Here is a 70,270-nt window from a genome sequence, read left to right as displayed (position 1 = left end):
TATGGGGGGACAGTGCAGTAGGTATGGGGGGGACAGTGCAGTAGGTATGGGGGGGACAGTGCAGTAGGTATGGGGGGGACAGTGCAGTAGGTATGGGGGGGGACAGTGCAGTAGATATGGGGGGGGACAGTGCAGTAGGTGTGGGGGGGACAGTGCAGTAGGTGTGGGGGGGACAGTGCAGTAGGTGTGGGGGGGCCAGTGCAGTAGGTGTGGGGGGGACAGTGCAGTAGGTGTGGGGGGACAGTGCAGTAGGTGTGGGGGGACTCACCCAGAAGTGTGCGTGGCAGTTAACCAGCATGGTGCGTTCGATCAGCTCGTCAGGACACTCCAGGAGATGGTGACCAGAGACCACACCAGCGTTGTTTATCAACATGTCCACGTTACCCACGTCCCGACGCACCTTCTCCGCCGTGGAGTACACGCTCTCCCGCTTGCCCACGTCACACACGTACGTGTACACCTGAGGCTTGAACGGAAGCACCTCCTCTAGCTCTCCTATTGCTCCTGGATAGACGGAGTGAGGAAGAGAGAGAGATGGGAGTGAGAATAGACCACAGTACATCGCTGGAAGGCAAGACAGTCCAATCATAAGTAGACAGTCCAAATCAGAATAAAGGTAATAACACATTTAAAAATCAAGCCATGGAAAAATAACTTTTCTTTTCAAGTTTATGGACAAGTCAGACCCTTTAACTGCCATGCAACAGTTCTGAAACGTATTATGTTCAGCCCTCTATACTCTGTGTGTGGCGGTAGGTAAACCATGAACCTATAGACAATGACTGGGTAGACTACTAGCACAGACCCACGGTGAAGGGACCGACAGAGAGGACTTTAACAGAGCTGTCCTGTGGCGAGCGCACCGTACCACCGCCTAGTTTACCGACTGAACTTCTCCTCTGAATGATGTAGCCCAGCTGTACGTCGAGGCTGCAGCGATGTGCTCTTAAACGTTAATAAACGGAGTCGACAGTAAATAGACTAGTTGGCTCATGTTTAAACTCAATTGTTATTAGGATTTAACGCCTAGGGTGACCCGCCTGACCAGACAATATTTCATCAAGCATAATGAACAACAACAACAAAAAAATCGCGTTGCAAAAAAAGAATCGGATGACAGTTTTTTTTTTTCTTCAGGCAACTCACCTTCTTTGGACATCGGGGATTCACTGTCCAGCTCCCGGTAAATTTCCCTCACCAACTCCGCCGTCTCCTCGTTGCTTTGGCTGTTGATGTCCCACAGCACCAGTACAGCCCGTCTCCGGGCGAACTCCTTGGCGAACAGCCGGCCCAGACCGCTCCCTGCCCCGGTGATAACACATACCTGTCCCGCTACACTCTTCTCCTTCGGTCGCACCACCCATTTCGCCCCGGCGGTAACAAAAGCCCACAGCACTTTCAAGATGACCACGAAAAATTCCGCAAAAATGACCATAGCATTCATCATGTTGACCGCGATGACAATGAGCAAGATAATGAGAGAACGGAGATAATATTGTATAGAAAGCACACACCGTTTTTTTTTGCTTTACTGTGGTTTAAATGAGTTATTACAGCCAAAGTTGTGATAAATAGACTATCTACCGAAATGACTTGTAAACTAATATTGTCCGTGTTGTTTATGAAAGAAACGGTCTGAATAGAATAAAGGTCTACTGGACTGATTCCTTTCCTTAAAGAATAAATTACTCTACTCCAAGACAGCAAAATAATGCAGAAATTGACTGAATCAATGAATGCTAGACTCAACAAATGTTTAAAAAAACAACAACTTGTTGCTGATTTTGTCAAGTTGCTTCCCGATCTCACAAACAGTCCCAGTTGTCAGAAGAGCGCATAGAAGTAAGGACGGAGTTGCGTGTAGACAGTGGCGCTGTGTCGCGTCCTTCCATCCGTAGCAGCGACAGTCCTGCAACCCTCTCACAACATAACAGCGACTCATGCGCTTTTTAACCACTGCCTGTCAATGGACCCCAACAGGACGAGGGCGGTTGCGCCTGACAGAAATACACCGTCTAATCTTTAGTAAAATGAAAGGCGCGGAGTGGAAACTGGAGGCTGAATTGAGGAGCTCTCTTGTGCCACCTGTAGGACTGTTGAAGTGTTGTCAGATGAATGGAAATACAGGGAAAATCTATTTTAAACAATTGTCTTCTTTTTCTTTAGTAATTAAATGAAAAACAACATTCCGACTTTTGGAAAGATAACCTAACTGTAAATGTGGCACCTTTACAAAAGCGTTTATCACTGATGACGATTTTACGTTTTTTGTTTATTACATGAGTAGATTTAAAGTTATGAAAATGTATAAGTTAAATTAAAATGTCATCCAATGTCTTGTAAAACCAGTCAACATGTATACATCAATTGTAATTCTATTCAATAAGTATAGACTTATATATTTAAAAATTATTGTTTTTATTGATCACGAGAAGGGTCAGTTACAGGGTCAGTTCCAGGGTCAGTAGCTATATACAGGGTCAGTAGCTATATACAGGGTCAGTAGCTATATACAGGGTCAGTAGCTATGTACAGGGACAGTAGCTATATACAGGGTCAGTAGCTATATACAGGGACAGTAGCTATATACAGGGTCAGTAGCTATATATAGGGTCAGTAGCTATGTACAAGGGACAGTAGCTATATACAGGGTCAGTAGCTATATACAGGGTCAGTAGCTATATACAGGGTCAGTAGCTATATACAGGGTCAGTAGCTATATACAGGGACAGTAGCTATATACAGGGTCAGTAGCTATATACAGGGTCAGTAGCTATATACAGGGTCAGTAGCTATATACAGGGTCAGTAGCTATATACAGGGTCGGTAGCTATATACAGGGTCGGTAGCTATATACAGGGTCAGTAGCTATATACAGGGTCAGTTCCAGGGTCAGTAGCTATATACAGGGTCAGTAGCTATATACAGGGTCAGTAGTTATATACAGGGTCTGTTCCAGGGTCAGTAGCTATATACAGGGTCAGTTCCAGGGTCAGTAGCTATATACAGGGTCAGTAGCTATATACAGGGTCAGTAGTTATATACAGGGTCTGTTCCAGGGTCAGTAGTTATATACAGGGTCAGTTCCAGGGTCAGTAGCTATATACAGGGTCAGTAGCTATATACAGGGTCAGTAGCTATATACAGGGTCCGTAGCTATATACAGGGTCAGTAGCTATATTCAGGGTCAGTATCTATATACAGGGTCAGTAGCTATATACAGGGTCAGTAGCTATATACAGGGTCAGTTCCAGGGCCAGTAGCTATATACAGGGTCAGTTCCAGGGTCAGTAGCTATATACAGGGTCAGTAGCTATATACAGGGTCAGTAGCTATATACAGGGTCAGTAGCTATATACAGGGTCAGTTCCAGGGTCAGTAGTTATATACAGGGTCAGTAGCTATATACAGGGTCAGTAGTTATATACAGGGTCCGTTCCAGGGTCAGTAGTTATATACAGGGTCAGTAGTTATATACAGGGTCCGTTCCAGGGTCAGTAGCTATATACAGGGTCAGTAGCTATATACAGGGACAGTAGCCATATACAGGGTCAGTAGCTATATACAGGGACAGTAGCCATATACAGGGTCAGTAGCTATATACAGGGTCAGTAGCTATATACAGGGTCGGTAGCTATATACAGGGTCAGTAGCTATATACAGGGTCAGTTCCAGGGTCAGTAGCTATATACAGGGTCAGTAGCTATATACAGGGTCAGAAGTTATATACAGGGTCAGTTCCAGGGTCAGTAGTTATATACAGGGTCAGTAGCTATGTACAGGGTCAGTAGTTATATACAGGGTCCGTTCCAGGGTCAGTAGCTATATACAGGGTCAGTAGCTATATACAGGGTCAGTAGCTATATACAGGGTCAGTATCTATATACAGGATCAGTTCCAGGGTCAGTAGTTATATACAGGGTCAGTAGCTATATACAGGGTCAGTAGTTATATACAGGGTCCGTTCCGGGGTCAGTAGCTATATACAGGGTCAGTAGCTATATACAGGGTCAGTAGCTATATACAGGGTCAGTATCTATATACAGGATCAGTTCCAGGGTCAGTAGTTATATACAGGGTCAGTAGCTATATACAGGGTCAGTATCTATATACAGGGTCAGTAGTTATATACAGGGTCAGTCGCTATATACAGGGTCAGTTCCAGGGTCAGTAGCTATATACAGGGTCAGTAGCTATATACAGGCTCTGTAGCTATATACAGGGTCAGTAGCTATATACAGGGTCAGTAGCTATATACAGGGTCAGTTCCAGGGTCAGTAGTTATATACAGGGTCAGTTCCAGGGTCAGTAGCTATATACAGGGTCAGTTCCAGGGTCAGTAGTTATATACAGGGTCAGTTCCAGGGTCAGTAGCTATATACAGGGTCAGTTTCAGGGTCAGTAGCTATATTCAGGGTCAGTAGCTATATACAGGGTCAGTTCCAGGGTCAGTAGCTATATACAGGGTCAGTTCCAGGGTCAGTAGTTATATACAGGGTCAGTTCCAGGGTCAGTAGCTATATACAGGGTCAGTTCCAGGGTCAGTAGCTATATACAGGGTCAGTAGCTATATACAGGGTCAGTAGCTATATACAGGGTCAGTAGCTATATACAGGGTCAGTTCCAGGGTCAGTAGTTATATACAGGGTCAGTTCCAGGGTCAGTAGCTATATACAGGGTCAGTTCCAGGGTCAGTAGTTATATACAGGGTCAGTTCCAGGGTCAGTAGCTATATACAGGGTCAGTTCCAGGGTCAGTAGCTATATTCAGGGTCAGTAGCTATATACAGGGTCAGTTCCAGGGTCAGTAGCTATATACAGGGTCAGTAGCTATATACAGGGTCAGTAGCTATATACAGGGTCAGTAGCTATATACAGGGTCAGTTCCAGGGTCAGTAGCTATATACAGGGTCAGTAGCTATATATAGGGTCAGTAGCTATATACAGGGTCATTTCCAGGGTCAGTAGTTATATACAGGGTCAGTAGCTATATACAGGGACAGTAGCTATATACAGGGTCAGTAGCTATATACAGGGTCAGTTCCAGGGTCAGTAGCTATATACAGGGTCAGTTCCAGGGTCAGTAGCTATATACAGGGTCAGTAGCTATATACAGGGTCAGTAGCTATATACAGGGTCAGTAGCTATATACAGGGTCAGTAGTTATATACAGGGTCAGTAGTTATATACAGGGTCAGCAGCTATATACAGGGACAGTAGTTATATACAGGGTCAGTAGCTATATAAAGGCTCAGTTCCAGGGTCAGTAGTTATATACAGGGTCAGTAGCTATATACAGGGTCAGTAGTTATATACAGGGTCAGTAGCTATATACAGGGTCAGTAGCTATATACAGGGTCAGTAGTTATATACAGGGTCAGTGGCTATATACAGGGTCAGTAGCTATATAAAGGGTCAGTTCCAGGGTCAGTATCTATATACAGGGTCAGTAGCTATATACAGGGTCAGTAGCTATATACAGGGTCAGTACCTATATACAGGGTCAGTTCCAGGGTCAGTAGCTATATACAGGGTCAGTAGCTATATACAGGGACAGTAGCCATATACAGGGTCAGTAGCTATATACAGGGTCAGTAGCTATATACAGGGTCAGTAGCTATATACAGGGACAGTAGCTATATACAGGGTCAGTAGCTATATACAGGGTCAGTTCCAGGGTCAGTAGCTATATACAGGATCAGTAGCTATATACAGGGTCCGTTCCAGGGTCAGTAGCTATATACAGGGTCAGTAGCTATATACAGGGACAGTAGCTATATACAGGGTCAGTAGCTATATACAGGGACAGTAGCTATATACAGGGTCAGTAGCTATATACAGGGTCAATAGCTATATACAGGGTCAGTAGTTATATACAGGGTCAGTCGCTATATACAGGGTCAGTTCCAGGGTCAGTAGCTATATACAGGGTCAGTAGTTATATACAGGGACAGTAGCTATATACAGGGTCAGTAGCTATATACAGGGTCAGTAGCTATATACAGGGTCAGTAGCTATATACAGGGTCAGTTCCAGTGTCAGTAGCTATATACAGGGTCAGTAGCTATATACAGGGTCAGTAGCTATATACAGGGACAGTAGCTATATACAGGGTCAGTAGTTATATACAGCGTCAGTAGTTATATACAGGGTCAGTAGCTATATACAGGGTCAGTAGCTATATACAGGGTCAGTAGCTATATACAGGGTCATTTCCAGGGTCAGTAGCTATATACAGGGTCAGTAGTTATATACAGGGTCAGTATCTATATACAGGGTCAGTTCCAGGGTCAGTAGCTATATACAGGGTCAGTAGCTATATACATGGTCAGTAGCTATATACAGGGACAGTAGCTATATACAGGGTCAGTAGCTATATAAAGGGTCAGTTCCAGGGTCAGTAGTTATATACAGGGTCAGTAGCTATATACAGGGTCAGTAGCTATATACAGGGTCAGTAGCTATATACAGGGTCAGTAGTTATATACAGGGTCAGTAGCTATATACAGGGACAGTAGTTATATACAGGGTCAGTAGCTATATAAAGGGTCAGTTCCAGGGTCAGTAGTTATATACAGGGTCAGTAGCTATATACAGGGTCAGTAGTTATATACAGGGTCAGTAGTTATATACAGGGTCAGTAGCTATATACAGGGTCAGTAGCAATATACAGGGTCAGTAGCTATATACAGGGTCAGTTCCAGGGTCAGTATCTATATACAGGGTCAGTAGTTCAATACAGGGTCAAGAGCTATATACAGGGTCGGTAGCTATATACAGGGTCAGTAGCTATATACAGGGTCAGTAGCTATATACAGGGTCAGTAGCTATATACAGGGTCAGTTCCAGGGTCAGTAGCTATATACAGGGTCAGTAGTTCAATACAGGGTCAGTAGCTATATACAGGGTCAGTAGCTATATACAGGGTCAGTAGCTATATACAGGGTCAGTCCCAGTGTCAGTAGCTATATACAGGGTCAGTAGCTATATACAGGGTCAGTAGCTATATACAGGGTCAGTAGCTATGTACAGGGACAGTAGCTATATACAGGGTCAGTAGCTATATACAGGGACAGTAGCTATATACAGGGTCAGTAGCTATATACAGGGTCAGTAGCTATGTACAGGGACAGTAGCTATATACAGGGTCAGTAGCTATATACAGGGTCAGTAGCTATATACAGGGTCAGTAGCTATATACAGGGTCAGTAGCTATATACAGGGACAGTAGCTATATACAGGGTCAGAAGCTATATACAGGGTCAGTAGCTATATACATTGTCAGTAGCTATATACAGGGTCGGTAGCAATATACAGGGTCGGTAGCTATATACAGGGTCAGTAGCTATATACAGGGTCAGTAGCTATATACAGGCTCAGTAGCTATATACAGGCTCAGTTCCAGGGTCAGTAGCTATATACAGGGTCAGTAGTTATATACAGGCTCTGTTCCAGGGTCAGTAGCTATATACAGGGTCACTTCCAGGGTCAGTAGCTATATACAGGGTCAGTAGCTATATACAGGGTCAGTAGCTATATACAGGGTCAGTAGTTATATACAGGGTCTGTTCCAGGGTCAGTAGCTATATACAGGGTCAGTAGCTATATACAGGGTCAGTAGCTATATACTGGGTCAGTAGCTATATTCAGGGTCAGTATCTATATACAGGGTCAGTAGCTATATACAGGGTCAGTAGCTAAATACAGGGTCAGTTCCAGGGTCAGTAGTTATATACAGGGTCAGTAGCTATATACAGGGTCAGTAGTTATATACAGGGTCAGTTCCAGGGTCAGTAGTTATGTACAGGGTCAGTAGCTATGTACAGGGTCAGTAGCTATATACAGGGTCAGTTCCAGGGTCAGTAGTTATATACATGTTCAGTAGCTATATACAGGGTCAGTATCTATATACAGGATCAGTTCCAGGGTCAGTAGTTATATACAGGGTCAGTAGCTATATACAGGGTCAGTATCTATATACAGGGTCAGTAGTTATATACAGGGTCAGTAGCCATATACAGGGTCAGTAGCTATATACAGGGACAGTAGCTATATACAGGGTCAGTAGCTATATACAGGGTTAGTAGCTATATAAAGGGTCAGTTCCAGGGTCAGTATCTATTTACAGGGTCAGTAGCTATATACAGGGTCAGTAGCTATATACAGGGTCAGTACCTATATACAGGGTCAGTTCCAGGGTCAGTAGCTATATACAGGGTCAGTAGCTATATACTGGGACAGTAGCCATATACAGGGTCAGTAGCTATATACAGGGTCAGTAGCTATATACAGGGTCAGTAGCTATATACAGGGTCAGTTCCAGGGTCAGTAGCTATATACAGGGTCAGTTCCAGTGTCAGTAGCTATATACAGGGTCAGTAGCTATATACAGGGTCCGTTCCAGGGTCAGTAGCTATATACAGGGACAGTAGCTATATACAGGGTCAGTAGCTATATACAGGGTCAGTAGCTATATACAGGGTCAGTAGCTATATACAGGGTCAGTAGCTATATACAGGGTCAATAGCTATATACAGGGTCAGTAGTTATATACAGGGTCAGTCGCTATATACAGGGTCAGTTCCAGGGTCAGTAGCTATATACAGGGTCAGTAGCTATATACAGGGACAGTAGCTATATACAGGGTCAGTAGCTATATACAGGGTCAGTTCCAGTGTCAGTAGCCATATACAGGGTCAGTAGCTATATACAGGGTCAGTAGCTATATACAGGGTCAGTAGCTATATACAGGGTCAGTTCCAGGGGTCAGTAGCTATATACAGGGTCAGTAGTTATATACAGGGTCAGTATCTATATACAGGGTCAGTTCCAGGGTCAGTAGCTATATACAGGGTCAGTAATTATATACAGGGTCAGTATCTATATACAGGGTCAGTTCCAGGGTCAGTAGCTATGTACATGGTCAGTAGCTATATACAGGGTCAGTAGCTATATACAGGGTCAGTAGCTATATACAGGGTCGGTAGCTATATACAGGGTCAGTTCCAGGGTCAGTAGCTATATACAGGGTCAGTAGTTATATACAGGGTCTGTTCCAGGGTCAGTAGCTATGTACAGGGACAGTAGCGATATACAGGGTCAGTAGCTATATACAGGGTCAGTAGCTATATACAGGGTCAGTAGCTATATACAGGGTCAGTTCCAGTGTCAGTAGCTATATACAGGGTCAGTAGCTATATACAGGGTCAGGAGCTATATACAGGGTCAGTAGCTATATACAGGGTCAGTAGCTATATACAGGGTCAGTAGCTATATACAGGGTCAGTAGCTATATACAGGGTCAGTAGCTATATACAGGGACAGTAGCTATATACAGTGTCAGTAGCTATATACAGGGTCAGTAGCTATATACAGGGTCAGTTCCAGGGTCACTAGCTATATACAGGGTCAGTAGTTATATACAGGGTCAGTATCTATATACAGGGTCAGTTCCAGGGTCAGTAGCTATATACAGTGTCAGTAGTTATATACAGGGTCAGTATCTATATACAGGGTCAGTTCCAGGGTCAGTAGCTATATACATGGTCAGTAGCAATATACAGGGTCAGTAGCTATATACAGGGTCAGTAGTTATATACAGGGTCAGTAGCTATTTACAGGGTCGGGAGCTATATACAGGGTCGGTAGCTATATACAGGGTCAGTAGCTATATACAGGGTCGGTAGCTATATACAGGGTCAGTTCCAGGGTCAGTAGCTATATACAGGGTCAGTAGTTATATACAGGGTCTGTTCCAGGGTCAGTAGCTATGTACAGGGACAGTAGCTATATACAGGGTCAGTAGCTATATACAGGGTCAGTAGCTATATACAGGGTCAGTTCCAGGGACAGTAGCTATATACAGGGTCAGTAGCTATATACAGGGACAGTAGCTATATACAGGGTCAGTAGCTATATACAGGGTCAGTAGCTATATACAGGGTCAGTAGCTATATACAGGGTCAGTAGCTATATACAGGGTCAGTAGCTATATACAGGGACAGTAGCTATATACAGGGTCAGTAGCTATATACAGGGTCAGTAGCTATATACAGGGTCAGTTCCAGGGTCAGTAGCTATATACAGGGTCAGTAGTTATATACAGGGTCAGTATCTATATACAGGGTCAGTTCCAGGGTCAGTAGCTATATACATGGTCAGTAGCTATATACAGGGTCAGTAGCTATATACAGGGTCAGTAGCTATATACAGGGTCAGTAGTTATATACAGGGTCAATATCTATATACAGGGTCAGTTCCAGGGTCAGTAGCTATATACATGGTCAGTAGCTATATACAGGGTCAGTAGCTATATACAGGGTCAGTAGCTATATACAGGGTCGGTAGCTATATACAGGGTCGGTAGCTATATACAGGGTCAGTAGCTATATACAGGGTCGGTAGCTATATACAGGGTCAGTTCCAGGGTCAGTAGCTATATACAGGGTCAGTAGCTATATACATGGTCAGTAGCTATATACAGGGACAGTAGCTATATACAGGGTCAGTAGCTATATACAGGGTCAGTTCCAGGGTCAGTAGTTATATACAGGGTCAGTAGCTATATACAGGGTCAGTAGTTATATACAGGGTCAGTAGTTATATACAGGGTCAGTAGCTATATACAGGGTCAGTAGCAATATGCAGGGTCAGTAGCTATATACAGGGTCAGTTCCAGGGTCAGTATCTATATAAAGGGTCAGTAGTTCAATACAGGGTCAAGAGCTATATACAGGGTCAGTAGCTATATACAGGGTCAGTAGCTATATACAGGGTCGGTAGCTATATACAGGGTCAGTTCCAGGGTCAGTAGCTATATACAGGGTCAGTAGCTATATACATGGTCAGTAGCTATATACAGGGACAGTAGCTATATACAGGGTCAGTAGCTATATACAGGGTCAGTTCCAGGGTCAGTAGTTATATACAGGGTCAGTAGCTATATACAGGGTCAGTAGTTATATACAGGGTCAGTAGTTATATACAGGGTCAGTAGCTATATACAGGGTCAGTAGCAATATACAGGGTCAGTAGCTATATACAGGGTCAGTTCCAGGGTCAGTATCTATATACAGGGTCAGTAGTTCAATACAGGGTCAAGAGCTATATACAGGGTCAGTAGCTATATACAGGGTCAGTAGCTATATACAGGGTCAGTAGATATATACAGGGTCAGTAGCTATATACAGGGTCAGTAGCTATATACAGGGTCAGTTCCAGGGTCAGTAGCTATATACAGGGTCAGTAGTTCAATACAGGGTCAGTAGCTATATACAGGGTCAGTAGCTATATACAGGGTCAGTAGCTATATACAGGGTCAGTCCCAGGGTAAGTAGCTATATACAGGGTCAGTAGCTATGTACAGGGTCAGTAGCTATATACAGGGTCAGTAGCTATGTACAGGGACAGTAGCTATATACAGGGACAGTAGCTATATACAGGGTCAGTAGCTATTTACAGGGTCAGTAGCTATATACAGGGTCAGTAGCTATATACAGGGTCGGTAGCTATATACAGGGTCGGTAGCTATATACAGGGTCAGTAGCTATATACAGGGTCAGTAGCTATATACAGGCTCAGTAGCTATATACAGGCTCAGTTCCAGGGTCAGTAGCTATATACAGGGTCAGTAGCTATATACAGGGTCAGTAGTTATATACAGGCTCTGTTCCAGGGTCAGTAGCTATATACAGGGTCAGTTCCAGGGTCAGTAGCTATATACAGGGTCAGTAGCTATATACAGGGTCAGTAGTTATATACAGGGTCTGTTCCAGGGTCAGTAGCTATATACAGGGTCAGTAGCTATATACAGGGTCAGTAGCTATATACTGGGTCAGTAGCTATATTCAGGGTCAGTATCTATATACAGGGTCAGTAGCTATATACAGGGTCAGTTCCAGGGTCAGTAGTTATATACAGGGTCAGTAGCTATATACAGGGTCAGTAGTTATATACAGGGTCAGTTCCAGGGTCAGTAGGTATATACAGGGTCAGTAGCTATATACAGGGTCAGTATATATATACAGGGTCAGTAGTTATATACAGGGTCAGTCGCTATATACAGGGTCAGTTCCAGGGTCAGTTCCAGGGTCAGTAGCTATATACAGGGTCAGTAGCTATATACAGGGTCAGTTCCAGGGTCAGTAGTTATATACAGGGTCAGTTCCAGGGTCAGTAGCTATATACAGGGTCAGTAGCTATATACAGGGTCAGTAGCTATATACAGGGTCAGTAGCTATATACAGGGTTAGTTCCAGGGTCAGTAGTTATATACAGGGTCAGTTCCAGGGTCAGTAGCTATATACAGGGTCAGTTCCAGGGTCAGTAGCTATATTCAGGGTCAGTAGCTATACACAGGGTCAGTTCCAGGGTCAGTAGCTATATACAGGGTCAGTAGCTATATACAGGGTCAGTTCCAGGGTCAGTATCTATATACAGGGTCAGTAGTTATATACAGGGACAGTAGCTATATACAGGGTCAGTAGCTATATACAGGGTCAGTAGCTATATACAGGGTCAATAGCTATATACAGGGTCAGTTCCAGTGTCAGTAGCTATATACAGGGACAGTTCCAGGGTCAGTAGTTATATACAGGGTCAGTAGTTATATACAGGGTCAGTAGCTATATACAGGGCCAGTAGCTATATACAGGGTCAGTAGCTATATACAGGGTCAGTTCCAGGGTCAGTAGCTATATACAGGGTCAGTAGTTATATACAGGGTCAGTAGCTATATACAGGGCCAGTAGCTATATACAGGGTCAGTAGCTATATACAGGGTCAGTTCCAGGGTCAGTAGCTATATACAGGGTCAGTAGCTATATACAGGGTCAGTAGCTATATACAGGGTCAATTCCAGGGTCAGTAGCTATATACAGGGACAGTAGCTATATACAGGGTCAGTAGCTATATACAGGGTCAGTAGCTATATACAGGATCAGTTCCAGGGTCAGTAGCTATATACAGGGTCAGTTCCAGGGTCAGTAGCTATATACAGGGTCAGTAGCTATATACAGGGTCAGTAGCTATATACAGGGTCAGTAGCTATATACAGGGTCAGTAGCTATATACAGGGTCAGTAGTTATATACAGGGTCAGTAGTTATATACAGGGACAGTAGTTATATACAGGGTCAGTAGCTATATAAAGGGTCAGTTCCAGGGTCAGTAGTTATATACAGGGTCAGTAGCTATATAAAGGGTCAGTTCCAGGGTCAGTAGTTATATACAGGGTCAGTAGTTATATACAGGGACAGTAGCTATATACAGGGTCAGTAGTTATATACAGGGTCAGTAGCTATATACAGGGTCAGTAGCCATATACAGGGTCAGTAGCTATATACAGGGTCAGTAGCTATATACAGGGTCAGTAGCTATATACAGGGTCAGTTCCAGGGTCAGTATCTATTTACAGGGTCAGTAGCTATATACAGGGTCAGTAGCTATATACAGGGTCAGTACCTATATACAGGGTCAGTTCCAGGGTCAGTAGCTATATACAGGGTCAGTAGCTATATACAGGGACAGTAGCCATATACAGGGTCAGTAGCTATATACAGGGTCAGTAGCTATATACAGGGTCAGTAGCTATATACAGGGACAGTAGCCATATACAGGGTCAATAGCTATATACAGGGTCAGTAGTTATATACAGGGTCAGTCGCTATATACAGGGTCAGTTCCAGGGTCAGTAGCTATATACAGGGTCAGTAGTTATATACAGGGACAGTAGCTATATACAGGGTCAGTAGCTATATACAGGGTCAGTTCCAGAGTCAGTAGCCATATACAGGGTCAGTAGCTATATACAGGGTCAGTAGCTATATACAGGGTCAGTAGCTATATACAGGGTCAGTTCCAGGGTCAGTAGCTATATACAGGGTCAGTAGTTATATACAGGGTCTGTTCCAGGGTCAGTAGCTATGTACAGGGACAGTAGCTATATACAGGGTCAGTAGCTATATACAGGGTCAGTAGCTATATACAGGGTCAGTTCCAGGGTCAGTAGCTATATACAGGCTCAGTTCCAGGGTCAGTAGCTATATACAGGGTCAGTAGCTATATACATGGTCAGTAGCTATATACAGGGTCAGTAGTTATATACAGGGTCAGTAGCTATATACACGGTCAGTTCCAGGGTCAGTAGTTATATACAGGGTCAGTAGCTATATACAGGGTCAGTAGTTATATACAGGGTCAGTAGTTATATACAGGGTCAGTAGCTATATACAGGGTCAGTAGCTATATACAGGGTCAGTAGCTATATACAGGGTCAGTTCCAGGGTCAGTATCTATATACAGGGTCAGTAGTTCAATACAGGGTCAGTAGCTATATACAGGGTCAGTAGCTATATACAGGGTCAGTTCCAGGGTCAGTAGGTATATACAGGGCCAGTAGTTCAATACAGGGTCAGTAGCTATATACAGGGTCAGTAGCTATATACAGGGTCAGTAGCTATATACAGGGTCAGTCCCAGGGTCAGTAGCTATATACAGGGTCAGTAGTTATATACAGGGTCAGTAGCTATATACAGGGTCAGTAGCTATATACAGGGTCAGTAGCTATATACAGGGTCTGTATCTATATACAGGGTCAGTATCTATAAACAGGGTCAGTAGTTATATACAGGGTCAGTAGCTATATACAGGGTCAGTAGCTATATACAGGGTCAGTAGCTATATACAGGGTCAGTATCTATATACAGGGTCAGTATCTATAAACAGGGTCAGTAGCTATATACAGGGTCAGTAGTTATATACAGGGTCAGTTCCAGGGTCAGTAGTTATATACAGGGTCAGTTCCAGGGTCAGTAGCTATATACAGGGTCAGTAGCTATATACAGGGTCAGTAGCTATATACAGGGTCAGTTCCAGGGTCAGTAGTTATATACAGGGTCAGTTCCAGGGTCAGTAGCTATATACAGGGTCAGTAGCTATATACAGGGTCAGTAGCTATATACAGGGTTAGTTCCAGGGTCAGTAGTTATATACAGGGTCAGTTCCAGGGTCAGTAGCTATATACAGGGTCAGTTCCAGGGTCAGTAGCTATATTCAGGGTCAGTAGCTATACACAGGGTCAGTTCCAGGGTCAGTAGCTATATACAGGGTCAGTAGCTATATACAGGGTCAGTTCCAGGGTCAGTATCTATATACAGGGTCAGTAGTTATATACAGGGACAGTAGCTATATACAGGGTCAGTAGCTATATACAGGGTCAGTAGCTATATACAGGGTCAATAGCTATATACAGGGTCAGTTCCAGTGTCAGTAGCTATATACAGGGACAGTTCCAGGGTCAGTAGTTATATACAGGGTCAGTAGTTATATACAGGGTCAGTAGCTATATACAGGGCCAGTAGCTATATACAGGGTCAGTAGCTATATACAGGGTCAGTTCCAGGGTCAGTAGCTATATACAGGGTCAGTAGTTATATACAGGGTCAGTAGCTATATACAGGGCCAGTAGCTATATACAGGGTCAGTAGCTATATACAGGGTCAGTTCCAGGGTCAGTAGCTATATACAGGGTCAGTAGCTATATACAGGGTCAGTAGCTATATACAGGGTCAATTCCAGGGTCAGTAGCTATATACAGGGACAGTAGCTATATACAGGGTCAGTAGCTATATACAGGGTCAGTAGCTATATACAGGATCAGTTCCAGGGTCAGTAGCTATATACAGGGTCAGTTCCAGGGTCAGTAGCTATATACAGGGTCAGTAGCTATATACAGGGTCAGTAGCTATATACAGGGTCAGTAGCTATATACAGGGTCAGTAGCTATATACAGGGTCAGTAGTTATATACAGGGTCAGTAGTTATATACAGGGACAGTAGTTATATACAGGGTCAGTAGCTATATAAAGGGTCAGTTCCAGGGTCAGTAGTTATATACAGGGTCAGTAGCTATATAAAGGGTCAGTTCCAGGGTCAGTAGTTATATACAGGGTCAGTAGTTATATACAGGGACAGTAGCTATATACAGGGTCAGTAGTTATATACAGGGTCAGTAGCTATATACAGGGTCAGTAGCCATATACAGGGTCAGTAGCTATATACAGGGTCAGTAGCTATATACAGGGTCAGTAGCTATATACAGGGTCAGTTCCAGGGTCAGTATCTATTTACAGGGTCAGTAGCTATATACAGGGTCAGTAGCTATATACAGGGTCAGTACCTATATACAGGGTCAGTTCCAGGGTCAGTAGCTATATACAGGGTCAGTAGCTATATACAGGGACAGTAGCCATATACAGGGTCAGTAGCTATATACAGGGTCAGTAGCTATATACAGGGTCAGTAGCTATATACAGGGACAGTAGCCATATACAGGGTCAATAGCTATATACAGGGTCAGTAGTTATATACAGGGTCAGTCGCTATATACAGGGTCAGTTCCAGGGTCAGTAGCTATATACAGGGTCAGTAGTTATATACAGGGACAGTAGCTATATACAGGGTCAGTAGCTATATACAGGGTCAGTTCCAGAGTCAGTAGCCATATACAGGGTCAGTAGCTATATACAGGGTCAGTAGCTATATACAGGGTCAGTAGCTATATACAGGGTCAGTTCCAGGGTCAGTAGCTATATACAGGGTCAGTAGTTATATACAGGGTCTGTTCCAGGGTCAGTAGCTATGTACAGGGACAGTAGCTATATACAGGGTCAGTAGCTATATACAGGGTCAGTAGCTATATACAGGGTCAGTTCCAGGGTCAGTAGCTATATACAGGCTCAGTTCCAGGGTCAGTAGCTATATACAGGGTCAGTAGCTATATACATGGTCAGTAGCTATATACAGGGTCAGTAGTTATATACAGGGTCAGTAGCTATATACACGGTCAGTTCCAGGGTCAGTAGTTATATACAGGGTCAGTAGCTATATACAGGGTCAGTAGTTATATACAGGGTCAGTAGTTATATACAGGGTCAGTAGCTATATACAGGGTCAGTAGCTATATACAGGGTCAGTAGCTATATACAGGGTCAGTTCCAGGGTCAGTATCTATATACAGGGTCAGTAGTTCAATACAGGGTCAGTAGCTATATACAGGGTCAGTAGCTATATACAGGGTCAGTTCCAGGGTCAGTAGGTATATACAGGGCCAGTAGTTCAATACAGGGTCAGTAGCTATATACAGGGTCAGTAGCTATATACAGGGTCAGTAGCTATATACAGGGTCAGTCCCAGGGTCAGTAGCTATATACAGGGTCAGTAGTTATATACAGGGTCAGTAGCTATATACAGGGTCAGTAGCTATATACAGGGTCAGTAGCTATATACAGGGTCTGTATCTATATACAGGGTCAGTATCTATAAACAGGGTCAGTAGTTATATACAGGGTCAGTAGCTATATACAGGGTCAGTAGCTATATACAGGGTCAGTAGCTATATACAGGGTCAGTATCTATATACAGGGTCAGTATCTATAAACAGGGTCAGTAGCTATATACAGGGTCAGTAGTTATATACAGGGTCAGTTCCAGGGTCAGTAGTTATATACAGGGTCAGTTCCAGGGTCAGTAGCTATATACAGGGTCAGTAGCTATATACAGGGTCAGTAGCTATATACAGGGTCAGTTCCAGGGTCAGTAGTTATATACAGGGTCAGTTCCAGGGTCAGTAGCTATATACAGGGTCAGTAGCTATATACAGGGTCAGTATCTATAAACAGGGTCAGTAGCTATATACAGGGTCAGTAGTTATATACAGGGTCAGTTCCAGGGTCAGTAGTTATATACAGGGTCAGTTCCAGGGTCAGTAGCTATATACAGGGTCAGTAGCTATATACAGGGTCAGTAGCTATATACAGGGTCAGTTCCAGGGTCAGTAGTTATATACAGGGTCAGTTCCAGGGTCAGTAGCTATATACAGGGTCAGTAGCTATATACAGGGTCAGTAGCTATATACAGGGTCAGTTCCAGGGTCAGTAGTTATATACAGGGTCAGTTCCAGGGTCAGTAGCTATATACTGGGTCAGTTCCAGGGTCAGTAGCTATATTCAGGGTCAGTAGCTATATACAGGGTCAGTTCCAGGGTCAGTACCTATATACAGGGTCAGTAGCTATATACAGGGTCAGTTCCAGGGTCAGTATCTATATACAGGGTCAGTAGTTATATACAGGGACAGTAGCTATATACAGGGTCAGTAGCTATATACAGGGTCAGTAGCTATATACAGGGTCAGTAGCTATATACAATGTCAGTAGCTATATACAGGGTCAGTTCCAGTGTCAGTAGCTATATACAGGGACAGTTCCAGGGTCAGTAGTTATATACAGGGTCAGTAGTTATATACAGGGTCAGTAGCTATATACAGGGCCAGTAGCTATATGCAGGGTCAGTAGCTATATACAGGGTCAGTTCCAGGGTCAGTAGCTATATACAGGGTCAGTAGCTATATACAGGGTCAGTAGCTATATACAGGGTCAGTTCCAGGGTCAGTAGTTATATACAGGGTCAGTAGCTATATACAGGGACAGTAGCTATATACAGGGTCAGTAGCTATATACAGGGTCAGTAGCTATATACAGGGTCAGTTCCAGGGTCAGTAGCTATATACAGGGTCAGTTCCAGGGTCAGTAGCTATATACAGGGTCAGTAGCTATATACAGGGTCAGTAGCTATATACAGGGTCAGTAGTTATATACAGGGTCAGTAGTTATATACAGGGACAGTAGTTATATACAGGGTCAGTAGCTATATAAAGGGTCAGTTCCAGGGTCAGTAGTTATATACAGGGTCAGTAGCTATATACAGGGTCAGTACCTATATACAGGGTCAGTTCCAGGGTCAGTAGCTATATACAGGGTCAGTAGCTATATACAGGGACAGTAGCCATATACAGGGTCAGTAGCTATATACAGGGTCAATAGCTATATACAGGGTCAGTAGCTATATACAGGGACAATAGCCATATGCAGGGTCAGTAGCTATATACAGGGTCAGTAGCTATATACAGGGTCAGTTCCAGGGTCAGTAGCTATATACAGGGTCAGTTCCAGGGACATTGCACTGATAGAGAAATCGTTCGAAACAGCACACTAATTCAATATTCCGTCATCAAAATGATACCAAATCGTCTATTATTTTCACGACTTATAATTTTTTTTAAACTTTGATATCACTTTGACAACTAACGGCGTTGCTGTTGAGCAAATGTTAAATTGTCAAAGCAGGATGTGTTTACAGTCATAACATACAAAAACAGTACATACACACGCACACACCCACACACACACATACGCACACACACACACACAGACGCACACTTGTTATTTTTTCACTGTCTCTATGCACACTCACAGGACTCTACACACTCACATACAATCATAATTTACGCTGCTGCTACTCTGTTTATCATATATATACTGATGCCTAGTCCCCTTACCCCTATACATATCTACCTCTATCACTCCAGTATCCCTGTACATTGTTAATATGGTACTGACCCTGTATATAGTCACCTTACCCCTATACATATCTACCTCCATCACTCCAGTATCCCTGTCTCCTTCCCCCTATACATATCTACCTCCATCACTCCAGTATCCCTGTCCCCTTCCCCCTATACATATCTACCTCCTTCACTCCAGTATCCCTGTCTCCTTCCCCCTATACATATCTACCTCCATCACTCCAGTATCCCTGTCTCCTTCCCCCTATACATATCTACCTCCATCACTCCAGTATCCCTGTCTCCTTCCCCTTATACATATCTGCCTCCATCACTCCAGTATCTCTTTACATTGTTAATATGGGCTGTATCAGTGGTCTAAGGCACTGTATCTCAGTGCTAGAGGTGTCACTGCAGACTCTGGTAAGATTCCAGGCTGTATCACATCAGGCTGTGAAAGGGAATCCCATAGGGCAGCGCACAATTGACTAGCATCCTCCGGGTTAGTGTTTGGCCAGGGTAGGCACAGGGTGTTGTGTTGTCCTATATTTTTATTTAATTTATTTGTATTTTTAATCCTAGCCCCCACAGGAGGCCTTTTGCATTTTGGTAGGCTGTCATTGTAAATAAGAAATTGTTCTTAACTAACTTGACTAGTTAAAAAAATGTTAAATATTTTTTTTTTTTTAAATGTAGGTCATAAGAGTTCGTGTTCACCGTTTCTCATGTTGAGTTTGCCCCCACCAAGATTTCCATGCTAAAATCGCCAGTGGAGGGCAGACACTGCAAGATTAGCGGCAAGAGGGAATTCTTCTCAGGCAGTTTAATAGACAGCGACTGGGGTCCTACAAGCTTTCAACTCACGCATGCGCATGAGAGAATGTCTCTTTCTCGGTGGACACAATGGCGGACGCAGAGTAAGTGATTTCTTCTCTGCCACAATCTATGTCCATCTACTAATTTAACAAATATCCAACGTTATTTCACATTAAATTAGTTACTGCCAGCTAAAGAACATGTTTGTCGTGTCGGCAGTGTAGAGTGGCGTTTTTTACTCTACAATATTTATGTTGATTTGGTTGACTCGGGACTGGATATGGTTAGAAACATGCCCGGCTTGCGAATCCATTTGCACATGTTTTAACCTGTATGCGTGGCTCGTAGTATTACTTGCATATTGTCAATGAGTTGCAAAGTATTTTCTGAGTATTTCGCTGTTTGATCCCTACAATATCACAATGTAGACGTTTTGCTTCTGTCTTCGCCCGGCAAAACTAACAAGCCAGGTTAGCTCACGTTTTGGAAATGGCTAGTTAGCGGTGATGTTGCTAAGAGCTAGGTGAAACTAACAGCTTTCGCAACACGTTTTGTCCGTTAAGATACGATTTCTCAGTCAGTCACGTCCATGTTAAACTATTTCCCCCCTTTACTCTAAACAAAGTGTTGCATCTGTTGCAGAAAGAAGGTTCCGGCGGTCCCTGAGAGCCTTTTGAAAAGGCGGAAGGCCTTCGCCACCATGAAGGCTGTGCGCATCAAGAAGATGCTTGCCGAAAAAAAAGTGAGTTTGAACTAACCCAAGTATTAACCTAACTACCAGGCTTCCATATTTAAGTTTACAATACATATAATCTCCCCTTTAAATGCAGTTGATGTACTGCTTGAGCTGTCTGGGTGTGTAGGGGGGTAATAGTAACTAACCCCGTCATTCAAAATGTATAACTACAATGTGGTTAATGATGCTCAACTTTTTTCCCCATCTTATCGACTCTGATGAAACCAGTCTGAAATAAGCCAATTTGTCTGAAACCACATAGAAATGTACTAAATAATCATTGTTAGTTGTAACATTGAGACTGCATTGTTGGTCTACTGTAAAGTCGACTACACCTGTTGTATTTGACAAATACAATTTTGATATGATCTGTTTTAAAACATTGCATCCTTATGGCTGTTCACCCATAAAAGGATGAATTCATTCCAGGTTTATACAAACATGTATAAATTGATTGGTCCAACACCAAATATGGAAGATATACAACCAAGAGTGGCACAGTCTAAACTAGCAAAAGTCAAAGCAAATGAAAGTTCATATTTTATCAACACTGTCAAGTATTACAGAGAATAGTCTATCCTTTATAATGACACTACTAAAGAGCTACGGTTTGACATTTCGTAACACCCTCTTGGTTTGGCTATTTCTACATTGTACAGCGGTGGGTGAATTCCCTACATCCTGCTAAAAAAAGCAACTTTGGTCATACTGTGAAGTTAACCAGCTGTAATGTTCTGCTCCGACTCAGTTTATGCCTTATATCCCCAGACTCGTAAGGTGACCAGGAAACTGATCTACAAGAGGGAAGAGAAGTACCACAAGGAGTACAGGGAGACGTACCGGCGTGAGATCCGCATGGGGCGGACAGCCCGCAATGTTGGGAACTTCTACGTCCCAGCTGAGCCCAAGCTGGCCTTCGTCATCAGGATCAGGGGGTATGTTTCTGTGGATTAGACTGCTAAATGCATATTTTATCACTGTTTTTTGTCAGATTTCCATGTCTGTCTCGTGCACCATTACTCAGGTGCTGGGTAAAACATGGATGTATTTAAGTCGTTACCTGGACATTGATTTTATTTGTTACTTGGTATAGCTGGCGACCATGTCTTCTTCCTGTCTTTCAAACGTCTACACAATGTGGTTAATGATGCTCAACTTTTTTCCCCATCTTATCGACTCTGGTGAAACCAGTCTGAAAAATAAGCCAATTTGTCTGAAACCACATAGAAATGTCCTAAATAATCATTGTTAGCTTTAACATTGACACTGCATTGTTGGTTAAGGGCTTGTAAGTAAGCATTCCATTATAAGGTCGACTACACCTGTTGTATTTAGTGCATGTGACAATTTTTTGGGATTAGTTTAAACATTGCACCCTTATGGCTGTTCACCCATAAAAGGATGAATTCATTCCAGGTTTATACAAACATTTATAAATTGATTGGTCCAACACCAAATATGGAAGATATACAACCAAGAGTGGCACAGTCTAAACTAGCAAAAGTCAAAGCAAATGAATGTTCATATTTTATCAACACTGTCAAGTATTACAGAGAATAGTCTATCCTTTATAATGACACTACTAAAGAGCTACGGTTTGACATTTCGTAACACCCTCTTGGTTTGGCTATTTCTACATTGTACAGCGGTGGGTGAATTCCCTACATCCTGCTAAAAAAAGCAACTTTGGTCATACTGTGAAGTTAACCAGCTGTAATGTTCTGCTCCGACTCAGTTTATGCCTTAAATCCCCAGACTCGTAAGGTGACCAGGAAACTGATCTACAAGAGGGCTGAGAAGTACCACAAGGAGTACAGGGAGACGTACCGGCGTGAGATCCGCATGGGGCGGACAGCCCGCAAGGTTGGAAACTTCTACGTCCCAGCTGAGCCCAAGCTGGCCTTCGTCATTAGAATCGGGGGGTATGTTTCTGTGGATTAGACTGCTAAATGCATTTTTTTATCACTGTTTTTTGTCAGATTTCCATGTCTGTCTTGTGCACCATTACTCAGGTGCTGGGTAAAACATGGATGTATCTAACTTCTCTTGGGTATGTGGGACGCTACCGTCCCACCTGCGGGACACAGCCAGTGAAATAGCAGGGCGGCAAATTCATAAAGACAAATCTCATGTCTTCTTCCTGTCTTTCAAACGTCTACACAATGTGGTTAATGATGCTCAACTTTTTTCCCCATCTTATCGACTCTGGTGAAACCAGTCTGAAAAATAAGCCAATTTGTCTGAAACCACATTGAATGTAAACTAAACGCTGACTTGAAAATTAACAGGTGATGCTGTGCTGAACATATTTCTAACACTGTACCTCTCGCCCCCCTCTCAGTATCAACGATGTCAGTCCCAAGGTGCGCAAGGTCCTCCAGCTTCTGCGTCAGATCTTCAACGGAGTGTTTGTCAAACTGAACAAGGCTTCCATCAACATGCTGAGGATCGCCGAGCCCTGCATCGCTTGGGGGTAAGCCGACATTACTACCACGGTGTATTCACTAGGAAGCCAAGGGTCCGATGTAGGGAGGGACTAACCAGAATTGGCCAACAAGAAATGCTCGTTTTCATAGCAGAACTTTTCATGTTACGAACAGGTTTGTACTAATGAATACACCCCTGCTTTGATCTGTTGAATTTAACAGTTATGGTTTTGTGTTGCTTTACTTGGCAGTGATTAAGCAGTGGTACAACATAACTTCTGATGCAGTGTTTGTCTGGAATTTTTTTCACAATCTGGTTAATGATGCTCAACTTTTTTCCCCATCTTATCGACTCTGGTGAAACCAGTCTGAAAAATAAGCCAATTTGTCTGAAACCACATTGAGAAAAACACCTGCAATCTGAAATGGCAGAATATGCAACTGCATTTAGTGATTTGGGACATGGATATCCCATTACTGTACACAAACCTCTAGCCGGAAGCTTTTCTTTACACCAGCAATAACATCTGCTATATACAGTGCATTTGGAAAGTATTCAGACCCCTTGGCATTTCCACATTTTGTTACTTTACAGCCTTATTCTAAAATAGATTAACATCTCTGGGCTAGGTTGGATGTGACCGTCCCACACTATTCCACAGCCACATAGCATGGCGCGAAATACAAAAAGGCAAAAAATATCATAATTTCAATTTCTCAAACACACGACTATTTTACACCATTTTAAAGATACATTTCTCGTTAATCCAACCACATTGTCCGATTTCAAAAAGGCTTTACAGCGAAAGCAAAACATTAGATTATGTTAGGAGATTACATAGACAAAAATAACCACACAGCACTAACCTTTGACGATCTTCATCAGATGACACTCCTAGGACATCATGTTATACAATACATGCATGTTTTGTTCAATCAAGTTCATATTTATATCAAAAACCAGCTGTTTACATTGGCATGTGACGTTCAGAACTAGCATACCCACCGCAAACTTCCGGTGAATTTACTAAATTACTCACGATAAACGTTCACAAAAACATAACAATTATTTTAAGAATTATAGATACAGAACTCCTCTATGCAATCGCTATGTCCGATTTTAAAATAGCTTTTCGGCAAAAGCACATTTTGCAATATTCTGAGTAGATAGCTCGCCATCACGGGCTAGCTATTTTGACACCCACCAAGTTTGGCACTCACCAAACTCAGATTTACTATAAGAAAAATTGGATTACCTTTGCTGTTCTTCGTCAGAATGCACTCCCAGGACTTCTACTTCAACAACAAATGTTGGTCTGGTTCAAAATAATCCATAGTTATGTTCAAATATCCTCTGTTTTGTTTGTGCGTTCAAGACACTATCCGAAGGGTGACGCGCCGGCGCGTATCGTGACAAAAAAAATCTAAATATTCCATTACCGTACTTCGAAGCATGTCAAACGCTGTTTAAAATCAATTTTTATGCGATTTTTCTCATAAAAAAGCGATAGTATTCCGACCGGGAAACCCTGTTTTCGTTCAGACTAAAAATCTAAAATGGACTCTTCACGTGCACACGCGCACCAGTCTCATTGTTCTCAGATCGACCACTTACCAAATGCGCTACTGTTTTTCAGCCATGGGCTGCAAAGTCATCATTCAACGTTCTGGTGCCTTCTGGGAGCCTATGGGAGCCGTAGGAAGTGTCACGTTACAGCAGAGATCCTCTGTTTTCAATAAAGAGAGTGTAGAAGGCCAAGAAATGGTCAGAGAGGGCACTTCCTGTACAGAATCTTCTCAGGTTTTTGCCTGTCATATGAGTTCTGTTATACTCACAGACACCATTCAAACAGTTTTAGAAACTTTAGGGTGTTTTCTATCCAAATCAAACAATTATATGCATATTCTAGTTTCTGGGCAGTAGTAATAACCAGATTAAATCGGGTACGTTTTTTTATCCGGCCGTGCAAATACTGCCCCCTACCCTAGAGGTTAAATTGCCGAAAATGCTTAACCTGTTTTCGCTTTGTCATTATGGGGTGTTGTGTGTAGATTGCTGAGGATTTAAAAAAAAATGTTTTAATATATTTTAGAATAAGGCTGTAAAGTAACAAATGTGGAATAAGTCAAGGCGTCTGAATACTTTCCAGAGGCATTGAATGTGGTCATTAAAATTAGATTAAATGGATAATCTCCTGGATGGTCAGTCCTTCCATATGTCTTATCAATTTGAGTTTTCTTTTTTTTTAATCCCTCAGCTCTTTGAATTAAACTGCAGATTACCCTTTTAAACGCCCATGTACGCTCAGTCATCACTCTGTCCTTGTCCCTCCAGGTAAATACAGTATCATCTGTGTGGAGGACCTGATCCATGAGATCTACACAGTCGGGAAGAACTTCAAGCCTGCCAACAACTTCCTGTAAAGTCACCTTACCCCTCTACATATCTACCTCCATCACTCCAGTATCTCTGCATGTTGTTAATATGGTACTGACCCTGTATATAGTATGCTTACTTTCTCATTTTCTTATATTTATTCTGTGTTATTGTTCTACCTTGTGTTGTTAGTACTATATTGATTACTGCATTAAAAAACAGTTAAATAACTACCTTTTTTTTTTTGTCTATCGCCAACTTCTTTCTTTCTTTTTATTTTTTTTAAAGTTAAGATGTAGTACTTTGAGGACCACTATGTAAAAAAGCAATAAACATTTAAAAATGGACACGTGTCAGATTATTATTATTATTAATTTTTTAAGATGTGCCACTAGTGGATAATGAATCCAGTGTGATGGTCATTGTTTGATGTCCATATTATGCCAGCTCCATGATGGGGGATATAATTATTCTGTTCTATTATAGCTAACTTAGAATCAATCACTCAATATTAATAACACAGTAAAAATGGATGGTAAACATTTTGTCACGTGTCTGCATGAATGAACGCATTACTTAAAATCCCTCAAAGTTCACTAATATAAATGTGCTCCTGAGTGGCGCAGCGGTCTAAGGCACTGCATCTCAGTGCTAGAGGCGTCACTACAGACCCTGGTTAGATTCCGGGCTGTATCACAGCGGTCTAAGGCACTGCATCTCAGTGCTAGAGGCGTCACTACAGACCCTGGTTAGATTCCAGGCTGTATCACAGCGGTCTAAGGCACTGCATCTCAGTGCTAGAGGCATCACTACAGACCCTGGTTAGATTCCAGGCTGTATCACAGCGGTCTAAGGCACTGCATCTCAGTGCTAGAGGCGTCACTACAGACCCTGGTTAGATTCCAGGCTGTATCACAGCGGTCTAAGGCACTGCATCTCAGTGCTAGAGGCGTCACTACAGACCCTGGTTAGATTCCAGGCTGTATCACAGCGGTCTAAGGCACTGCATCTCAGTGCTAGAGGCGTCACTACAGTCCCTGGTTAGATTCCAGGCTGTATCACAGTGGTCTAAGGCACTGTATCTCAGTGCTAGATGTGTCACTACAAACCCTGCTTTGATTCCAGGCTGTATCACATCCAGCCGTGATTGGGAGTCCCATAGGGCGGCGCACAATTGACCAGCATCGTTCGGGTTAGTGTTTGGCCAGGGTAGGCCGTCATTGTAATTAAGAATTTCTTATCCGTCTTGCCCAGTTAAATAAAGTTTAAAAAAAAAGTAAAACAAGTTTACCAGCAGTTTTTACAGCCATTTTCCACATATGGAACTAAAAAAGTGTTAAACGAATCAAAATATATTTTATATTTGAAATTCTTCAAAATAGCAACCCTTTGCTTTGATGACAGCTTTGCACACTCTTGGCATTTTCTCAACCATATCCATGAGGTTGTCACCTGGAATGCATTTCAATTAACAGGTGTGCCTTTGTTAAAAGTTATTTTGTGGAATTTCTTTCCTTGCGTTTGAGCTAATCAGTTGTGTTGTGACAAGGTAGGGGTGGTATACAGAAGATAGCCCTATTTGGTAAAAGACCAAGTCCATATTATGGCGAGAACAGCTCAAATAAGCAAAGAGAAATTACAGTCCATCATTACTTTAAGCATGAAGGTCAGTCAATACGGAACATTTCAAGAACTTTGAAAGTTTCTTCAAGTGCAGTAGCAAAAATACATCAAGTGCTATGATGAAACTGGCTGAGGACAGCCACAGGAAAGGAAGACCCAGAGTTATCTCTGCTGCGGAGGATAAGTTCATTAGAGTTACCAGCCTCAGATTGCAGCCCAAATAAATGCTTCACAGAGTTCAAGTAACAGACACATCTCAACATCAACTGTTCAGAGGAGACTGAATCAGGCCTTCATGGTAGAAATTCCTGCAAAGAAAACACTACTAAAGGACACCAATAATAAAATAATTGCTTGGGCCATGAAACACGAGCAATGGACATTAGACTGGTGGAAATGTGTCCTTTGGTCTGATGAGTCCAAATTTGAAATGTTTGGTTCCAACCGCTGTGTCTTTGTGAGACGCATAGTAGGTGAATGGATGATCTCTGCATGTGTGGTTCCCACTGTGAAGCATGGAGGAGGTGTGATGGTGTGGGGGTGCTTTGCTGTTGACACTGTGATATATTTAGAATTCAAGGCACACTTAACTACCACAGCCTTCTGCATCGACACGCCATCCCATCTGGTTTGCGCTTAGTTGGACTATCATTTGTTTTTCAACAGGACAATGACCCAACACACCTCCAGGCTGTGTAAGGGCTATTTGTCCAAGGAGAGTGGTGGAGTGCTGCATCAGGTGACCTTGCCTCCACAATCACCCAACTTAAACCCAGTTGAGATGGTTTGGGATGAGTTGGACCACGGAGTGAAGGAAATGTAGACAACAAGTGCTCAGCATATGTGGGAACTCCTTCAAGACTTTTGGAAAAGCATTCCTCATGAAGCTGGTTGAGAGAATGCCAAGAGTGTGCAAAGCTGTCATCAAGGCAAAGTGTGGCTACTTTGAAGAATCTCAAATATAAAATATATTTTGATTTGTTTAACACTTTTTTGGTTACTACATGATTCCATATGTGTTATTTCATAGTTTTGATGTCTTCACTATTATTCTACAATGTAGAAAATAGTAAAAAATAAAGAAAAACCCTTGAATGAGTTCATTTACATTTACGTCATTTAGCAGACGCTCTTATCCAGAGCGACTTACAAATTGGTGCATTCACCTTATGATATCCAGTAGGTGTGTCCAAACTTCTGACTGGTACTGTATATCTGTAGCTTTTATATTGTTTTTGTAAACAGTTTAGTTTTTGATGTTTTTATGTGGGATCAAGACATTGGATATGTCTTGGCTAAACGTTCCGGCACTTTGGAGAGGTTGAAAAAACACCTGGATATCCCCTGTATGTCCCCTGACACCACCACAATGTTTGAGAGAGGTTGGTGTTGTAGAAATGTGGTTTTTATAGTGAACAATAACTTTTAGGCACATCCAGCATGCAAAAACAGTGAAATGAACACATTCGGACACTTTGGAGAGGTTGAAAGGACATCTTGAATGTACCCTGGAGACCCCATAACACCACCACAATGTTTGAATGAGGATGATATGGTAGAAAGTGTGTTTTTATACTGAACAAATAGCATTTATGGATTGCAAATATGTAATAGCACTGGAATTATCTAATTTACAGATATATTCCACTTTGGAGAGGTTTAGGGACACTTGGAAACGTCCCATGACCACACCTGACACCACTTACTAAAATATCTGCCCATTTCTAGTTGTTAGGTCTATCAATCCCTTTTCTAGTTGTGAGGTCTATCAATCCCTTTTGTAGTTGTCAGGTCTATCAATTCCATTTCTAGTTGTGAGGTCTATCAATCCCATTTATAGTTGTTAGGTCTATCAATCCCATTTCTAGTTGTTAGGTCTATCAATCCCTTTTCTAGTTGTCAGGTCTATCAATCCCATTTATAGTTGTGAGGTCTATCAATCCCATTTCTAGTTGTTAGGTCTATCAATCCCTTTTATAGTTGTGAGGTCTATCAATCCCTTTTGTAGTTGTTAGGTCTATCAATCCTATTTATAGTTGTTAGGTCTATCAATCCCATTTCTAGTTGTGAGGTCTATCAATCCCATTTTTTCTTTCTGATATTGATCACATGTTGTGGAAGCCATCTGATGTGTTTCCAGCTCTAGTCATCAAATATTCACTTATAGCTTGTCAATGAAAGATCACTTTCAAAATCAAATACATGTTTTATTTATTTGGTGTGTGCTTGATCTTGTGTACTCTGAACTATGTAACTCCTATCTATCTTCTGATCATTTCCTCATAATCTCCCAGATGTATTCTTTCCAAATATACCAAGTTTTCGAATGTCAGAACCATGTAATTAGACATGAATAGCAGTTACTTTTGGGTATGTGTATTTAGGCGGAAATCTACATTTTGCCATTCCATATCAGCTAAGAAAGCTCTTCTGTTGGGACAGCTTTATGTCCCCGGATTTGTGTTAAAAGCTCTACAATAAAGCTTTCTTAGTGTCTAACAAGCTTTCTCTGCCCTTAACCTTGTTCTGAACACCTCCAAAACAAAGGTAATGTGGTTTGGTAAGAAGAATGTCCCTCTCCCCACAGGTGTGATTACTACCTCTGAGGGTTTAGACCTTGAGGTAGTCACCTCATACAAGTTCTTTGGGAGTATGGCTAGACGGTACACTGTCCTTCTCTCAGCACATATCAAAGCTGCAGGCTAAGGTTAAATCTAGACTTGGTTTCCTCTATCGTAATCGCTCCTCTTTCACCCCAGCTGCCAAACTAACCCTGATTCAGATGACCATCCTACCCATGCTAGATTACGGAGACGTAATTTATAGATTGGCAGGTAAGGGTGCTCTCGAGTGGCTAGATGTTCTTCACCATTCGGCCATCAGATTTGCCACCAATGCTCCTTATAGGACACATCACTGCACTCTCTACTCTTCTGTAAACTGGTCATCTCTGTATACCTGTCGCAAGACCCACTGGTTGTTGCTTATTTATAAAACCCTCTTAGGCCTCACTCCCCCCTATCTGAGACATCTACTGCAGCCCTCATCCTCCACATACAACACACCTTCTGCCAGTCACATTCTGTTACAGGTCTCCAAAGCACAAACATCCCTGGGACGCTCGTCTTTTCAGTTCGCTGCAGCTATCGACTGGAACGAGCTGCAACAAACACTCAAACTGGACAGTTTTATCTCAATCTCTTCATTCAAAGACTCGATCACTCTTACTGACAGTTGTGGCTGGTTCGCATGATGTATTGCTGTCTCTACCTTCTTGACCTTTGTGCTGTTTGTGCCCATTAATGTTTTTAATGTTTTGTGCTGCTACCATATTGTGCTGCTGCCATGTTGTTGTCGTGTTGTTACCGTGTTGTTGTCATGTTGTGTTGCTGCCATGTTGTTGTCATGTTGTGTTGCTACCATGTTGTTGTCATGTTGTGTTGTTGTCATGTTGTGTTGCTACCATGTTGTTGTCATGTTGTGTTGCTGCCATGTTGTTGTCATGTTGTGTTTCTACCATGTTGTTGTCATGTTGTGTTGCTACCATGATGTTGTCATGTTGTGTTGCTGCCATGTTGTTGTCATGTTGTGTTGCTGCCATGTTGTTGTCATGTTGTGTTGTTACCATGTTGTTGTCATGTTGTGTTGCTGCCATGCTATGTTGTTGTCTTAGGTCTTTCTTTATGTAGTGTTGTGTTGTCTTGTCATGATGTGTGTTTTGTCCTATATTTTTTATTTAATTTATTTGTATTTTTAATCCTAGCCCCCACAGGAGGCCTTTTGCATTTTGGTAGGCTGTCATTGTAAATAAGAATTTGTTCTTAACTAACTTGCCTAGTTAAATAAATGTTAAATACATTTTTTTTTTAAAATGTAGGTCATAAGAGTTCGTGTGCACCGTTTCTCATGTTGAGTTTGCCCCCAGCAAGATGTACATGCTAAAATCGCCAGTGGAGGGCAGACACTGCGAGATTAGCGGCAAGAGGGAATTCTTCTCAGGCAGTTTAATAGACAGCGACTGGGGTCCTACAAGCTTTCAACTCACGCATGCGCAGGATAGAATGTCTCTTTCTCGGTGGACACAATGGCGGACGCAGAGTAAGTGATTTCTTCTCTGCCACAATCTGTGCCCATCTACTAATTTAACAAATATCCAACGTTTTTTCACATTAAATAAGTTATTGCCAGCTAAAGAACATGTTTTTCGTGTCGGTAGTGTTGAGTGGCGTTTTTTACTCTACGATATCTTTGTTGATTTGGTTGACTCGGGACTGGATATGGTTAGAAACATGCCCGGCTTGCGAATCCATTTGCACATGTTTTAACCTGTATGCGTGGCTCGTAGTATTACTTACATATTATCAATGAGTTGCAAAGTATTTTCTGAGTATTTCGCTGTTTGATCCCTACAATATCACAATGTAGACTTTTTGCTTCTGTCTTCGCCCGGCAAAACTAACAAGCCAGGTTAGCTCACGTTTTGGAAATGGCTAGTTAGCGGTGATGTTGCTAAGAGCTAGGTGAAACTAACAGCTTTCGCAACACGTTTTGTCCGTTAAGATACTATTTCTCAGTCAGTCACGTCCATGTTAAACTATTTCCCCCCTTTACTCTAAACAAAGTGTTGCATCTGTTGCAGAAAGAAGGTTCCGGCGGTCCCTGAGAGCCTTTTGAAAAGGCGGAAGGCCTTCGCCACCATGAAGGCTGTGCGCATCAAGAAGATGCTTGCCGAAAAAAAAGTGAGTTTGAACTAACCCAAGTATTAACCTAACTAGCAGGCTTCCATATTTAAGTTTACAATACATATAATCTCCCCTTTAAATGCAGTTGATGTACTGAGTAGAGCTGTCTGGGTGTGTAGGGGGGTAATAGTTACCCACTGTCATTCAAAATGTATAACTACAATGTGGTTAATGATGCTCAACTTTTTTCCCCATCTTATCGACTCTGGTGAAACCAGTCTGAAAAATAAGCCAATTTGTCTGAAACCACATAGAAATGTCCTAAATAATCATTGTTAGTTATAACATTGAGACTGCATTGTTGGTCTACTGTAAAGTCGACTACACCTGTTGTATTTCACAAATACAATTTTGATATGATCTGTTTTAGAACATTGCATCCTTATGGCTGTTCACCCATAAAATGATGGATTCATTCCAGGTTTATACAAACATGTATAAATTGATTGGTCCAACACCAGATATGGAAGATATACAACCAAGAGTGGCACAGTCTAAACTAGCAAAAGTCAAAGCAAATGAAAGTTCATATTTTTTCAACACTGTCAAGTATTGCAGAGAATAGTCTATCCTTTATAATGACACTACTAAAGAGCTACGTTTTTGACATTTCGTAGCACCCTCCTGAATTGGCCTTTTCTCTACATTGTACAGTGGTGGGTGAATTCCCTACATCCTGCTAAAAAAAGCAACTTTGGTCATACTGTGAAGTTAACCTCTCTGGGCTAGGCGGGACGAATTCGTCCCACCTACGCAACAGCCAGTCTAATCCAGTGGCGCGATTTTCAAATACCTTAAAAATCCTATTACTTAAATTTCTCAATCATATCACTATTTTACAGCTATTTAAAGACAAGACTCTCGTTAATCTAACCACACTGTCCGATTTCAAAAAGGCTTTACAACGAAAGCAAAACATTAGATTATGTCAGCAGAGTACCAAGCCAGAAATAATCAGACACACATTTTTCAAGCTAGCATATAATGTCACAAAAACCCAGAAGACAGCTAAATGCAGCACTAACCTTTGATGATCTTCATCAGATGACAACCCTAGGACATTGTTAGACAATACATGCATGTTTTGTTCAATCAAGTTCATATTTATATCAAAAACCAGCTTTTCACATTTGCATGTGACGTTCAGAACTAGCATACTTCTGGGGGAATTCGATGACAATTTAATAAATTACTCACGATAAACGTTCACAAAAAACATAACAATTATTTTAAGAATTATAGATACAGAACTCCTCTATGCACTCGATATGTCCGATTTTAAAATAGCTTTTTGGTGAAAGCACATTTTGCAATATTCTAAGTACATAGCCCAGCCATCACGGGCTCGCTATTTAGACACCCGGCAAGTTTAGCACTCACCAATATCAGATTTACTATTATAAAAGTTTGATTACCTTTTGTTGTCTTCGTCAGAATGCACTCCCAGGACTGCTACTTCAATAACAAATGTTGGTTTGGTCCAAAATAATCCATCGTTATATCCGAATAGCGGCGTTTTGTTCGTGCGTCCCAGACACTATCTGAAAGGATAAATAAGGGTCGCGCGCGTGGAGCAATTCGGGACAAAAAAATCTGAATATTCCATTACCGTACTTCGAAGCATGTCAACCGCTGTTTAAAATCCATTTTATGCCATTTTCTCGTAAAAAAGCGATAATATTCCGACCGGGAATCTCCTTTTAGCTAAACAGAGGAAAGTAAACAAAGCTTTCGGTCGACGCGGGCACGAGCCTGAGTCTCACAGTACTGTAACCAGCCACTACCCAAACGCGCTACCTTGTTTCAGCCAGAGCCTGCAAAGCCACGATTCAGCTTTTTACCGCCTTCTGAGACCCTATGGCAGCCGTAGGAAGTGTCACGGGACAGCTAAGATCCTCACTCTTCAATAAACAGAGACAAGAAGAACGACACCTTGTCAGACAGGCCACTTCCTGCATGAAATCTTTTCAGGTTTTTGCCTGCCATATGAGTTCTGTTATACTCACAGACACCATTCAAACAGTTTTAGAAACTTTAGGGTGTTTTCTATCCAAAGCCAATAATTATATGCATATTCTAGTTACTGGGCAGGAGAAGTAACCAGATTAAATCGGTTACGTTTTTTATCCAGCCGTGTCAATACTGCCCCCTATCCCCAACAGGTTAACCAGCTGTAATGTTCTGCTCCGACTCATAGTTGATGCCTTAAATCCCCAGACTCGTAAGGTGACCAGGAAACTGATCTACAAGAGGGCTGAGAAGTACCACAAGGAGTACAGGGAGATGTACCGGCGTGAGATCCGCATGGGGCGGACAGCCCGCAAGGTTGGGAACTTCTACGTCCCAGCTGAGCCCAAGCTGGCCTTCGTCATCAGGATCAGGGGGTATGTTTCTGTGGATTAGACTGCTAAATGCATATTTTATCCCAGTTTTTTTGTCAGATTTCCATGTCTGTCTCGTGCACCATTACTCAGGTGCTGGGTAAAACATGGATGTATTTAAGTCGTTACCTGGACATTGATTTTATTTGTTACTTGGTATAGCTGGCGACCATGTCTTCTTCCTGTCTTTCAAACGTCTACACAATGTGGTTAATGATGCTCAACTTTTTTCCCCATCTTATCGACTCTGGTGAAACCAGTCTGAAAAATAAGCCAATTTGTCTGAAACCACATTGAATGTAAACTGAACGCTGACTTGAAAATTAACATGTGATGCTGTGCTGAACATATTTCTAACACTGTACCCCCCCCCCCCCCCCCCCCATGTCAGTATCAACGGTGTCAGTCCCAAGGTGCGCAAGGTCCTCCAGCTCATGCGTCTGCGTCAGATCTTCAACGGCGTGTTTGTCAAACTGAACAAGGCTTCCATCAACATGCTGAGGATCGCCGAGCCCTACATCGCTTGGGGGTAAGCCGACATTACTACCACGGTGTATTCACTAGGAAGCCATGGGTCCGATGTAGGGAGGGACTAACCAGAATTGGCCAACAAGAAATGCTCATTTTCATAGCAGAACTTTTCATGTTACGAACAGGTTTGTACTAATGAATACACCCCTGCTTTGATCTGTTGAATTTAACAGTTATGGTTTTGTGTTGCTTTACTTGGCAGTGATTAAGTAGTGGTACAACATAACTTCTGATGCAGTGTTTGTCTGGAATTTTTTTCACAATGTGGTTAATGATGCTCAACTTTTTTCCCCATCTTATCGACTCTGGTGAATCCAGTCTGAAAAATAAGCCAATTTGTCTGAAACCACATTGATATTACTAATGGCATGCCCAGTATGAAATGAACCAAATGTTTTGTTTTTGGGTGCAGATGCAGTAGTTCTCACTGTTTCGTTGCGACTACGCTACCTGCATGCTGTTCCACATAGTATTTTCCTGCTCTTGTTTCCCAGGTACCCTAACCTGAAGTCTGTTCGCGAGCTGATCTACAAGCGTGGCCATGGCAGGATGACCAAGCAGCGTATTGCCCTCACAGACAACGCCCTGGTCGAGAAGGCCCTGGGTACGTGTTTACTTATATGGGACTGAAAGCGCCCATAATGTTGGAAGTCAAAGCCTTTTTCACACGTACTCTTAACATAGACTAGATTGGTCAAGATGATCCCTTACACGATGGGACAAATCGGCACTGATTGTCCTGTCATTCAAATGTCACAATGTGGTTAATGATGCTCAACTTTTTTCCCCATCTTATCGACTCTGGTGAATCCAGTCTGAAAAATAAGCCAATTTGTCTGAAACCACATTGAGAAAAACACCTGCAATCTGAAATGGCAGAATATGCAACTGCATTTAGTGATTTGGGACATGGATATCCCATTACTGTACACAAACCTCTAGCCGGAAGCTTTTCTCTACACCAGCAATGACATCTGCTATATACAGGGCATTCAGATAGTATTCAGACCACTTGGCATTTCCACATTTTGTTACTTTACAGCCTTATTCTAAAATTGATTAAATTGTTTTTTCCCTCATCAATCTACACACAACACCCCAAAATGAGAAAGCAAACAGTTTTTGGAATTTTTGCATATTTATTTATAAAAACAAAGATGTAATCCCATTTGCGTAAGTATTCAGACCCTTTACTCAGTACTTTGTTGAAGCCCCGTTGGCAGCGATTACAGCCTCAAGTCTTCTTGGGTATGACGCTACAAGCTTGGCACACCTGTATTTGGGGAGTTTCTCCCATTCTTCTCTGCAGATCCTCTCAAGCTCTGTCAGGTTGGATGGGGAGCGTCGCTGCACAGCTATTTTCAGGTCTCTCCAGGGATGTTCGATCGGGTTCAAGTACAGGCTCTGGCTGGGCCACTCAAGGACTTTCAGAGACTTGTCCTGAAGCCACTCCTGCGTTGTCTTGGCTGTGTGCTTAGGGTCGTTGTCCTGTTGGAAGGTGAATCTTGTCTGAGGTCCTGCGTGCTCTGGAGTAGCTTTTCATCAAGGATCTCTCTGTACTTTGCCTCGATCCTGACTAGTCTCCCAGTCCCTGCCGCTGAAAGACATCCCCCACAGCATGATACTGCCGCCACCACCATGCTTCACCGTAGGGATGGTGCCAGGGTTCCTCCAGAATTGACGCTTGACATTCAGGCTGAAGAGTTCAATCTTGGTTTCATCAGACCAGAGAATATTGTCTCATGGTCTGAGTTCTTTAGGTGCCTTTTGGCAAACTCCAAGCAGACGGTCATGTGTCTTTTACTGGGGAGTGACTTCTGTCTTGCTACTCTACTATAAATGCCTGATTCTTGGAGTGCTTGAGAGATGGTTGTCCTTCTGGAAGCTTCTCCCATCCCTACCGAGAAGCTATATCAGTGACTGTCAGGTTCTTGCTCGTCTCTTTGACCAAGGCCCTTCTCCCCAGATTGCTCAGTTTGGTCGGACGGCCAGCCCGAGTTAGTCTGCAGTTTTTTCCCCAAATATGGCTGTGCTCTTAGAAACATCCAACACTCTAGAAAGGGTTTTATTCTCATCACAATTCGTTCTCAGATCTGACATGCACTGTCAACTGTGGGACCTTTTTATAGACAGGTGTGCCCTTCCAAATCATGTCCAATAAATTGCTTTTACCACAGGTGGGACTGGGATCAAGTTGTAGAAACGTCTTACTGATCAATGGGAACAGGATGCACTTGAATACTTGTTTAAATAAGATTTGTATTTTTTGTTTGCAAAAATGCTTAACCTGTTTTCACTTTGTCATTATGGGGTATTTTGTGTAGATTGCCGATGATTAAAAAAATATATTTTAGAATAAGGCAGTAATGTAACAAAATGTGGAATAAGTCAAGGTGTCTGAATACTTTCCAGAGTCATTGAATGTGACCATTAAAATTAGATTAAATGGATAATCTCCTGGATGGTCAGTCCTTCCATATGTCTTATCAATTTAAGTGGTTATTTAAAAAAAAATTCAGCTCTTTGAATTACACTGCAGATTACCCTTTTAAACGCCCATGTACGCTCAGTCCTCACTCTGTCCTTGTCCCTCCAGGTAAATACAGTATCATCTGTGTGGAGGACCTGATCCATGAGATCTACACAGTCGGGAAGAACTTCAAGCCTGCCAACAACTTCCTGTGGCCCTTCAAACTGTCCACACCCCGCGGCGGCATGAACAAGAAGACGACTCACTTTGTGGAGGGAGGAGATGCTGGAAACAGAGAGGACCAGATCAACAGACTCATCAGGAGAATGAACTAGAGGTGACTCACCATTTATTTAAAAAAAAAAATGTTTTAAGGCAGTGTTTCCAAAACTCTGTCCTCGGGACCCCACCCCACCCCCCCTAGCGCTACACAGCTGATTCAAATAGTCAACAAGCTTTGTATCGTTGGGGGCTAACACCAAAATGTTCACAAGTTGAGGTCCCAAGGATTGAGTTAGGGGGAAATGCCAGGGACGGGGGTGGGGGTTAAGGTGAGATGGGGAAACCTGTATGTTTGTATCCCAAGTGATACCCTATTCCCTGTATAGTGTACTAGTTCAACCCATAAGTAGTTCACTATATAGGGAATTGGGGTGCCATTTTGGGACTTAACTTTGAACTTCTGGGGATGTGTGTGTGTGTGTCTCAGAGTAGGTGTTTTGATCTAGGATCAGTATTCATTTTTACATGATGACCTGGTATTAGATCAGTGCTCCAGCTCAGACTGTTGTCTATCGTTCTCTTGATGTGTGCACTTCAATTCTTTCCACAAATATATAAGCTTTGGATTTGGAGGCTATGAGTTAGATGGGAGTTTCATTTTATTTCTTATAACGGCTATTTTCCTTTTGAGTGAGTGAGTGAGGGGGAAGTGAACATGGGCACACTTAGGGACGAAGGAAAGATTATTGAGGCATATGACTGAGGTCCGCAGACCCTGGTTCTGGTTCTGGAAAGCCAACGTGTGTTTAGGGTTTTGTTTTCGCTTTTGAATCCAAGATCTTGACGAGATGAATCCGGTCTTGTTTTTGTCAGGGTTGGTGACTACTGGCTTATTAGCGTTCTACTAGTGCTATGATCGAGAACAAAACCATTTCAACATTGTTTATGGGTATCTCAAGTCCTAAGTGTCCAATTTCTGTTTTTAAACAATGTGGTTAATGATGCTCAACTTTTTTCCCCATCTTATCGACTCTGGTGAAACCAGTCTGAAAAATAAGCCAATTTGTCTGAAACCACATTGAACTACTGACACTTTGAGGATGTTTTTCCATCCAGTTACTTAGTGAATTAAAGGATTTTTTTTTTTTTTTTTTAGATGCTCAGTTCAAATTTGTGCTCAGTGCTGGAAAACATTAGAACATTGACAATTAATCTCAAACTCAGTGCTGTAAGAAACTTGTCTTGTTTTCTGGTATTAAATATAAACTATTCTTGTCTTCCAGGTTTCTTTCCCCCAAAGGATGCTGTTGAGTCTGTACAATAAACATCAAAAGGAACTTATTGGTTTTGTCTCGTAACTCTGGTGTCTAAAATCTGTTTTGTGCAGTATGTTGAACCTTCCCAAGTGTTTTCCTACATAAAATCCACTGGATTCAACAGCAGGGCTCTCCAAGCTTGTTGCTGGAGAGCTACGGTCCTGTATGTTTTTACTCCATCCCTATTTGTATCTAACCTGAACCCAGTGGTGGTTCTAGACCATTTCAACCTGGGGGGGGGGGGGGGGCAAGCTGGGGCCAGTTGTACTGTTAGAGGGGCCAGTTACATTAAATGTTATTGTTGTCATATCGTTTTCTTCACTGCAAAAGACCATGTTCATAATCATTAGTGTTCCTCGTTGCCACTAATAACGGATGTATCAACAAAAAAAAAAGAACGATAGCAAAAATGAGTTATGTAACAATTATTTCATACTCCACATTTAGGAGGGCCACAAGGGGGCCCAAAATTGTTGTCACAGGGCCACCTCCCTTCCAGAACCGCCCCTGCCTGAACCTATAGGCTGCTACCTCTCCAGGAACAAGCTTGGAGAGCTTTGCTTCTAGTCCACACTATTTTTGTCACATCAGTAATGACTTGAGTCACATCTTTGAAACATTTTTACAATAAATACATTTTGTATCTTCTATACTAGCACTTCATTAAAACGAAGCAATGCTGTCACAAACTTGGCACATATCACTTTTATAAAAACATTTTTTTTTTTACATGATCTTGTTTGGTTAGGTGAGTTGTAGTATAGTAGATGAGGTGTCCCTGTGGCTCAGTTGGTAGAGCATGGTGTTTGTAACGCCAGGGTTGTGGGTTCGATTCCCACGGGGGGCCAGTACAAAAGAAAAAATGAGATGTATGCCCATGTTCACTACTGTAAGTCGCTCTGGATAAGACTAAATGACTAAAAATGTAAAAGGTGTATATTGCTATGTAAATGCTTGGCCATCCACAGTCTGTAGCCATGGAAACTACGACTCAATTCGCCACGTCGCCTCTAGTGGGCTTTTGCTCCGCTGCTAGTTAAAGTTTTTACTTGTCTTTTTTGTTGTTGATAATTAGCCATCACCAGTATGTTAACAAACCATTTTATGCGTTAGGAATATTAGTGCGTCGTATTATTATCTCTAGATAGCCTGTACAAGCTATCGTCCGGTATTTTAAAGCGGTAATGTACCCTACAGCCATCCCGAAGTTGGTAGACTTGACGCTGGGCTGCTCGGGTTACACCGGTATACAGTTAGGCCAAGGCGGCTATGGACCAGGACGACTGACCGGGGTCAAGCCGATACATGTTCATACATCAAGGAGAAAATTCCCTCAGAACGGTAAGGAGGAAATGCTTGTTATGTATGCTGAACGCGTTAAATCAGTTTCTGGTTTGGGTACCCGTGAAGAAACTGGCGTCTTGATTTTTTATTTTTTTTGTATGTCTAAAGTGGATGCAAGTAAGAGTATACAAGTGGTTAGGCGTTTTTAAAACAAATGTTGCTTAAAGACTAGAGAAGTAGTCAATTTCTTCTCAATCCTGACAATGGCATGCATTCTGTTCATGATCTGTGTGCAGTTAAATTAATAAGCATGCAAATGCCTTTGATTTATAACGCATGTGTCAGGAAGCAATTTATGTAAAATCTGCCGCGTTCCAAGTCGACTACAAAACCCACAATGCATTGCGGTTTCTTGAAAGGCTAGTTTAAGAGAAGTTACAGTAGTCGATATCCGAATGAGAAGTAGTTAGTGCAGTTTTAGGGATTTTACAACTAGCTATCAATGTAGGCGTTACAATCTCACCATATTCAACCTGGTAGAAATGGTTTTCCTAACTCAACTACGCGAGTCAGGTTGCTATGGCAACGCGCGTTGGCCTTGTCAGCCTGCAAGCAGGAAGACGGGGAGAACCGCTTTGCGCCATGGGAGTTGTAGTCATAAAAGGATATTATTCTGACGGCGTACTTTGAGGATATTTTTTTTTTAATTTGAAAGAATAATACTTTGTCATGAGGATATAGACAGATGTATATGTTCTAGACAACTATGCCTATACCATATATTGGCTCATTTGGCAATCTGGAGTGCAGGTAATTGTTTTAAAAGCGTTATGGCATGTTTGTTTGTTATCCGTTATCTCCAATTTTTTCTTTTATATCACCTTTATTGAACCAGGTAGGTAAGTTGAGAACAAGTTCTCATTTACAATGAGGAGAACCTTATCAAGTACAGGTTGACATATCCCTTTAAGGGCAAGGCATGCTGCTCTGTTTTGAGCCGTCTAACGGGTGTACTGACAGTCCATTATACATATGTCCAGAGCCAGGTTATATTACTGCGTCCCAAATGTCCCCCTTTCCCAGTGTGGTGCCAATAGGGTTCTGGTGATAGGTTTCCCTGTATAGTGCACTACTTATCACTCATTTTTGCCCGTTGCAGTCTCCTGTAGAGGGTTGACCTCATTTCATTAGCCAGCAGCTATAGCCAGCCTACCTAGTTTAATGCTTGGCCTCAGATAACGGAGCCGTGCCATCGTGGAATGCTCTGCCACCAGACAAAAAGCAAGTTTTAGATTTAAAAAAACAAATACAAAGACGTATCACAGCGCCTCTCCTCATTATTAAAATCTAACTGTACTCTATATAACAATATGATTGTGTATATGAATAGTGTGTAAATAGTATATATTATTTTCTTTCCAGTAATGCTTATTTAATTTTTATTTTGAAGTTAATGTAATATAATGTTTTTTCCTATAACGCTTCTGTACTTTCATGTATTTGTACGTTTTTAATGTGGACCCCAGGAAGAGTAGCTGCTGAATTTGCAGTGTCTCATCCTAATATATTAAATTAAAACACCTGTAGTGTGACTGATTCTACTATGCTGGTTCCACTTCCTTCACATCTTATAGCTGAATACCACAACATGCTTTTTTTTTTATTGTTGAAATTCTAGACTCCAGGGACCGAAAGGATTCCAACTGGAATGTAGAAGGGTAAGTAACGTTGTGTACAAGAGAATGTCTATGTCCCGAATGGCACCCTATTCCCTACATATTGCACTACTTTAGACCAGGTCCCAATGGCACCCTATTCCCTATATAGTGCACTACTTTTGATGTGCCCTGGTCGACCGTTTTCAAGTGTTAATTTCACGTGCACAAGTACAGTGAAATGCCTTTCATGCAAACTCAACCAACAATACAATAATCAATAACAATGTGAACTCAGCAAAAAAATGAAATAAGAAATGTTCCTTTTTCAGGACAATGTCTTTCAAAGATCATTTGTAAAAATCCAGATAACTTCACAGATCTTCATTGTGAAGGGTTTAAACACTGTTTCCCATGCTTGTTCAATGAACCATAAACAATTAATGAACATGCACCTGTGGAATGGTCGTTAAGACACTAACAGCTTACAGACGGTAGGCAATTAAGGTCACAGTTATGACAACTTAGGACACTAAAGAGGCCTTTCTACTGACTCTGAAAAACACCAAAAGGAAGATGCCCAGGGTCTCATCTGTGTGAACGTGCCTTTAGGCATGCTGCAAGGAGGCATGAGGACTGCAGATGTGGTCAGGGCAATAAATTGCAATGTCTACTGTGAGACGCCTAAGACAGAACTACAGGGAGACAGGACGGACACCTGATCGTCCTCGCAGTGGCAGACCACGTGTAACAACACCTGCACAGGATCGGTACATCTGAACATCACACCTGCGGGACAGGTACAGGATGGCAACAACAACTGCCCGAGTTACACCAGGAACCTACAATCCCTCCATCAGTGCTCAGACTGTCTGCCATAGGCTGAGAGAGGCTGAACTGAGGGCTTGTAGGCCTGTTGTAAGGCAGGTCCTCTCCAGACATCACCGGCAATAACGTCGCCTATGGGCACAAACCCACCGTCGCTGGACCAGACAGGACTGGCAAAAAGTGCTCTTCACTAACGAGTCACGGTTTTGTCACACCAGGGGTGATGGTCAGATTCGCGTTTATCGTCGAAGGAATGAGCGTTACACCGAGGCCTGTACTCTGGAGCGGGATCGATTTTGGAGGTGTAGGATCTGACATGGTCTGGGGCGGTGTATGACCACATCATCGGACTGAGCTTGTTGTCATTGCAGGCAATCGCAACGCTGTGCGTTACAGGGAAGACATCCTCCTCCCTCATTCCCCCCAGAAATGTCCGGGAACTTGCAGGTGCCTTGGTGGAAGAGTAGGGTAACATCTCACAGCAAGAACTGGCAAATCTGGTGCAGTCCATGAGGAGGAGATGCACTGCAGTACTTAATGCAGCTGGTGGCCACACCAGATACTGACTGTTTGATTTTGACCCCCCCACCTTTGTTCAGGGACACTTTATTCAATTTATCTTAGTCACATATCTGTGGAACTTGTTCAGTTTATGTCCCAGTTGTTGAATCTTGTTTTGTTCATACAAATATTTACACATTTAAAGTTTGCTGAAAATAAACGTAGTTGACAGTGAGAGGACATTTTCTTTTTTTGCAGAGTTTATTTCTAGAAGAAGGGGAGAGAAAAAAAAGGAAATATATAATTCAAATTTAAGTAAGCATACTATATACAGGAAATATTTAAAAAGTCAGTTCCAATACCATATTTACATGTGCAGGGATGATGGAGGTAGATATGTATAGGGGGAAGGAGTCAGGGATACTGGAGTGATGGAGGTAGATATGTATAGGGGTGAGTGTACTACATGGGGTGTAGGGTGCCATTTGAGATGCGTGCACGCACACAGTCAGGTTAGCCATATTATTAGGCACTACTCCATTCAGTTGAATGGATGTTAATTTGTGGCCTACTATTGAAATGTTATTTACATGTTCAGGTCTACTTCCTCCTTCCTGGGCAGAGAGGTGTCTCCTTTGTCCCGGCTGGGCTCCTCAGATAACTACCCAGAGAGAGACGTCTGTGGGAGTCACTTCCTGTTTGATAAGACATGGAAGAATGACAACAGGATGTATCCCAAGTATGATTTCAGAGGTATTTGTTTTAATTTTTTCCCCCCAATTGATTATTACTGTAAGATCCATGACCTTTTGGTGCGGCAGGTAGCCTTAGTGGTTAGTGTTGGGCCAGTAACCGAAAGGTTGCTAGATCGAATCCTTGAGTTCTGGCCCTGAACAAGGCAGTTAACCCACTGTTCCTAGGCTGTCATTGTAAATGAGAATTTGTTCTTAACTGACTTGCCTAGTTAAATAAATGTTGAGTAAAAAAAATACAATAAAAATGTGGTATACAGGAGTGAAGGCTCAGTTTGATGTTGGACACGTGTGACAACAGAGTCACCAGTAGATGGCGACCTCAGCATTTGTATTTTCCATCTGTCCAAGCTATTGACATTGGCAGGCTTGGTTGCAGCTGTCTTTTTGCGTGTGCGTGTGAACCCTTTTAGGCACTTGTTTTAGACCAGCGACATCCACGTCAAACTGGGGTTTTACCTTCTATGTGAGCCAATGTTGTTTTTCCATTTCCCACTCTTATCTTGTTGACATTTCTCTTAGTCAAGCTTACTTTTAGAATTAATTTCCCCACTCAGATGAGCGTCGTCCCATGAAGCCTAACGCCTCCATCCCTCCCCTGCCCAGAGACTACCAGATCCACCGGTCGGGCCACCGCCACCACTATACCCTCCACAAGGAGCTTTCCCATGCCCCTGCTCGCCCCCGTGCCTTCGGGTAAGCAGACCCCGCTTGACCTTCGGGTAACTAAGCAGCTCATCCGGAATACATTAATCCATCACTGTGCTTTGTGTCTCTACTGTCTGTAAATGCCAGTTGGACTCAGCCGTGTTTCAAATGAAACAGGCCCCAACTGACCAGGGGGGCCCCAACTGACCAGGGGGGCCCCCAGAGACAGTTTTTGACACAAACGGAAAAACGAACACTAATTGCCTGAAATTAAACCAAAGAATTTAAGGTATTTTTAACACCAGGTTATTCATTATCATAACACTTAATGTATGGAGGAAAATATCCCTTTTTGTGGGTAAGGGGCCACTCAATAGCATTTTGACCCCCCCCCCCCAGTAGAAGTAGTAAAAATACTTTGTTATATTTTGAAAGCTTAGCAGGACAGGATAATAGTCAAATTCACGCACTTATCAAGAGAACGCGTGCTCATCCCTACTGCCTCTGGCTTGGCGGACTCACTAAGCACAAATGCATCTTTCGTAAATAATCTCTTGAGTGTTGGAGTGTTCCCTTGGCTATCTGTAAATGTTAACAAACCCCCCCCAAAAATGGTGCCATCTGCTTTGCATAATATAAGGAATTTTAAGTGATTTATATTTTTAAATTTTACTTTTGATACTTACGTATATTTTAGCAATTACATGCACTTTTTAATACTTAAGTATATTTCAAACCAAATACTTTTACTCAAGTAGTATTTTACTGGCTGACTTTTATTTGAGTAACTTTCTATTAAAATGGTGTAAAATAGTCATATGTTTGAGAAATTGAAGTTATAGCATTTTTGAGGTGTTTGTATTTTGCGCCACTCTCTACCATTGGCTATTGGTGAGGCGTTCCGCTAGCGGAACGTCTGTCCCTAACAGGTTTTAAGGTATCTTTACTTTTACTGAAGTATGACATTTGGGTGCTTTTTCCACCACTGTATTACACCGAGGGAGATTAGCTGGTAGGTTACAGTGTGTCTGACAATAGAAAGAGCCAGCCAAACCACTTCTGATTCAAAGTCGTAGTCTGTTGACTCTAATCTGACAGTCATTGGAGTTGAAGGTGTTTTTAAACAATTAAAAAACTTTGTGTGTGTGGAGTTGACGGTGTGTGTTGGGGTGTTGACGGTGTGTGTTGGGGTGTTGACGGTGTGTGTGTGGGGTTGACGGTGTGTGTTGGGGTGTTGACGGTGTGTGTGTGGGGTTGACGGTGTGTGTGTGGGGTTGACGGTGTGTGTTGGGGTGTTGACGGTGTGTGTGTGGAGTTGACGGTGTGTGTTGGGGTTGACGGTGTGTGTTGGGGTGTTGACGGTGTGTGTTGGGGTGTTGACGGTGTGTGTGTGGGGTTGACGGTGTGTGTTGGGGTGTTGACGGTGTGTGTGTGGGGTTGACGGTGTGTGTGTGGGGTTGACGGTGTGTGTGTGGGGTTGGGGTGTTGACGGTGTGTGTGTGGGGTTGACGGTGTGTGTGTGGGGTTGACGGTGTGTGTTGGGGGTGTTGACGGTGTGTGTGTGGGGTTGACGGTGTGTGTGTGGGGTTGACGGTGTGTGTTGGGGTGTTGACGGTGTGTGTGTGGGGTTGACGGTGTGTGTGTGGGGTTGACGGTGTGTGTGTGGAGTTGACGGTGTGTGTTGGGGTTGACGGTGTGTGTTGGGGTGTTGACGGTGTGTGTTGGGGTGTTGACGGTGTGTGTGTGGGGTTGACGGTGTGTGTTGGGGTGTTGACGGTGTGTGTGTGGGGTTGACGGTGTGTGTGTGGGGTTGACGGTGTGTGTGTGGGGTTGGGGTGTTGACGGTGTGTGTGTGGGGTTGACGGTGTGTGTGTGGGGTTGACGGTGTGTGTTGGGGGTGTTGACGGTGTGTGTTGGGGGTGTTGACGGTGTGTGTTGGGGGTGTTGACGGTGTGTGTTGGGGGTGTTGACGGTGTGTGTTGGGGTGTTGACGGTGTGTGTGGGGTTGACGGTGTGTGTGGGGTTGACGGTGTGTGTGGGGTTGACGGTGTGTGTGGGGTTGACGGTGTGTGTTGGGGTGTTGACGGTGTGTGTGGGGTTGACGGTGTGTGTTGGGGTGTTGACGGTGTGTGTTGGGGTGTTGACGGTGTGTGTGGGGTTGACGGTGTGTGTGTGGGGTTGACGGTGTGTGTGTGGGGTTGACGGTGTGTGTGTGGGGTTGACGGTGTGTGTGTGGGGTGTTGATGCTGTGTGTGTGGGGTTGACGGTGTGTGTTGGGGGTGTTGACGGTGTGTGTGGGGTTGACGGTGTGTGTGTGGGGTTGACGGTGTGTGTGTGGGGTTGACGGTGTGTGTGTGTGGGGTTGACGGTGTGTGTGTGGGGTTGACGGTGTGTGTGGGGTTGACGGTGTGTGTGGGGTTGACGGTGTGTGTGTGGGGTGTTGACGGTGTGTGTGTGGGGTTGACGGTGTGTGTGGGGTTGACGGTGTGTGTGGGGTTGACGGTGTGTGTGGGGTTGACGGTGTGTGTGGGGTTGACGGTGTGTGTGGGGTTGACGGTGTGTGTGTGTGGGGTTGACGGTGTGTGTGTGGGGTTGACGGTGTGTGTGTGGGGTTGACGGTGTGTGTGTGGGGTTGACGGTGTGTGTGGGGTGTTGACGGTGTGTGTGGGGTGTTGACGGTGTGTGTGGGGTGTTGACGGTGTGTGTGGGGTGTTGACGGTGTGTGTTGGGGGTGTTGACGGTGTGTGTGTGGGGTGTTGACGGTGTGTGTGTGGGGTGTTGACGGTGTGTGTGTGGGGTTGACGGTGTGTGTGGGGTGTTGACGGTGTGTGTTGGGGGTGTTGACGGTGTGTGTGTGGGGGTGTTGACGGTGTGTGTGTTGGGGGGTTGACGGTGGTGTGTTGGGGGGTTGACGGTGTGTGTGTTGGGGGGTTGACGGTGTGTGTGTTGGGGGTTGACGGTGTGTGTGTGGGGGGTTGACGGTGTGTGTGTGGGGTTGACGGTGTGTGTGGGGTTGACGGTGTGTGTTGGGGGTGTTGACGGTGTGTGTTGGGGGTGTTGACGGTGTGTGTGTTGGGGGGTTGACGGTGTGTGTGTTGGGGGGTTGACGGGGTGTGTGTGGGGTTGACGGTGTGTGTGTGGGGTTGACGGTGTGTGTGTGGGGTTGACGGTGTGTGTTGGGGGTGTTGACGGTGTGTGTTGGGGGTGTTGACGGTGTGTGTGTGGGGTTGACGGTGTGTGTGTGGGGTTGACGGTGTGTGTGTGGGGTTGACGGTGTGTGTGTGGGGTTGACGGTGTGTGTGTGGGGTTGACGGTGTGTGTGTGGGTTGACGGTGTGTGTGTGGGGTTGACGGTGTGTGTGTGGGGTTGACGGTGTGTGTTGGGGTGTTGATGCTGTGTGTGTGGGGTTGACGGTGTGTGTGTGGGGTTGACGGTGTGTGTGTGGTTGACGGTGTGTGTGTGGGGTTGACGGTGTGTGTGTGGGGTGTTGATGCTGTGTGTGTGGGGTGTTGATGCTGTGTGTGTGGGGTTGACAGTGTGTGTGTGGGGTTGACGGTGTGTGTTGGGGTGTTGACGGTGTGTGTGTGGGGTTGACGGTGTTTGTGTGGGGTTGACGGTGTGTGTGTGGGGTTGACGGTGTGTGTGTGGGGTTGACGGTGTGTGTGTGGGGTTGACGGTGTGTGTGTGGGGTTGACGGTGTGTGTTGGGGTGTTGACGGTGTGTGTGTGGGGTTGACGGTGTGTGTGTGGGGTTGACGGTGTGTGTGTGGGGTTGACGGTGTGTGTGTGGGGTTGACGGTGTGTGTTGGGGTGTTGACGGTGTGTGTGTGGGGTTGACGGTGTGTGTGTGGGGTGTTGATGCTGTGTGTGTGGAGTTGACGGTGTGTGTGTGGGGTTGACGGTGTGTGTGTGGGGTTGACGGTGTGTGTTGGGGGTGGTGACGGTGTGTGTGGGGTTGACGGTGTGTGTGTGGGGTTGACGGTGTGTGTGTGGGGTTGACGGTGTGTGTGGGGTTGACGGTGTGTGTGTGGGGTTGACGGTGTGTGTGTGGGGTTGACGGTGTGTGTGGGGTTGACGGTGTGTGTGGGGTTGACGGTGTGTGTTGGGGTGTTGACGGTGTGTGTTGGGGTGTTGACGGTGTGTGTGTGGGGTTGACGGTGTGTGTTGGGGGTGTTGACGGTGTGTGTGTTGGGGGGTTGACGGTGTGTGTGGGGTTGACGGTGTGTGTGTGGGGTGTTGATGCTGTGTGTGTGGGGTTGATGGTGTGTGTTGTGGTGTTGATGCTGTGTGTGTGGGGTTGACGGTGTGTGTGTGGGGTTGACGGTGTGTGTTGGGGGTGTTGACGGTGTGTGTGTTGGGGGGTTGACGGTGTGTGTGGGGTTGACGGTGTGTGTGTGGGGTGTTGATGCTGTGTGTGTGGGGTTGACGGTGTGTGTTGGGGTGTTGATGCTGTGTGTGTGGTGTTGACGGTGTGTGTGTGGGGTTGACGGTGTGTGTTGGGGGTGTTGACGGTGTGTACCTCTGCCCTCCAGCTCTTATGAAGCCTATGACCTGACATCAGTTCCTGCCATCCTGCTGCCAGCTGCATCCTCGCTCAATGGGAGAAACCCCTTCTCCTCAGAAGGCTACAAGAACAGGTACCAGAGTATTGTTAAAGAACCATTACAGTGTTAAATATACATTATGTCTACATCCCATTACAGTATTAAATATACAGTATGTCAATATCCCATTTGCAACCCTATGACCTACAGCAAGTATTCACCCCTTAACTGTATACAGCCTGAACTTAAAATGGATTCAATTGAGATAGTGTGTCACCGGCCTACACACAATGCCCCATAATGTGGGGGCGGCAGGTAGCCTGGTGGTTAGATTGTTGAACTTGTAACCAAAAGGTTGCAAGATCGAATCCCCGAGCTGACAAGGTAAAAATCTGTCGTTCTGCCCTTGAACAAGGCCGTTAACCCACTGTTCCTAGGCCGTCATTGAAAATAAGAATTTGTTCTTAACTGACTTGCCTAGTTAAAGGTAAAATAAAAAAATTAAAAATGTCAAAGTGGAATTATGGTTTGAGAAATAATTACAAATTTTACTGAACAAAAATATAAACACATGTACGTTTTTGGTCCCATCTTTCATGAGCTGAAATAAAAGATCCCAGAAATTTACCATGCGCTCAAAAAGCTTATTTCTCTACAAATGTTGTGTAACAAATGTGTTTACATCCCTGTTAGTGAGCATTTCTCCTTTGCCAAGATAATCCATCCACCTGACAGGTGTGGCATATCAACAACCTGATTAAACAGCATGATAATTACACAGGTGCACCTCGTGCTGGGGGGCAATTAAAAAGCCACTCTAAAATGTGCAGTTTAGTCCCACAGCACAATGCCGCAGATGTCTTAAGTTTTTTGAGGGAGCGTGGATTTGGAATGCTGACTGCAGGAATGTCCACCAGAGCTGTTGCCAGAGAATTTGAAGTTCATTTCTCTACCATAAGCTGCCTCCAATGTCATTTTAGAGAATTTGGGAGTACGTCCAACCGGTCTCAAAACCGCAGACCAGGACCTCCACATCCGACTTCACCTGCGGGATCGTCTGCGACCAGCCACCCGGACAACTGATGAATCTGAGGATTATTTTCTGTCTAATAAAGCCCTTTAGTGGCGAAAAACTCATTCTGATTGGCTGAGCCTGGCTCCCCAGTGGGTGGGCCTATCCCCTCCCAGGTCCACCCATGGCTGTGCCTCTGCTCAGTCATGTAAAATCCATAGATTAGGGTCTAATTTATTTATTTCAATTCTCTGATTTCCTTATCAAATCAATTGTATTTGTCACATGTACGTGTTTAGCAGATGTTATTGCAGGTGTAGCAAAATGCTTGTGTTTCTAGCTCCAACAGTGCAGTAATATCTAACACTCCCCATCTAAAGGAATGGAATTAATAATATATAAATATTTGGACGAGCTATGTCAAAGCAGCATAGACTAAGATAGAGTAGGATAGAATACAGTATATTCATATGAGATGAGTAATGCAAAATATGTAAACATTATTAAAGTGACTAGTGTTCCATTATTAAAGTGGCCAGTGATTTCAAACCTATGTATATAAGGCCGCAGCATCTAATGTGCTAGTGATGGCTATTTAACAGTCTGATGGCCTTGAGATAGAAGCCGTTTTTCAGTCTCTGAGGCCAATGTAACTGTTTTAAAAGTCACCAGAGTTGAATGGTTGTGATGGGAGAAAACTGAGTATGGATCAACAACATTGTAGTTACTCCACAATACTAAACCTAAATGACAGTGAAAAGAAGGAAGCCTGTACAGAATAAAAAATATTCCAAAACATGCATCCTGTTTGCAATAAGACACTAAAGTAAAACTGCAACAATTTTTGCAAAGAAATTCACTTTATGTCCTGAATACAAAGTATTATGTTTGGGGCAAATCCAACACATCACTGAGTACCACACTTCAAATGTTCAAGCATGGTGGAGGCTGCATCATGTTATTGGTATGCTTGTCATCGGCAAGGACTACGGAGTTTTCAACAGGACAATAACATAAAACACAAGGCCAAATCCACACTGGAGTTTCTTACCAAGATGACGTTGAAGGTTCCTGAGTGGCCTAGTTACAATTTTGCCTTATATTTCCTCACCTATGGCAGGAATGAATGGCTGTCTAGCAATGATCAACAACCAACTTGACAGAGCTGGAATAATAAAAAAAATAAGAATAATATTGTACAATCCAGGTGTTCTAAGCCTTTAGAAACTTAGCCTGAAGGACACAGATTTAATCGCTGCCTAAGATGATTCTAACATGTATTGACTCAGGGAGTGTGAATAATTTTTGTAAATGAGATATTTTGGTATTTGCAAACATTTCAAAATAAATTTTCGTTGTCATTATAGGGTATTGTGTGTAGATGGATGAGATAAAAAAAAAAATAATATATTTAATCCATTTTGAATTCCGGCTGTAACACAACAAAATGTGGAATAAGTCAAAGGGTATGAATACTTCTTGAAGGCCCAAAGGACCAAACGACACTCCATATTGGTCAAATGTGCTGCACGATATGGGACCCTCGTACTCAAATCTGGACCTCGAAGCCAGTTCCACTGCTTTAAACGGGCACTGATTTAGACCTGGGACACTAGGTGGGTGTAATTAATTATCAGTTAGAACAGAAAACCCATCTGGCTCTGGACTTCGTAGGGTAAGAGTTGAATTCCCCTGACGAATAGGGAATAGGTTGCCATTTGAGATGCATATCTACAGTATATAGAGTATGCTAGTACCATATGTAGCATAACATCACTAGTTTTGGAGGTAACTTGTCTTGTTGCTCATTCTGTTCTCAGACCAAGAGTAAATAACAGAACCTGCAGTCTTTTCACAATAGGAGCTAATCAGAAATGTAAGTATAATTTAAAAAGCAAAAAAAAAAAAAAGTATTAAGTGAAGTAGACATTTGTCTGAAGCGGGGAAAAAGAGAGTGAGTTCACATGAGCCCCACAATGCTTATTTCACCCATGCTATACCAAGGTTTTCCAGCACACGGCGTTGTCCTACTACAGTAGCTATGTTTGTCTATTGTCCTTCAATGTGTATGCAGGTTTCTTAGAATTAAAACCTTCTCAAACAGCCTAATTCATACTCTTAAGAGGAGGTTCTTCCACAATAATGTGATTAGTACTGCATAAAAGTTAAAGTATTGGATTCTTCACACACCACACTAATCCCATTCCACTGTTTTCAGGCTTTTTTTTGGTAATATATGAAAACAAGCGTTTGCTTTTAAACATACAAGATCACCATGCTTGATTGGGCGAACTGTTTTGTCTTGTTGTAATGTGGTGCCTGCCTGTATTTCCTTAAACCTCTATATTTAGCAGTATATGTCATTGAGAAAAAAAATACAGTATATATCATAAAATATTTTTTTGGGGGGTCAGTAGGTGCCCAACATAAAACCTGGTTGTGTGTAGTACACAGTCACTCATATACAGTGGCTTCAGAAAGTATTCATACCTCTTGACCTTTTATATATTTTGTTGTTACAGCCTGAATAAAAAAATGGATGAAATATATGTTTTTCTCTCACCCATATACACACAATACTCCATTAGGACAAACTGAAAACATGTTTTAATTTTTTTTATTTTTAGCAAATGTATTGAAAATACAGAAAGACCTAATTTTAAATAAGTATTCACACCCCTGAGTCGAAACTTTGTAGAAGCACCTTTTGCTGGTGATTACAACTTTCAGCCATCTTGGATATGTCTCTATCAGCTTTGCACATCTGGATTTGGGGATTTTCTCCCATTCTTCCTTGCAGATTTTTTTCAAGCTCTTTTAAGTTAGATGGGGGAGTGTGGTGAACAACAATCTTCAAGTCTTTCCACAAATTTTCAATGGGATTCAAGTCTGGGCTTTGGCTGGGTCACTCGAGGACTTTCAGATTCTTGTTCTGAAGCCAATCCAGTCTTACTTTGGCTGTATACTTTGGGCCATTGTCCTGTTGGAACAAAGGTCATTTGCACTCTGAAGCAGGTTCTCATCAAGGATTTGTATGTATTTGGCTGAATTCATTTTTCACTCTATCCTTACCAGTTTCAGAGTCCCTGTCGCTCTAAAGCATCCCCCCATATGCTGCCACCACCATGCTTCACGGTAGGGAGAGTGTTAGACAGGTGATGAGCTGTGCCTGGTTTTCTCCAGACATAGCGCTTTGCATTCAGGCCAAAGAGTTACATTTTTGTCTCGTTATACCACAGAATCTTTTGCATTATGATGTAGCTTTTTACAAACTACAGGTGTGCTGTCATGTGCCTATTTCTCAGGAGTGGCTTGCGTCGAGCCACTCATAAAGCCCAGATTGATGAAGCACCATAGAGAATGTTGTCCATCTGGCAGTTTCTCCCATCTCAGCCAAGGAACTCTGTAGTTCTGTCAGATTGATCAATGGAAGAGTAGCTGCTGCTTTGGCAGTGGGGATCCATAATAAATAGAAATACAAAATGGGTTCTTGGGTTTTCTTTCTGGCCAAGATCCTTCTGGCCCGGTTGCTCAGTTTGGTCGGACGTCCAGCTCTAAGTAGTCTGTGTAATTCAATGTTTTTTCCATTTACCCAATTATGTTCTTGGAAACATTCAACACTCTAGAAATAGAATTGTGATGAGGTGAATAAAACTATCTCAGAGATCTGCAGACAGTTCCTTGGACTTCATGGTTTAGTTCCTGCTCTGACATGCACTGTCAACTGTAGGACCTTATATAGACAGGTATGCTTCTAAATCATGTCCAAACAATTTAATTGGCCTCAGGTGAACTCCAATCATGTTGTAGTGACATCTCAAGGACGATCGAAGGAAATTTGGATGCACCTGAGCTCAATTTGGACTGTCGTGGCAAAAGTGGTGTGAATACTTAGTGTATTTAAATGAGATTTCTGTATTAAATTTTCCAAACATTTGCAAAAATGTCTAAAAATATGTATTTTTTTTGTCATTATGTGGTATTGTGTGTAGATGGGTGGGGGAAAAAACATCTATTCAATGCGATTGGAATTCAGGCTGTAACACAGCAAAATGTGGAATAAGGTGGATGAATACTTTCTGAAGGTCTATAGAGCCTGTCTGCATTCCTGATTTTTGTAACTGTTAGCTTACCTAGCTCAGAAATGCTTGTTTTGCAAACATGATCCTGTTTTATCTGTTTTTACTGTGATCCAATGGCCAGTTTATTACCTTTGTCAAATGAATATGTAGCTTAAAGTTGTGTGTATTTGTATTTATTTTTGCATCAAAGATGGTGGCGCTACAATAATAAAAATGTACAATAGGCCTAGTAAAAGCTAAACAGTTAACCAGAGGGTACAATATTTGTTTTGAATTGGCTATAACTAGTTATTATTCTGTTCTCTATCATATTTTATAGGCCTACCTGCTACCGCAATGTCCGACTGTCGATAGCCCACTCATCTCTGGATAAGAGCGTCTGCTAAATGACTTAAATGTAATGTAAATGTAATCTCAAACAAACGCAGGTGATCCGCGTTCCAACGCAGACGCGCTAAAGTGTCCTTCTCATCCCGGCTGATATGTTGATTTTGATTTGATTGATAATAAAAAAAATTTAAACTGTGCCTCAATAAATAACATTAACAGAAATTATGAAATTAATTTGCATCACCGTTGTCAGTTAGCATTGTCCATTGATGCTACAAAAAGGTAGCACATCGTTGGTTCTTAACGGGCGGAAATGAACGAGAGCGATTTCAATTATACATGTAATAAAAACTGTTGCACCTACAAGCCTATTCAGTCCAAATGGATCCAAGTATAATTGTCGTCTTATCTTATGGATGCTGTTTTCATTCGACATCTAGAATTTGAGTTAGGTTTGGGCAAAAAATTGTCTGATGATAAAATCCAGTTTAGCGGTACTTTGATTTGAGAATTTTCCTCGACATTGGTGTCATATTGGTTTAGATATAATGGTAGGGAGATTTGAATATTACATAGTTACATACAGTTGAAGTCGGAAGTTTACATACACTTATGTTGGAGTCATTTAAAACTCGTTTTCAACCACTCCACAAATGTATTGTTAACAAACTATAGTTTTGGCAAGTGGGTTAGGACATCTACTTTGTGCATGACCCAAGTAATTTTTCCAACAATTGTTTAAAGACAGATTATTTCACTTATAATTCACTGTATCACAATTCCAGTGGGTCAGATGTTTACATACACTAAGTTGACTGTGCCTTTAAACAGCTTGGAAAATTCCAGAAAATGATGTCATGGCTTTATAAGCTTCTGATAGGCTAATTGACATCATTTGAGTCAATTGGAGGTATACCTGTGGATGTATTTCAAGGCCTACCTTCAAACTCAGTGCCTCTTTGCTTGACATCATGGGAAAATCAAAAGAAATCAGCCAAAACCTCAAAATTGTAGACCTCCACAGGTCTGTTTCATCCTTGTACAAACAATAGTACGCAAGTATAAACACCATGGGACCACGCAGCTGTCATACCGCTCAGGAAGGAGACGCGTTCTGTCTCCTAGAGATGAACGTACTTTGGTGCGAAAAGTGCAAATCAATCCCAGAACAACAGCAAAGGACCTTGTGAAGATGCTGGAGGAAACGGGTACAAAAGTATCTATATCCCCAGTAATACGAGTCCTATATCGACATAACCTGAAAGGCCGCTCAGCAAGGAAGAAGCCACTGCTCCAAAACCACCATAAAAAAGCCGGACTACGGTTTGCAACTGCACATAGGGACAAAGATCGTACTTTTTGGAGAAATGTCCTCTGGTCTGATGAAACAAAAATAGAACTGTTTGGCCATAATGATCATCGTTACGATTGGAGGAAAAAGGGGGAAGCTTGCAAGCTGAAGAACACCATCCCAACCGTGAAGCATGGGGGTGGCAGCATCATGTTGTGGGGGTGCTTTGCTGCAGGAGAGACTGGTGCACTTCACAAAGTAGATGGCATCATGAGGACGGACAATTATGTGGATATATTGAAGCAACATCTCAAGACATCAGTCAGGAATTTAAAGCTTGGTCGCAAATGTGTCTTCCAAATGGACAATGACCCCGAGCATACTTCCAAAGTTGTGACAAAATGGCTTAAGGACAACAAAGTCAAGGTATTGGAGTGGCCATCACAAGCCCTGACCTCAATCCTATAGAAAATCTGTGGGCAGAACTGAAAAAGTGTGTGCGAGCAAGGAGGCCTACAAACCTGACTCAGTTACACCAGCTCTGTCAGGAGGAATGGGACAAAATTGCCCAGAATTCACCCAACTTATTGTGGGAAGCTTGTGGAAGGCTACCCAAAATGTTTGACCCAAGTTAAACAATTTAAAGGAAATGCTACCAAATACTAATTGAGTGTATGTAAACTTCTGACCCACTGGGAATTTAAACCTTATGTAACCAGTAGCTATTGTTTCCATACCATTGTCTTTAAAATATTGAAACTTTTTAATAAGGCCTCTATGAAAAGACTGTGTGTAAAGGAAAACCCATAGACCTGTATCCTTCCATGAACCCAGTGCCCTCATAATCCGTCCCTTGTGATTTGTTTTCTAGCTTCCCTGAAGGTGTCTGTGTGTCTTCCTAACACTTTCTTACTGTAGTTTTTATTTTATTTGGTATCCTAACTGTTCTCTCTGTTCCTCCTCCAGTTCATAGACTGTTCTCTCTGTTCCTCTTCCAGTTCATAGACTGTTCTCCCTGTTCCTCTTCCAGTTCATAGACTGTTCTCTCTGTTCCTCCTCCAGTTCATAGACTGTTCTCTCTGTTCCTCCAGTCCAGTTCATAGACTGTTCTGTCTGTTCCTCATCCAGTCTAGTTGTAGACTGTTCTGTCTGTTCCTCATCCAGTCTAGTTGTAGACTGTTCTGTCTGTTCCTCATCCAGTCTAGTTGTAGACTGTTCTGTCTGTTCCTCATCCAGTCTAGTTGTAGACTGTTCTGTCTGTTCCTCATCCAGTCTAGTTGTAGACTGTTCTGTCTGTTCCTCCTCCAGTCTAGTTGTAGACTGTTCTGTCTGTTCCTCATCCAGTCTAGTTGTAGACTGTTCTGTCTGTTCCTCCTCCAGTCTAGTTGTAGACTGTTCTGTCTGTTCCTCATCCAGTCTAGTTGTAGACTGTTCTGTCTGTTCCTCATCCAGTCTAGTTGTAGACTGTTCTGTCTGTTCCTCATCCAGTCTAGTTGTAGACTGTTCTGTCTGTTCCTCATCCAGTCTAGTTGTAGACTGTTCTGTCTGTTCCTCATCCAGTCTAGTTGTAGACTGTTCTGTCTGTTCCTCATCCAGTCTAGTTGTAGACTGTTCTGTCTGTTCCTCATCCAGTCTAGTTGTAGACTGTTCTGTCTGTTCCTCATCCAGTCTAGTTGTAGACTGTTCTGTCTGTTCCTCCTCCAGTCTAGTTGTAGACTGTTCTGTCTGTTCCTCCTCCAGTCTAGTTGTAGACTGTTCTGTCTGTTCCTCATCCAGTCTAGTTGTAGACTGTTCTGTCTGTTCCTCATCCAGTCTAGTTGTAGACTGTTCTGTCTGTTCCTCATCCAGTCTAGTTGTAGACTGTTCTGTCTGTTCCTCATCCAGTCTAGTTGTAGACTGTTCTGTCTGTTCCTCCTCCAGTCTAGTTGTAGACTGTTCTGTCTGTTCCTCATCCAGTCTAGTTGTAGACTGTTCTGTCTGTTCCTCATCCAGTCTAGTTGTAGACTGTTCTGTCTGTTCCTCCTCCAGTCTAGTTGTAGACTGTTCTGTCTGTTCCTCATCCAGTCTAGTTGTAGACTGTTCTCTCTGTTCCTCATCCAGTCTAGTTGTAGACTGTTCTGTCTGTTCCTCCTCCAGTCTAGTTGTAGACTGTTCTGTCTGTTCCTCCTCCAGTCTAGTTGTAGACTGTTCTGTCTGTTCCTCATCCAGTCTAGTTGTAGACTGTTCTGTCTGTTCCTCCTCCAGTCTAGTTGTAGACTGTTCTGTCTGTTCCTCCTCCAGTCTAGTTGTAGACTGTTCTGTCTGTTCCTCCTCCAGTCTAGTTGTAGACTGTTCTGTCTGTTCCTCCTCCAGTCTAGTTGTAGACTGTTCTGTCTGTTCCTCATCCAGTCTAGTTGTAGACTGTTCTGTCTGTTCCTCATCCAGTCTAGTTGTAGACTGTTCTGTCTGTTCCTCATCCAGTCTAGTTGTAGACTGTTCTGTCTGTTCCTCATCCAGTCTAGTTGTAGACTGTTCTGTCTGTTCCTCATCCAGTCTAGTAGTAGACTGTTCTGTCTGTTCCTCATCCTGTCTAGTTGTAGACTGTTCTGTCTGTTCCTCATCCAGTCTAGTTGTAGACTGTTCTGTCTGTTCCTCATCCAGTCTAGTTGTAGACTGTTCTGTCTGTTCCTCATCCAGTCTAGTTGTAGACTGTTCTGTCTGTTCCTCCTCCAGTCTAGTTGTAGACTGTTCTGTCTGTTCCTCATCCAGTCTAGTTGTAGACTGTTCTGTCTGTTCCTCATCCAGTCTAGTTGTAGACTGTTCTGTCTGTTCCTCCTCCAGTCTAGTTGTAGACTGTTCTGTCTGTTCCTCCTCCAGTCTAGTTGTAGACTGTTCTGTCTGTTCCTCATCCAGTCTAGTTGTAGACTGTTCTGTCTGTTCCTCATCCAGTCTAGTTGTAGACTGTTCTGTCTGTTCCTCATCCAGTCTAGTTGTAGACTGTTCTGTCTGTTCCTCATCCAGTCTAGTTGTAGACTGTTCTGTCTGTTCCTCATCCAGTCTAGTTGTAGACTGTTCTGTCTGTTCCTCATCCAGTCTAGTTGTAGACTGTTCTGTCTGTTCCTCATCCAGTCTAGTTGTAGACTGTTCTGTCTGTTCCTCATCCAGTCTAGTTGTAGACTGTTCTGTCTGTTCCTCATCCAGTCTAGTTGTAGACTGTTCTGTCTGTTCCTCATCCAGTCTAGTTGTAGACTGTTCTGTCTGTTCCTCATCCAGTCTAGTTGTAGACTGTTCTGTCTGTTCCTCATCCAGTCTAGTTGTAGACTGTTCTGTCTGTTCCTCATCCAGTCTAGTTGTAGACTGTTCTCTCTGTTCCTCATCCAGTCTAGTTGTAGACTGTTCTGTCTGTTCCTCATCCAGTCTAGTTGTAGACTGTTCTGTCTGTTCCTCATCCAGTCTAGTTGTAAACGGTTCTGTCTGTTCCTCATCCAGTCTAGTTGTAGACTGTTCTGTCTGTTCCTCATCCAGTCTAGTTGTAGACTGTTCTGTCTGTTCCTCATCCAGTCTAGTTGTAGACTGTTCTGTCTGTTCCTCATCCAGTCTAGTTGTAGACTGTTCTGTCTGTTCCTCCTCCAGTCTAGTTGTAGACTGTTCTGTCTGTTCCTCATCCAGTCTAGTTGTAGACTGTTCTGTCTGTTCCTCCTCCAGTCTAGTTGTAGACTGTTCTGTCTGTTCCTCATCCAGTCTAGTTGTAGACTGTTCTGTCTGTTCCTCATCCAGGACAGTCGGATCATGATGCTTGATCAGACTCTGTTTTGTTTCTAGTCCAGTGTTCCTCATATCACACATGACCAGCTCAACATTTTAGCCCTCTCATCCACGAAGGAGTCTTTTGGACTGTACATATCACTTGGTCTCCTAACTTTCCTCTGTGTTCCTCCTCCAGCCCAGTCGTACCCAGATCCGGTAAGCGGAGCCCCGTCAGCCACAATCATCCAGAGACTGTCTGAGATCGCTTCTCTGGAGGGAGAAACGGTCAGGCGGGAGAAGATGAAGAAGATTAGGAAGAACAGGAGGCAGGACTCCTGATGCAACCTGTCTATCAGCCAATGAAGAGAGCAGAGGTCACAGTTAAAAGCTGTGACCCCATACGCAGTGCCAATGCCACCTGAACAAATAAAACATTTTGGGAAAATATAAACCTTTTTTCTTGTTTAAAAATAATCTAACTTTGTAAAAGCTTGTTGGTGCTATGTAATAGCAAAGTGTAAATTCAATATTTTGACTTATACCACCGTTCAAATTTAGGGGTCACTTAGACTTGTTTTTTGTAAGAAAAACATTTTTTTTTTTTTGTCCATTAAAATAACATCAAATTGATCAGAAATACAGTTTAGACATTGTTAATGTTGTAAATGACTATTGTAGCTGGAAACTGCAGATTTTTAATGGAACATCTACATAGGGGCACAGAGGTCCATTATCAGCAACCATCACTCCTGTGTTCCAACGGCACGTTGTGTTAGCTAATCCAAGTGTATCATTTTAAAAAGGCTAATTGATCATTACATATATATATAATGCACTAATGTTGACCAGGGCCCTATTCCCTATATAGTGCACTACTTTTGACCAGAGCCCTATTCCCTATATAGTGCACTACTTTAGACCAGGGCCCTATTCCCTATATAGTGCACTACTGTTGACCAGGGCCCTATTCCCTATATAGTGCACTACTTTTGACCAGAGCCCTATTCCCTGTATAGTTTACTACTTTTGACCAGGGCCCTATTCCCTATATAGTGCACTACTTTTGACCAGAGCCCTATTCCCTGTATAGTTTACTACTTTTGACCAGGGCCCTATTCCCTATATAGTGCACTACTTTTGACCAGAGCCCTATTCCCTATATAGTGCGTTACTTTTTGACCAGGGCCCTATTCTCTATATAGTGCACTACCTATTGACCAAGGCCCATAGGGACACTATATAGTAAATAGTGTGCCAATTGGGACATTGACAAGAGTGCATTCCATATCACCAATATAGAGACCACATTTTTCCCACAGGACCAGGAATGTGGCCTTTCCTCACTAAGTAGGCTACATTGTGGCGTTGCAGTACTGTACAGACACAACTATACCATTGAATAGACTTCATTGTGTTCAATAATGAGGCCCCTCACACACACACACACACACATCTATTGTATCTTGTTTTGTGTCGGGTTGAGATGAGGAGAGAATCAGTTGCGTGGCGGGAGATTCAATGAACTGTTACATTGGCGAGGGAGGGACATGACGGGGCTGAAACAGCCTCGAGAAGGTGTTCATCAGTAAACACACACATGTACAAAACAGATAGCAGGAATCGCTACCCCTCCATTACCCACAGTGAATTGACTCACTGCAGAGAGTGTGTGCAGTAAAACTACATTTGATCGCAAACATTGTGCTAACGACTGACAACACAGAGCCTGGAGGAGAGAAGCTAATGACTGACAACTTACTGACAACATTTCACATTTTAGTCATTTAGCAGACGCTCTTGTCCAGAGCAACTTACAGTAGTGAACATGAGCATACATTTCATTTCATGCACTGGCCCCCCCGTGGGAATCGAACCCACAACCCTGGTGTTGCAAACACCATGCTCTACCAACTGAGCCACATGGAATCCATAAACACAGTGACAACTTACTGACAACACGCTGACAACTTACTGACAACACGCTGACAACTTACTGACAACACGCTGACAACACACTGACAACACACTGACAACACACTGACAACACGCTGACAACACGCTGACAACTTACTGACAACACACTGACAACTTACTGACAACACGCTGACAACTTACTGACAACACACTGACAACTTACTGACAACACGCTGACAACTTACTGACAACACGCTGACAACTTACTGACAACACGCTGACAACTTACTGACAACACGCTGACAACACACTGACAACACACTGACAACACGCTGACAACACGCTGACAACTTACTGACAACACGCTGACAACTTACTGACAACACGCTGACAACTTACTGACGACACGCTGACAACTTACTGACAACACGCTGACAACTTACTGACAACACGCTGACAACTTACTGACAACACGCTGACAACTTACTGACAACACGCTGACAACACGCTGACAACTTACTGACAACACGCTGACAACACGCTGACAACTTACTGACAACACGCTGACAACACGCTGACAACTTACTGACAACACGCTGACAACACGCTGACAACTTACTGACAACACGCTGACAACTTTATTGACAACACGCTGACAACTTACTGACAACACGCTGACAACTTACTGACAACACGCTGACAACACGCTGACAACTTACTGACAACACGCTGACAACATACTGACAACACGTTGACAACTTACTGACAACACGCTGACAACTTACTGACAACACGCTGACAACTTACTGACAACTTACTGACAACACGCTGACAACTTTATTGACAACACGCTGACAACTTTATTGACAACACGCTGACAACTTACTGACAACACGCTGACAACTTACTGACAACACGCTGACAACTTACTGACAACTTACTGACAACACGCTGACAACTTTATTGACAACACGCTGACAACTTACTGACAACACGCTGACAACTTTATTGACAACACGCTGACAACTTACTGAAAACATGCTGACAACTTACTGACAACACGCTGACAACTTACTGACAACACAGTGACAACTCACGGCAGGCATGCAGGCACGCGCACACACAAGCCCTGTTTATACCTAAATTCCAACCTGCGTCCTTTGTCCTGATCTTGTCCTCATTATTAAAAGATGTGTTTGGATCTGACTGTGATCAGATCTTCTAAGTGTAAACAGACAACATCAGGACAATACCAATAGGAAGGAGTCTGTTATAAAACAGTGATCTCTGGGAAGGGAGGTGATTCACTAATGAAAACATCAGATTCATGATAATGTAACAAAAAGATCAGATTTATGATAATGTAACAAAAAGATCAGATTTATGATAATGTAACAAAAAGATCAGATTTATGATAATGTAACGAAAACATCAGATTCATGATAATGTAATGAAAATATCAGATTTATGATAATGTAACAAAAAGATCAGATTTATGATAATGTAACAAAAAGATCAGATTTATGATAATGTAACGAAAAGTTCAGATTCATGATAATGTAATGAAAAGATGATACGATCTTAGTTGCAGTGATTCCATTGACATCATCCTCTTCCTGTAGAATCTGTCCCAAATGGAACCATATTCCCTTCATAGTGCACTACCTTTGACCAGAGCCCATAGCGCTTCTGGTTAAAAGTAGTGCGCAATGTAGGGAATAGGGTGCCATTTGGGACTCAAGTCTATTGTCCTAGTGTGAAGTAGAATCTGAGGTCAGAATAGCTGAATAGCGTTCAATGACAGCGTGGTATGACAATAGAAGATTGTTCCAATACCATGGTGAGAGAGCCCATAGTTACAGCCACTATAATATCTCCTTCTTTATCATCTTCCTATGGTTCTGCCCTGCGGCCAGTCCAATGTTTTCAAAACCATCGTCTCCGGAAAGCAAAGGAAGACCCAACAAAGGAATACTGTTAGATGTTCAGGGTGATGCCAACTGTTTTGCCCCACTGATCTCTCATGGGCATCAAGTGTCCAATAAAGTCACTTAGTTTCACTCAATGCCTGTTATTACTGCTTAGGCATGGGAGAAACTGAGCCAAAATGGAGCCAGACACTCTGTTTTACTCACTGCTTGTTATTACTGCTTAGGCATGGAGAAACCGAGCCAAAATGGAGCCAGCCAGTCTCAGTTTTACTCACTACCTGTGTGATGAAGCCTCTAATACTGAGCTCAAGAGATATACAATACCAAACATGTTTAAAATCCAATACCAAACATGTTTAAAGTCCAATACCAAACATGTTTACAGTCCAATAGCAAAACCAAACAAGGTAAGATAAGTTGGATTTTTGCATCAACTATAACTACTATGTGTTATCCTCTCTCTAGTGTGTTATCCTCTCTAGGTGTGTTATCCTCTCTAGGTGTGTTATCCTCTCTCAGTGTGTTATCCTCTCTAGTGTGTTATCCTCTCTAGAGTGTGTTATCCTCTCTAGAGTGTGTTATCCTCTCTAGAGTGTGTTATCCTCTCTAGAGTGTGTTATCCTCTCTAGTGTGTGTTATCCTCTCTAGAGTGTGTTATCCTCTCTAGTGTGTTATCCTCTCTAGTGTGTTATCCTCTCTAGTGTGTTATCCTCTCTAGTGTGTTATCCTCTCTAGTGTGTTATCCTCTCTCTAGTGTGTTATCCTCTCTCTAGTGTGTTATCCTCTCTAGAGTGTGTTATCCTCTCTAGAGTGTGTTATCCTCTCTAGTGTGTTATCCTCTCTAGAGTGTGTTATCCTCTCTAGAGTGTGTTATCCTCTCTAGTGTGTTATCCTCTCTCTAGTGTGTTATCCTCTCTAGTGTGTTATCCTCTCTAGTGTGTTATCCTCTCTAGTGTGTTATCCTCTCTCTAGTGTGTTATCCTCTCTAGTGTGTTATCCTCTCTAGTGTGTTATCCTCTCTAGAGTGTGTTATCCTCTCTAGTGTGTTATCCTCTCTAGTGTGTTATCCTCTCTCTAGTGTGTTATCCTCTCTAGAGTGTGTTATCCTCTCTAGAGTGTGTTATCCTCTCTAGTGTGTTATCCTCTCTAGTGTGTTATCCTCTCTCTAGTGTGTTATCCTTTCTAGAGTGTGTTATCCTCTCTAGTGTGTTATCCTCTCTAGAGTGTTATCCTCTCTAGTGTGTTATCCTCTCTAGTGTGTTATCCTCTCTAGTGTGTTATCCTCTCTCTAGTGTGTTATCCTCTCTCGTAGTGTGTTATCCTCTCTAGTGTGTTATCCTCTCTAGTGTGTTATCCTCTCTCTAGTGTGTTATCCTCTCTAGTGTGTTATCCTCTCTCTAGTGTGTTATCCTCTCTAGTGTGTTATCCTCTCTAGTGTGTTATCCTCTCTCTAGTGTGTTATCCTCTCTCTAGTGTGTTATCCTCTCTAGTGTGTTATCCTCTCTCTAGTGTGTTATCCTCTCTAGTGTGTTATCCTCTCTCTAGTGTGTTATCCTCTCTCTAGTGTGTTATCCTCTCTAGTGTGTTATCCTCTCTAGTGTGTTATCCTCTCTCTAGTGTGTTATCCTCTCTCTAGAGTGTTATCCTCTCTAGTGTGTTATCCTCTCTAGTGTGTTATCCTCTCTCTAGTGTGTTATCCTCTCTAGTGTGTTATCCTCTCTCTAGTGTGTTATCCTCTCTAGTGTGTTATCCTCTCTAGTGTGTTATCCTCTCTAGTGTGTTATCCTCTCTCTAGTGTGTTATCCTCTCTAGTGTGTTATCCTCTCTCTAGTGTGTTATCCTCTCTAGTGTGTTATCCTCTCTAGTGTGTTATCCTCTCTAGTGTGTTATCCTCTCTAGTGTGTTATCCTCTCTCTAGTGTGTTATCCTCTCTCTAGTGTGTTATCCTCTCTAGTGTGTTATCCTCTCTCTAGTGTGTTATCCTCTCTAGTGTGTTATCCTCTCTAGAGTGTGTTATCCTCTCTCTAGTGTGTTATCCTCTCTAGTGTGTTATCCTCTCTCTAGTGTGTTATCCTCTCTAGTGTGTTATCCTCTCTCTAGTGTGTTATCCTCTCTCTAGTGTGTTATCCTCTCTAGTGTGTTATCCTCTCTCTAGTGTGTTATCCTCTCTAGTGTGTTATCCTCTCTAGAGTGTTATCCTCTCTAGTGTGTTATCCTCTCTAGAGTGTGTTATCCTCTCTAGTGTGTTATCCTCTCTAGTGTGTTATCCTCTCTAGTGTGTTATCCTCTCTCTAGTGTGTTATCCTCTCTAGTGTGTTATCCTCTCTAGTGTGTTATCCTCTCTCTAGTGTGTTATCCTCTCTTTAGTGTGTTATCCTCTCTAGTGTGTTATCCTCTCTAGAGTGTGTTATCCTCTCTAGAGTGTGTTATCCTCTCTAGTGTGTTATCCTCTCTAGTGTGTTATCCTCTCTCTAGTGTGTTATCCTCTCTAGTGTGTTATCCTCTCTAGTGTGTTATCCTCTCTCTAGTGTGTTATCCTCTCTTTAGTGTGTTATCTCCTCTCTAGTGTGTTATCCTCTCTCTAGTGTGTTATCCTCTCTAGTGTGTTATCCTCTCTAGTGTGTTATCCTCTCTCTAGAGTGTTATCCTCTCTCTAGTGTGTTATCCTCTCTCTAGTGTGTTATCCTCTCTCTAGTGTGTTATCCTCTCTAGTGTGTTATCCTCTCTAGAGTGTGTTATCCTCTCTATTGTGTTATCCTCTCTAGAGTGTGTTATCCTCTCTAGAGTGTGTTATCCTCTCTAGAGTGTGTTATCCTCTCTAGTGTGTTATCCTCTCTAGAGTGTGTTATCCTCTCTAGTGTGTTATCCTCTCTAGTGTGTTATCCTCTCTAGTGTGTTATCCTCTCTCTAGTGTGTTATCCTCTCTAGTGTGTTATCCTCTCTAGTGTGTTATCCTCTCTCTAGTGTGTTATCCTCTCTCTAGTGTGTTATCCTCTCTAGTGTGTTATCCTCTCTCTAGTGTGTTATCCTCTCTAGTGTGTTATCCTCTCTAGAGTGTTATCCTCTCTCTAGTGTGTTATCCTCTCTCTAGTGTGTTATCCTCTCTAGTGTGTTATCCTCTCTAGTGTGTTATCCTCTCTCTAGTGTGTTATCCTCTCTCTAGTGTGTTATCCTCTCTAGTGTGTTATCCTCTCTCTAGTGTGTTATCCTCTCTAGTGTGTTATCCTCTCTCTAGTGTGTTATCCTCTCTCTAGTGTGTTATCCTCTCTAGTGTGTTATCCTCTCTAGTGTGTTATCCTCTCTCTAGTGTGTTATCCTCTCTAGTGTGTTATCCTCTCTAGAGTGTGTTATCCTCTCTAGTGTGTTATCCTCTCTAGTGTGTTATCCTCTCTAGTGTGTTATCCTCTCTCTAGTGTGTTATCCTCTCTAGTGTGTTATCCTCTCTAGTGTGTTATCCTCTCTAGTGTGTTATCCTCTCTAGTGTGTTATCCTCTCTCTAGAGTGTTATCCTCTCTCTAGTGTGTTATCCTCTCTAGTGTGTTATCCTCTCTAGTGTGTTATCCTCTCTAGTGTGTTATCCTCTCTAGTGTGTTATCCTCTCTAGTGTGTTATCCTCTCTAGTGTGTTATCCTCTCTAGAGTGTGTTATCCTCTCTAGAGTGTGTTATCCTCTCTAGTGTGTTATCCTCTCTCTAGTGTGTTATCCTCTCTCTAGTGTGTTATCCTCTCTAGTGTGTTATCCTCTCTCTAGTGTGTTATCCTCTCTAGTGTGTTATCCTCTCTCTAGTGTGTTATCCTCTCTCTAGTGTGTTATCCTCTCTAGTGTGTTATCCTCTCTCTAGTGTGTTATCCTCTCTAGTGTGTTATCCTCTCTAGAGTGTTATCCTCTCTAGTGTGTTATCCTCTCTAGAGTGTGTTATCCTCTCTAGTGTGTTATCCTCTCTAGTGTGTTATCCTCTCTAGTGTGTTATCCTCTCTCTAGTGTGTTATCCTCTCTAGTGTGTTATCCTCTCTAGTGTGTTATCCTCTCTCTAGTGTGTTATCCTCTCTTTAGTGTGTTATCCTCTCTAGTGTGTTATCCTCTCTAGAGTGTGTTATCCTCTCTAGAGTGTGTTATCCTCTCTAGTGTGTTATCCTCTCTAGTGTGTTATCCTCTCTCTAGTGTGTTATCCTCTCTAGTGTGTTATCCTCTCTAGTGTGTTATCCTCTCTCTAGTGTGTTATCCTCTCTTTAGTGTGTTATCTCCTCTCTAGTGTGTTATCCTCTCTCTAGTGTGTTATCCTCTCTAGTGTGTTATCCTCTCTAGTGTGTTATCCTCTCTCTAGAGTGTTATCCTCTCTCTAGTGTGTTATCCTCTCTCTAGTGTGTTATCCTCTCTCTAGTGTGTTATCCTCTCTAGTGTGTTATCCTCTCTAGAGTGTGTTATCCTCTCTATTGTGTTATCCTCTCTAGAGTGTGTTATCCTCTCTAGTGTGTTATCCTCTCTAGAGTGTGTTATCCTCTCTAGTGTGTTATCCTCTCTAGAGTGTGTTATCCTCTCTAGTGTGTTATCCTCTCTAGAGTGTGTTATCCTCTCTAGTGTGTTATCCTCTCTAGAGTCTGTTATCCTCTCTAGTGTGTTATCCTCTTTAGAGTGTGTTATCCTCTCTCTAGTGTGTTATCCTCTCTAGTGTGTTATCCTCTCTAGTGTGTTATCCTCTCTCTAGTGTGTTATCCTCTCTAGAGTGTTATCCTCTCTAGTGTGTTATCCTCTCTAGTGTGTTATCCTCTCTAGAGTGTGTTATCCTCTCTCTAGTGTGTTATCCTCTCTCTAGTGTGTTATCCTCTCTCTAGTGTGTTATCCTCTCTCTAGTGTGTTATCCTCTCTAGAGTGTGTTATCCTCTCTCTAGTGTGTTATCCTCTCTCTAGTGTGTTATCCTCTCTCTAGTGTGTTATCCTCTCTAGTGTGTTATCCTCTCTCTAGTGTGTTATCCTCTCTCTAGTGTGTTATCCTCTCTAGTGTGTTATCCTCTCTAGAGTCTGTTATCCTCTCTAGTGTGTTATCCTCTCTAGAGTGTGTTATCCTCTCTAGTGTGTTATCCTCTCTCTAGTGTGTTATCCTCTCTAGTGTGTTATCCTCTCTAGTGTGTTATCCTCTCTCTAGAGTGTTATCCTCTCTCTAGTGTGTTATCCTCTCTCTAGTGTGTTATCCTCTCTCTAGTGTGTTATCCTCTCTAGTGTGTTATCCTCTCTAGAGTGTGTTATCCTCTCTATTGTGTTATCCTCTCTAGAGTGTGTTATCCTCTCTAGAGTGTGTTATCCTCTCTAGAGTGTGTTATCCTCTCTAGTGTGTTATCCTCTCTAGAGTGTGTTATCCTCTCTAGTGTGTTATCCTCTCTAGTGTGTTATCCTCTCTAGTGTGTTATCCTCTCTCTAGTGTGTTATCCTCTCTAGTGTGTTATCCTCTCTAGTGTGTTATCCTCTCTCTAGTGTGTTATCCTCTCTCTAGTGTGTTATCCTCTCTAGTGTGTTATCCTCTCTCTAGTGTGTTATCCTCTCTAGTGTGTTATCCTCTCTAGAGTGTTATCCTCTCTCTAGTGTGTTATCCTCTCTCTAGTGTGTTATCCTCTCTAGTGTGTTATCCTCTCTAGTGTGTTATCCTCTCTCTAGTGTGTTATCCTCTCTCTAGTGTGTTATCCTCTCTAGTGTGTTATCCTCTCTCTAGTGTGTTATCCTCTCTAGTGTGTTATCCTCTCTCTAGTGTGTTATCCTCTCTCTAGTGTGTTATCCTCTCTAGTGTGTTATCCTCTCTAGTGTGTTATCCTCTCTCTAGTGTGTTATCCTCTCTAGTGTGTTATCCTCTCTAGAGTGTGTTATCCTCTCTAGTGTGTTATCCTCTCTAGTGTGTTATCCTCTCTAGTGTGTTATCCTCTCTCTAGTGTGTTATCCTCTCTAGTGTGTTATCCTCTCTAGTGTGTTATCCTCTCTAGTGTGTTATCCTCTCTAGTGTGTTATCCTCTCTCTAGAGTGTTATCCTCTCTCTAGTGTGTTATCCTCTCTAGTGTGTTATCCTCTCTAGTGTGTTATCCTCTCTAGTGTGTTATCCTCTCTAGTGTGTTATCCTCTCTAGTGTGTTATCCTCTCTAGTGTGTTATCCTCTCTAGAGTGTGTTATCCTCTCTAGAGTGTGTTATCCTCTCTAGTGTGTTATCCTCTCTCTAGTGTGTTATCCTCTCTCTAGTGTGTTATCCTCTCTAGTGTGTTATCCTCTCTCTAGTGTGTTATCCTCTCTAGTGTGTTATCCTCTCTCTATTGTGTTATCCTCTCTCTAGTGTGTTATCCTCTCTAGTGTGTTATCCTCTCTCTAGTTTGTTATCCTCTCTAGTGTGTTATCCTCTCTAGAGTGTTATCCTCTCTAGTGTGTTATCCTCTCTAGAGTGTGTTATCCTCTCTAGTGTGTTATCCTCTCTAGTGTGTTATCCTCTCTAGTGTGTTATCCTCTCTCTAGTGTGTTATCCTCTCTAGTGTGTTATCCTCTCTAGTGTGTTATCCTCTCTCTAGTGTGTTATCCTCTCTTTAGTGTGTTATCCTCTCTAGTGTGTTATCCTCTCTAGAGTGTGTTATCCTCTCTAGAGTGTGTTATCCTCTCTAGTGTGTTATCCTCTCTAGTGTGTTATCCTCTCTCTAGTGTGTTATCCTCTCTAGTGTGTTATCCTCTCTAGTGTGTTATCCTCTCTCTAGTGTGTTATCCTCTCTT

At 42.8% G+C, this 70,270-nt stretch overlaps 3 protein-coding genes and 10 non-coding genes across 17 annotated transcripts; all 13 read left to right on the top strand.

The window, feature by feature from the left end:
* Positions 1-20,246: 20,246 nt before the first annotated feature.
* Positions 20,247-26,100, top strand: LOC123723900 (large ribosomal subunit protein uL30). 3 transcript variants are annotated; one of them, XM_082970828.1, is made up of 5 exons: positions 20,247-20,315; positions 20,857-20,956; positions 22,706-22,872; positions 23,292-23,423; positions 25,712-26,100. In XM_082970828.1, exons 1-5 carry the CDS (start codon positions 20,302-20,304, stop codon positions 25,713-25,715), a joined length of 417 nt encoding a protein of 138 aa, XP_082826954.1. In that variant the 5' UTR covers positions 20,247-20,301; the 3' UTR covers positions 25,716-26,100. The 3 variants fall into 3 exon arrangements, with proteins under 3 accessions (XP_082826954.1, XP_082826953.1, XP_082826955.1); XM_082970827.1 differs by lacking the exon at positions 22,706-22,872 and adding an exon at positions 21,719-21,885; XM_082970829.1 differs by having other exon boundaries at positions 22,706-22,813; positions 25,712-25,849.
* Positions 21,122-21,211, top strand: LOC123731576 (small nucleolar SNORD12/SNORD106). Its single transcript, XR_006762784.1, has one exon. It is a non-coding gene; the product is annotated as a small nucleolar SNORD12/SNORD106 (small nucleolar RNA).
* On the top strand, positions 22,085-22,176 carry LOC123731577 (small nucleolar SNORD12/SNORD106). Its single transcript, XR_006762785.1, has one exon. It is a non-coding gene; the product is annotated as a small nucleolar SNORD12/SNORD106 (small nucleolar RNA).
* On the top strand, positions 23,112-23,203 carry LOC123731573 (small nucleolar SNORD12/SNORD106). The gene has a single exon (XR_006762782.1). It is a non-coding gene; the product is annotated as a small nucleolar SNORD12/SNORD106 (small nucleolar RNA).
* On the top strand, positions 23,687-23,778 carry LOC123731580 (small nucleolar SNORD12/SNORD106). Its single transcript, XR_006762788.1, has one exon. It is a non-coding gene; the product is annotated as a small nucleolar SNORD12/SNORD106 (small nucleolar RNA).
* Positions 26,101-31,386: 5,286 nt separating the features above from the next.
* On the top strand, positions 31,387-39,059 carry LOC106590668 (large ribosomal subunit protein uL30). Its single transcript, XM_045711001.2, has 7 exons — positions 31,387-31,474; positions 32,016-32,115; positions 34,336-34,502; positions 34,891-35,028; positions 35,525-35,634; positions 37,627-37,837; positions 39,006-39,059. Exons 1-6 carry the CDS (start codon positions 31,461-31,463, stop codon positions 37,833-37,835), a joined length of 738 nt encoding a protein of 245 aa, XP_045566957.1. The 5' UTR covers positions 31,387-31,460; the 3' UTR covers positions 37,836-37,837; positions 39,006-39,059.
* LOC123731579 (small nucleolar SNORD12/SNORD106) lies at positions 32,280-32,371 on the top strand. Its single transcript, XR_006762787.1, has one exon. It is a non-coding gene; the product is annotated as a small nucleolar SNORD12/SNORD106 (small nucleolar RNA).
* Positions 34,703-34,794, top strand: LOC123731572 (small nucleolar SNORD12/SNORD106). The gene has a single exon (XR_006762781.1). It is a non-coding gene; the product is annotated as a small nucleolar SNORD12/SNORD106 (small nucleolar RNA).
* On the top strand, positions 35,292-35,383 carry LOC123731570 (small nucleolar SNORD12/SNORD106). Its single transcript, XR_006762779.1, has one exon. It is a non-coding gene; the product is annotated as a small nucleolar SNORD12/SNORD106 (small nucleolar RNA).
* On the top strand, positions 35,788-35,879 carry LOC123731569 (small nucleolar SNORD12/SNORD106). Its single transcript, XR_006762778.1, has one exon. It is a non-coding gene; the product is annotated as a small nucleolar SNORD12/SNORD106 (small nucleolar RNA).
* LOC123731571 (small nucleolar SNORD12/SNORD106) lies at positions 38,711-38,802 on the top strand. The gene has a single exon (XR_006762780.1). It is a non-coding gene; the product is annotated as a small nucleolar SNORD12/SNORD106 (small nucleolar RNA).
* A 620-nt stretch (positions 39,060-39,679) lies between the features above and the next one.
* c29h8orf89 (chromosome 29 C8orf89 homolog) lies at positions 39,680-60,141 on the top strand. Of its 3 annotated transcripts, none has more exons than XM_045710999.2 (7): positions 39,680-40,379; positions 42,001-42,040; positions 43,929-44,059; positions 44,616-44,754; positions 49,238-49,342; positions 52,082-52,137; positions 59,887-60,141. In XM_045710999.2, the coding sequence occupies exons 1-7, from the start codon at positions 40,223-40,225 to the stop codon at positions 60,027-60,029; spliced, it is 771 nt and encodes a 256-aa protein (XP_045566955.1). In that variant the 5' UTR covers positions 39,680-40,222; the 3' UTR covers positions 60,030-60,141. The 3 variants fall into 3 exon arrangements, with proteins under 3 accessions (XP_045566955.1, XP_014037296.1, XP_045566956.2); XM_014181821.3 differs by having other exon boundaries at positions 43,905-44,059; XM_045711000.2 differs by lacking the exon at positions 52,082-52,137 and having other exon boundaries at positions 43,905-44,059.
* Positions 39,813-39,885, top strand: trnat-ugu (transfer RNA threonine (anticodon UGU)). The gene has a single exon. It is a non-coding gene; the product is annotated as a tRNA-Thr (tRNA).
* Positions 60,142-70,270: the final 10,129 nt, after the last annotated feature.

This window comes from Salmo salar, chromosome 29 (assembly GCF_965601325.2).
Source record: "Salmo salar chromosome 29, fSalSal1, whole genome shotgun sequence".
In the NCBI taxonomy this organism is placed as follows: Eukaryota; Metazoa; Chordata; class Actinopteri; order Salmoniformes; family Salmonidae; genus Salmo; species Salmo salar.
Note: the sequence above shows the minus strand (reverse complement) of the source record. Positions and strands in the feature narration are given on the sequence as shown.

Coding starts and splice junctions, on each gene's coding strand:
- c29h8orf89 (XM_014181821.3), top strand. CDS start 40,223: ATGTACCCTACAGCCATCCCGAAGTTGGTAGACTTGACGCTGGGCTGC. Junction 49,343..52,081: donor TCAGAAGGCTACAAGAACAG/GTACCAGAGTAT, acceptor TTCTGTTCTCAG/ACCAAGAGTAAATAACAGAA. Junction 52,138..59,886: donor AATAGGAGCTAATCAGAAAT/GTAAGTATAATT, acceptor TTCCTCCTCCAG/CCCAGTCGTACCCAGATCCG.
- LOC106590668 (XM_045711001.2), top strand. Junction 32,116..34,335: donor AGATGCTTGCCGAAAAAAAA/GTGAGTTTGAAC, acceptor TTAAATCCCCAG/ACTCGTAAGGTGACCAGGAA. Junction 35,635..37,626: donor CCTGGTCGAGAAGGCCCTGG/GTACGTGTTTAC, acceptor TTGTCCCTCCAG/GTAAATACAGTATCATCTGT.
- LOC123723900 (XM_082970828.1), top strand. Junction 20,957..22,705: donor AGATGCTTGCCGAAAAAAAA/GTGAGTTTGAAC, acceptor TTAAATCCCCAG/ACTCGTAAGGTGACCAGGAA. Junction 22,873..23,291: donor TTCGTCATTAGAATCGGGGG/GTATGTTTCTGT, acceptor CCCCCCTCTCAG/TATCAACGATGTCAGTCCCA.